A 72,089-nucleotide genomic window follows, 5' to 3' on the forward strand; every position below is an offset into this window, starting at 1 on the left:
ATTCACTACTTTGTACAATCTTTATTCTAAGTACGTCAGTCTTTTATCGCTTATTGTTAATTAGTGTAATATAATTATGTTGCAATATTGATTCCTCCTAATTTCAAAAATGCGTTTAATGCTACACGGTTGCAAATTTCAAACGCCTGCTTAACAATTATTTTAATTTCTTAATAATGAAATGTAACAAATGTGCATACATCTCCTATTTTTAATTGCTGTTTTTGGGTCATTCCACTAAGGTTATCGTCTGTAATTTCACCAAGACGTTACCTGTTTTTACTGCACGCATCGTAGCAGTAAGAGATTAACTAAGGCCGCGTGCATAACTTGTGTTTCATTTATATTTAAACTATCCGAAATGAATGCTCACCTGATTCCATACTTGTTTTTTTTTATTGGTTTAGCTCATATCGAGCAAGTTAACAAGAGTAAAACTGTCCTGTCACATTAAGTAACAGAAACAAACACTGCCTATGATGTCATTTAAATGGACATACTTAATGATTAATTCAATATTGTTTATGGCTCTTGACAAAACGTAAGATTTTTGTCTGCTTCCTGATCATGGTTTCCGTAGAACAATATATAAATTACATAGAGTACATCTATTCTTTTCAAGTTTACTTAAATGCAGTGTTGTGCGTTGAAACGAAGATGTTATTGACTAAATATATAGAGGATATTTGTTCATGTCAGTGTAAGATCGTATTACACGAGTGATTATTTTTCTATTATCACGAGTGAAATAACAATCGATCTTACACTGACATGAACAAATTTTCTGTTTCTTTTATGCTCCTTTTTCAAGAAATTAATTTACAGCTGTGTCCCTTTCGCTGAAAAAATACCCTTAATCCCGTGGCGTGCCTCAATATATTTCAATACACAAAATGACGTCATTATCCCAGCGAAATTCTGTAGTTAAACTCTATAACAATGTAAATACATGGTGAAAAAGCATAACATAAAAAGACAATTTGTTGGATTCGGTGGTATATCGATTTTAATTCACTCTTAATCATAGAATATCTTGTTATGATAATCTTTAAATAGAAAAAGTAGTTCCAAAAATGTGTTTTCACCTATGAAAATAACAATTTGTTTATTTTCACTGCTGTTATTTCACTGCAGAAATGTCATATTGTAGCATTAGTAATACAAGAATATACATTATTAAACAAAATACTTATGTTCAATGTTTGACATTCAGCTTCTTAAAAAACGGGAAGTTCTGGAGAAGTTGTTTGAATGTCGAATAATTAAATGGATGGAGTTTACCAAATAACTTATGAAACATACAATTAAGATGAATAATGTACATGAACTTAAAACTGTTTAACACTTTTTAATAGTTATTGGAAAAGATAAAATTGTAATGATAGTACAATTATAAATTATTAAATATTATGTTTACATTACTAGTTTGGCGAATAATACATATATATTAGCAAATACATCGCTATTTTGGTATAACAATACTTGAAAATGTGACATTTTTGTTACGACATTATATTATATTTTATTTTAATATCATCAATTGATGTCTTGTTTTGATAGCATTGATTATTTTGTGAATATGATATTGTCATTAAATGCAAGTAACTAATATTTATAGTGCCTCATTTACAATTTTTTGTGAAAAATATATTATCAAGAACTTTATCGTTGCACTTTATCAACGAGATAATGTGATTGTAATCATCCTTTTAACCGCTAAGGTTAGGCTGTTGCCATATTTCTTAAACTATGCGCATTGACCATTCCATCTATTTCGCCAACATTTTCCTCATTACACTTTAGCCCATAGAAAAGACTTGAAAGAAATGAAATCATTCGATCGTTTTAAGGAATGTTTGTTTCATAAAGTTGTCATACCAGCGCAGGTGTCAATGCCAATCGGAAAAATGAAAATAGGGTTTCATGCAATAATTGTTCGAAACCCCCTTACTCGTAGACACATATAGTCTTACACAATTATTTCTGGTAGACGTAACTATATCCAGAATAAACTCTAGCTATACTGTGGCGTTTTAATAATCGCTATAAACAAATTGCTTATAACGAACAGTTCATTCTAAATTCCTCTTCATTGTAAATCTAATCTGTAATGTATGTGTCATTTATACACTAGTTAACTTCAGAAAATGTTATCAGTATAGCTTTCCGTTGATGCGGATACACCTCATTCACGATTGTGTTTTTAATCAGTGCGGCAATTTCTGAAAGAGGCATAGCTAATTGGTTAGTGTTTACTTTAATATCTTTGTGTAAGTGGTATATATTTATTGAATACAAATGGTGAAACTTATGCCTTTATCTTTATTATATATTTCCGTAACTAAAGACTCTAATATCTGTATTATCACATTTAAGTATTTGATTTTGATTCAAGCGTTTTGTTTTTGCATTCATGTGTTTATTTTCGGTATTTGTTTAGGATAAATTATTGGCTAAATATGAGTTTCGGCTCGCCCTAAAACCGGTCTAGGCCCTCAATCATTTTCATTGACCGTTCAAGACGATTTTACAGTTTTGATCATTTCATGTTTACAGTTAGTGTTTTTAATGAATCAATGTATACGATCAATTATTTATTAAGTGTGCGAGCTTCAAAGTTTGCTATTATATTCAATCAAGTGTGCTATGTGATGATTTATAATTAATTATGTGCAATCGTGTCTGTTCTTTCACACAAACAGGAAATACATAACATGTGCCAGCAAATAGTCAATTTATTGATACAATTTTTAGTACCTTTACGGTATTTGGTAAAATACTTCTAGGACAATTGTGCGCATTCATTATTGTTCATTATGCATGTATACAATTTCCACATTAAACATATTGATTGTATACATATTTATTTACAAATGTGCATTAAAATCATACTTCACAGAACACAAGCACTGTCAACTAAATAACTTCCATTGTTCTTATTGGACCGAATATCTGCTGGCGTCGATATCAGTAAATTACTTTAGTGGCTTTTTTAAAGTTACTAGTCGGGATTATCGGCTGAAATGGTAATCACAGGCGTGTTTAAGGGGCCTTTTCACAGATTTTGGCATTTTTTAATTCATTCATTAAATGCTTTATATTGATAAATGTAAACATTGGATCGTAAAGGCTTCAGTAAAAAATCAAGAATAAAATTTAAAAAAAGGAAAAGAACATTGCCCGGAGCAGGTTTCGAACCAGTGACCCCTGGAGTCCTGCCAGAGTCCTGAAGTAAAAACGCTTTAGCCTACTGAGCTATTCCGCCGAGTACACATACATGACGTATTTTATACCTTATAAAAGCAATCTTCGTAGTTTCACAAAATTTAACGACAAAAACAGAACTCTCCAAATTATTCAATCGTTTCGCGTTGCAACGCTTTATAATTTTTAGGTTTTAAAATCGTCAAAAGATGCATATAATGGCTATATTAGACCATGGTAAATGTTCAGTATTTCTGTTTCCTCACAAATATCATAACTAAAACGAAAATGTGCGAATCTGAAACAACTTTTTTCAATTTTGTCAATTTAGCAAAGCGTGAAAAGATCCCTTTAAATACATTAAAATGCAAATTGGTATATACACTTCGCCAGGCAGTGCGGAAAGTTTCTACGAAATGACGTCCTCCGAGTTCAAATCGCTGAATTATCTTCGGGAATATTTACGTTCGCATTGAGTTGTGATCCTCTGCGAACATCTTTCGCACAAAGTCGTCACATGTTCAGATAATCTTGCCTATCTTAAAAATTGTTCCATAACTTAATACCTTTCCTGATACAATCGTTCTTAGTGCGACAATCTTATCTTTGTACAGTAAATATTTGATACAAGCGACGTCAGATTACGTTATTGTTACTGGGCGGTTGCTTCTTTCGTTATTTACACAGTTATGACGACATTCTCCAAAGAGCTTGAACCGCTATAAAACAACAGTCTTTATGGCGGCAGCAGCTTTATCATCTTTCTTTAAAAAAAAGAGAACGCTAATCTAGTATATTACACGGGAGTGCTGACAAAGATTATTATAGGGTAAAGCTTTTTTTACTTGATTAGCCATGTGCCAACTGCACTGACCCTTGTTGAGTAAATGTTACTATTTTAAGCCGCACAATTCATCCACATCGCATTATTCAAATCACTCTCACCAAAACAATAGTAAAACGGTATTAAAATATTCACGCAGGACTTTTGTTCGTTTGATCAAAAAAAGCTATACAATTTGATATAATGTAAAGTTTTAAAGCCATCGGGTTGTTTTATGGATTAAATGTTAAAGGAATAGGCGATTCATTCTATTTTGTAAACACTACATATTTCAAATAAATCTTTGCAAAATAATACAACATACGACAAAGGAACTGTCAAAACTGTTTAGTGTTTACATATTGTAAGGTTTTATTGTGGTTTATTTTCAGAAAGCATGACAAAGAATGGCGATTATAGGCCATTGAACTATTAAAAATCCGTTATTTGCTTGTAAAAGCCTTCACAAATATTACAGACGTCAGTTAAAATTTACCAAGACAAAAATACTACATGTATTGAAACATATCGAGTTCAATAGGTTAATGACTTATTGACTTATTTATATGACGTTCACATTTGTATCATATCGTTTTTATGTTGAATCTTAACAATTGCTGCAACATATGATGAGTTGCTTTCCAGTTAAATGACTTACCATCAAAAGCTGACTGATGTAAACTTCTTCTTACTGTACTGATATAAATGTATGTATAACCTCGAAATATTAGATGTATTCGTTTTAAAATTTCTAGGCCTGGTCACGCGGTGAATAAAAAAGCATTCGCTTAATTGTATCAAACTATAGTCAGGTGGACGTTGAATCTTGAGAAATAAAGGTTGTCGGCGAGTCAAAATCGTCATACGGCTGTGTACTTGTCTACATCGTTTTCTAATTAACCCATTTATGCCTAGTGGATTCTCCCATCCTTCCGAATTGGATCATTTTTTTTCCAAAATTAGGGATGTCTAGAATATTTATTTCTATATTTAGACTATTTCTTACAGAAATTCCTTTAAGAAAACAGCGCAGACCCAGATAAGACGCCGCATTATGCGGCGTCTCGTCAGGGTTTACGCTGTTTGCCAAGGCCTTTTTTCGAGAAGCTATGCATAAATGGGTTAATGTTATCGGGTATTGCGAATGCAAAACCGAACAAAGGTCAAATGTTTATTTTGGGTATTGGACAATCAGCATGTATCGAGCTAAAAATAACGTTGATTACTCGGCTGGTTATTTGGAATATTAACCAAAGAAAATGACCAACTAAAGTCGAAAAACTAGCTGCTGATTGGGTATACCACTCGTAGCAGTGGAGAAAACGTGGACGCGTCTTATGTTTATTAAGTATTATGATTTTTCACGAATATCAAGTACACATAAAAACATATTAGTAATATTAAATTTTAGCAAATAACAGACACAACTATACGGAGCATCAATACGAGTTTGAATGCCCAAGCTGGATATCGGTTATTCAACCTTTTGCGTATATAAAGCCTATACTGATTTCGGTATGGGTATATATACTAGGGCGAATATCGAAGAAAACCATAGGGGACATTGAATGCCTGGCTGAATGGTAATATATGATATTTGAAGTTTCTCAAATATCGAGCCAAAGTTGAGTTCCAAATGTGTATGAGGTATCTGATCTTAAATGAATGCTAACACTGTGATTAATACTCAGTTGGATATTGGGTATTCAAGCTTACGCGAATAACGAGCAAACGATGATTACTATGCTGGATATTGAGTATATGACCGTGAGCAATTATTATGAGATCGACGTTAATTAAACAGCTGGGTATTAGACGTTGGCTCGATATTCACATAAGTTTAATACCATATTACGTGAAATATTGCACTTGATGTAAATAAGTTTACAATTTTACCATTTTATGCTAAGTACTGGATACATTTAGTGTGATACTTGCGTTAAGGGACTGTTTAAAACGGATAAACAAGACGCCATAAAATATAAGAATAATGAAGTGCATTTAAGTAATACAAAAACATTTTGGTCTGAATCTACCTATCAGCGGTTTCTACAGAGACTATAATTGATTAACGAATGCAGATATATCTATGGATGTTTGCATTAAATTATTATGTATAATGTTCTTAATCATATCAAATAATCACGTTTTACCACATTATACTGTGTTTAATAACGCAATGCGGGAACCTTAAACATTGTGATCTCCTATGAATCAAACTAGACTATAATCGCAGTTTCAAATGTGGCACTTGGCAAGCCTGCGACCCAGACGGACACATCTGGCGGGTCAATTGCATCGCTTTCCGTGGATGGCGACACAACCACGTGTTCAATGACAGCATCCGGCAGATCAGTATGGGAGTCGGATCTGAACAATTCTTACCTCAAATAGGAAGTGTCGATACATGGTATGCATTTTTCTGTTATAATTTCCGAATGATATAAGTATGAATATCAAGTCGTATGATTAAAAAACCGTTACCATTGTCTGTTGTTTATGTAACTTTTGTAACTATCGATCCTTTCTGCATATATATGTACTGATAAGTTCCTGAACCTATATATCACAATGGGTGACATCTGTTGCAAATGCTGGCCCAGACTTGGAATTTAGGTAAGCTAAAACATTTTACATAACTCGATGTAGTTCGAAGCAACACATATGAATACCGGTATCGTTGCAATAAGTAGTAGCATAACGATATGTAGATGCTTTATGTTGACGTTTGTATTCTATTTATAATGTTTAAGACGTGTACTTAACGACTATTATACAGACTATTATGACGATCAAAATACAAACTGGTATAAACATTATATTTAACTTTTAAAATGGTGTTTATTCAAAATAGTTCGGGGCGGAAAACGCACATTCATGCAATATTCTAATATAACACTTTCATAATTCAAATAAAGTAATTGATCCCTAGAAAAACAAACAAAAAGATGTTCGAAATATGTTCTTTACGTCGCGTCACAAAGTTAAATCCTAACGACAAACATACACCAATAATTTACGTAATGCCGCGAAACTGTGCCATTATCAGATTTACAAGCATAACACCTTTGAATATGCGTGACTGATATTTATGCTTGTTTGAACATTATATTATTTAAATACATGCGTTTAGGATTTCTCTATTTGTTTTGTGTCTATAGTAGGAACATACAGATTTGCTAAATAACAATGCATAACTTTTCGATGATTAAAGGTAAACTTTGCCGAGGCAATCTCGGTGTCTAAGATAGATATACACGAGTATACGAGTGACCAAGTGAAAGATATAGATGCTGAGTGCTCTGGGGGCCGCTGGATAAAACTATGGGGCAGAACATCAGCAACCGCTTTGATGAGTAACGGAATATTTTCTCCAAAACTGGTAAGATCGTCACTCTTACTATTTCGGTTTTTGTGTGCGTTAAACTGTTGGGTATATTAGTACATGTGAATTGCGTACGTGGGTGGGAAGCAGTTTTTAGTGTGAGTGTGTTCTGATAAATATGTTTACGTGTGTGTATAGATGGTTCAACGGTATCCAATGCAAAAGTTGTTTTTATGTATTTCAGACGAATTCCTGCTTTACTAAAAAAATCTTTCTTGTAGCGACTCTCTGGATGAATATAGACGCAGTTCGTGTACATGGAAGCGCAGGTAATTAACTTAATTGTATTAATATATTTATAAGCACATATGGTTATGTTTTCTCTTGTTGCAGTTGTATATTTTGAGAACAGATGTGACGGGTTCAGAAATGTGTTATATAGGCGGAATTTTCATTTTTATGTTGTGTTATGTCAGTTCCATGCATCATTAGATCTATAAAACAATCATATGGTTGGTATGCCTCCGCTTCAGTTTTTGATTTAGGGATATATAAATTGGTGATAGATGCAAATAGTTATGTACGATCCAACAGACTCATATCCCCTGAATTAATTAATCAATTATTCTCATCCATGATTGAACCGTAATAACAAATCCAATATTTAAATAAATGACGATTTACATTTTAAAATATGTAAGTTAATTGCATTTTGATTGAAACTGTGGTGGTATTGATTTAAGAACGAAACACATCAAATATTTTGTTCACTTTAGCATATTACAGCTCATCGTGATCCACAGTGTAAGACATTCATACATGCGTTAACAAAATGAGTAATTAAAATAATAATTCACTATGCGTGAGAGTTTTGTGTGTTCATATGAACAATCGATGAAGTACATACCCACATATTAACAAAAATGAGTGGAAATAGGAAAAAAAAACAAAGAACATACATTTCTTTATACACTGAACATGTTTACAGAAATCAGCGATTACAGACACAAACAAAGTACATTAATTTCATATTAAACGGTACATACATGACCTGAATACACGTTGTGTTATGGAAAAATACGATTATCTTTTTTCTTAAAGCATGTTATACAGTAACTTTCTAACTTCCTATGTGTCCTTGTATTATAACTATTAAAATATTACAATAATTATGCATACTTGGTCTTATTGCGAAGTGTGTTGATATGCATTTGGATCTTTCTTCTAAATAAAATAGGCATTTATGTATACAGTGAATTTCGTCTTCTAACTCGTTAAGATTACATAACTAAACATTCTGTAATTTCCAATGTTGTTATAATGTCTGCGAGTTTCAATTTTCAGCGTATATGACGAAATACATATTTTAGAAATGATGTTTCTATCTAAAAACAAATATGTAACAAATACAGGTTTAAGTTCTTTATAAAGTAGTAATGAAGTTGATGAATCAACATTAACTTTCTATTCAGATGCAAACCGATCTCTGAGTCTAGTTTTTTTAACAAAGGGATAACGCTGTCAATTATAACCGACTCAGGAAACAACCGTACATCTGTTAATCCTATCTGTAATGACAGTTGTTAGTATAAAGTTTCATTGTTCATTTTGTTGTAGTTAAAAGAATATTTTACAATTAATTGGTATTTACTAATGTATAAAGGAAATCGACCAACTTGAGAGTAGAGTGACATTGAATGTGTTGCCAGTTTTACATTTAACAGCCTTTAGCAGATTTGTATGTGAATACGTTTATTATTAATTGCCGCATTTATGTTTTACATCATTTCTATCATTTTCTCCAGTTGAGGATATCAATTTTTAAAGTTTTGTTTAACAATATTCTGCAAGTAAAATATGTAATGATATAAGTACCAATTTAAGCTTCATGTGAAATTCCTATATTACTGTATGTTATGAATCGTACTTTAGCAGCGATAACAATACGTTCTTAATTTATTACTTTGGTACGAAGTAAACGGGGTAAACTGTCACCTCCAAGGATGCCTGTTTCCGTCCGCCTCTTTGTCCGTCAATTTGCACATATTTCCGGAGGTGGGAAACTTGCCTGAATGCACACTTTTCCACGTAGCCATAAAAAGTCCTACATCCAAACTTGCGGGCTTTGTATATGATTTGGAGCTGTGCATATGCGATGATAAACGTCTAGCATCAAACATTTGCAAAGATATGATCCTGCTTTAACGTTTAACATTCTATAAGCTGATGATTATTTATAAACAAAATGAGCTGAGGATTTCTTCTGAAAACACAATATAGTATATGTCACGTGTAAAATACACTAAGAATCCTAAGTTTAATATAGCCTTATAATATAAAGAAGTGTAATGCCAGCTGCTGGAGCAGTGCTGCATTCTTATTATATACAATGTGTTGGTCCTTTATTAAAAGCAGCTAACCAATTGCAAAAGCAGTACAAAACTGCAGAATACGAAACAACATCCATACAACGAAGAATAAAGCAAACATATTTTACTCTTTTTTTTCTCTGAAACCGCAAGGTTCCTACGGTCACTATGTGTTTCCCTCTATAACAGTTGTTGAAACTAAAACAAACAATATACAGGAGATCTCATTTATTATATACTGATATATCAAAGTTAATAAAGACCTCGAAACCCACAATGCAGTATTTGGTATACAACATTGTTAAGTGGTCATCTACACAGTAATTTAAAACCATTCTACTGCAGTCAAAATTGGCCACACCAAATAGGAAACGTGTGTATGAACTTGTTACATAAGTCCTTAATTGTATTAAACAAACTGTGTCATTTGTGTGACAAGCTGTATTTGTCTATAATTGGTTCCGAGAAATTATGAGAGAACATCTTTGTCATTTGTTTTTAGGACATACCATCTTAATCTTAATTTCAAAGCCGAGGAAAAAGGGCCAAAACAAAACATTCGATCTATCTGGATTGAGCATCAGCTCGGAATATGCGATATTATGTTTTAACGTCATTTAAAAAACCTTTATGATATATATGTTAAGACGTCTTTTTCAATTAAATTGTTGTGTTATTGACAAAAACATAAATACAGTGATAGTTTAACTGTATTACGGTTATAAGATCAGTATACCGAGTGTATCGTGCGTTAGTGCAACTCGTGTTGTATATGTTAGCCTCTAAACAACAATGGCGTCTGGTCAACTTCTTGTTCCGTAGTGTCGTCATCGCGATTGCATGGACGTGAACGCGAACATTCGATGCGACGTAGCGAAATCACGAATCGAGAGCAAGAGATAACGATGCATAAGCTCGAGATCACGAGAAATTAAAATGGCTTGTGGATTAAATGGAACCATGAAATGGAAATTTTGCTTGTGAAATTCAACGGTTGAAGGTGCGAAATCAAAATGCGATGTTGAATGATTACCATTCGACAACGAAAGACTATGATGCGATATGACTATGCGTGGTTTTGCAGATTCTGAGCAAGAACGCGAACTGATTGTCGCAATATCGCATCGTGTTCTCACATATCCAATAGTTGAGTTAAATTGAGACAACGCGAAATCACGATGCGGTGCGTTAATTCGTTTTAAGATCTCTTTCGCGAGCATGCAAAACGATTTTTACTATCGTCCTCTTGTCGTGTTTTCGTGTTTAATCAATAAATTGAAATGCAAAACAAGGAAAGCACAAAAGGGAACACAGTTCTTCTACGAAAATAAAGATGTATTTCCATTTAAATATTCCTCATCATGTCGACTATTTTAAGTTAATTCCTCGCGTTTCAATCCAGTTTTCCTAACTACGATAAACCTGATAACTGCCGCATCTGCCGCATCCGCGCCGAGAAAGAGTTCTTTAATTTGTGCAAGAGATTTGAGTTCTTCAACTATATTCATTCACAAATGAAAACATTTTGTGAATATCGTTTTAAATGGAATATTTTTGGACGGAGCTTTTATAGAAAATAATCAATACACAATGTTTGTATTATATGTGTCGCGGAAGAGAATGTTTATGAATGATTAAAATAGTCCACTATCTGCTGCGTATTAATGACGTGATATTTTTGCTCAGCATAGGTCATTCATTATCTGCGTGTGTTGTTTTTTCCTCATCTTGAAAGCAACACTGTGTTAATCGATAGTGAATTATGTCGTAATTAACGCGTAATTGTAACTGGGCCACAATTTGTGTCTATGTGTCATTTGAAAATGCAGAGAGTAGTCCGGAATTCCGTACATTGCACAGTGTTACATCCTTTACGCTGTGCACTGACAAAGTGATACAGCCAAATTTAAGGGCATTTCTCTTGAATCAGCCTAAACATATTCGAACGTATTTATTCGTGCACAAAGTGATGCAGCCAAATTTCAGGGGATTTCTCTCCAATCAGCCTAAAACATATTCCAACGTATTTATACGTGCATCTGGCGTTATGTAGATGTCATTTAAGGTGAAAAACTGGATAAAATAGCTACGCCGAAAAAGCGCATGAGTGTGCTATACCGATGTTAAGGTCAGAGTCTGTTTGACATCGTGTGAACTTCTATGGTAAAAAGTAATGGATAAACAACAAAGTACTGCTCAATAGCGCTGTCTTTATGGCTACATAATTCTTGAGTAAAAAGTACTGATTGCAGATTTATTTATTTTTTGATTGTCATTCATTATCATGTTGTTTGTTTTGAATTGTATATGGTGTCAAACAAACTTTTGAAACGGGAATTTCCATCATGATATTATATTCTTAGTGTGATAGGTATTCGATATTCCCACATTATTCATTTACTATTATAATTAACTGGTTCTTATTATATCATTTTCATAATATTTTCAATGCTTTTAGAACGTCTAAAAAGAGACATGTTGTTGTTATTTTGTTTAAGTTATCTCTATAACATTAATACGGTAAGAAACTGTGCACGTGCACACACATCTCGACGTGTGCTTTAAGACTCACTCCTTATCAATTTGAATAGGCTGTGTTCATTTACAAGCGTGTTGGTTTTGTTAAATAAAATTATTTCTTTAAATGGTAAACATATCTGTTTTGGGTGTAAACAAGGGATCTGTTTCTGAGAAATATTTTCTGAAGTATTAAATAGTTAGGATGATGTCCTATTTAAACGTTGTATATTACATATTTGTAAGAAGGTATTATATATGTATATAGCTAAAGATTAATAAAATCCTAAGATAAACTGAAATATTCATAATAATACTAATGCTAAAAACATATAATACATATTTGTGATATAGACATTATGTTTGAAACTTCAGTATTTATATCTTAATTATGGTACTAATATCATTTATTTTTAAGTTCAATATCAATGGGTCTGACACATGGGACGTACGAGACAGAGGGTGCATCTTCACCCAGCCCCGCCACGTAGAGACCCTCTAAGAAAAGCCCTTACAGATATGTAAAGATAAAAGCGACTCAACAGAAAGAAGCCCTGAAACTATGCGAGGTCCAAGTGAAAGTATCAAGGCCACCATTTAAGAATGTGGTCGCAGATAAATGTATCATAAATTAGTGTCCGTTCTTCTAGTTGATACTTGTAATGAGTTATACACAATTTTAGTACATGTATTTGTTTGATAGTCATGCATTAAGTCAATATACGGGTTTTGATTTTCGTTAGTTAGGTCATATAACACAAACATATTAGCAGGAGATTACCGAATAATTGATTAAGTCTGTTCAAACGAGCTGGGGTCTAGAATACCAAAGACCTCTATTCTGAGTTAAAACAAGTATATACTAGTAATATGCATGTCCTGCTCATAACGTATATCGCTGTGTGTGTTTTAGACTTCAGTGTTTTCACTGATATCGCCATGATCAATCCTCCAGTCAGTACAGTCTTCAAGGTAGTAAGCGACATCGTGTGCGCGACAATTTGCCTGCGACAGACGGAACCAGAGTGTATGACTGCACAGTTCGATCAAGCGACACATATCTGCACACTGTTCAACGGATACAAGCACACAAAGGACTCGAGTAATGCAAACAAAACAGCTGTGTGCAAATGGGACGCGAATTTCTTTGCAAACAATAATTGATGTGAACACCCATCCATAAATGGGTCTAATTGCATGGTAATATCACCCACTGACATTCATAGAGCGATGTAATTGTTGACGAACAATAAGATACAAACACAATTTGCTCTCAATATTCGAGAGATATTTATAACGTTTACAAATGCGTATCATTCAATAAAATTGTTTTCGTGAAATTGAATGGCAATCAAAAAAACAACTATTCAATAAATATAAGGTATATGTAAACGATTAGTTGCGGGTGTCAGTGTTACCGATTGTACGTCTATATGACAGATCATAACGTACATGTATGGTGAATGCATACAACGTTTTGTTGCTTACTTTAAATGATATCCAGAAAGTGTTCGGAAGTATCCACTAAACAGTTTGCCCATTTAATCGTGTTTTAATAGATTGATTGGGCCGATGTATAAGTTCATACTTTATTTCTGTCTAAAAGGTGTACTAAAATCATTGAATGGAAGTGTGAAAGAATCATGAGTTGATTTAAACTGGACGTGAATAGTTGTCGTGTACACATCACATATGATAGACCTGGACGTGAAATAATAAACTTAAAGTTTCGTTTCGGTTTTATTGTTGCAGGTTTATGTTTCACTTGTATTTGATGTTGTCATACGTTGGTTGGTAGATATCAGCTTAACTGATTTTATTATCACAGTTTCATTTTAACGTAGGGAAATTGAGTAAACTGCACATTTTGAGTATTGATCATATTATATTGATTCCTTCCCATTACAAAAGTTATATTTACTTATATTTGGTGAGGCTTTCTATTGTATTACATATATATTTCGCTTGAATTATTTATTGATGAAACGAACAAGTGCACACTTGAAGATGATTATTTTAAATATTTTCTCACAATTTATCGATAAGACTAAATGTCCATTTAGAAAGGTATATAGTAAAATCATGCATAACAAAATAGATACATATGTTCAATAATATAAATAAATAAAACAACTACTACAAAATATTAAGTAATTGATCAACAAATGACTGTATAATTCGAATTGCAATAACTGTTTTGAATTCGACCATTCGCAGTTATATAACGTTTTATAGCAATGACAATATAGGGTAGATATCCGCAGTTTCTGGACAATAAGTATCCGTGCGCAGTATTTTGTGAAGCTTTCCCCTTTTCATGCAACCGCTTTCGCCTTGAACATCGTTCCACGTTTAAACTCCTTAGGACGCTGTGGTATTTACCACTGTCTTAAAAAAACTTCTATGGTACACGTTGTTTAATAAAACGCATCCTCGTCGATTAAATGCCCGCACGGCCCTTTATCAATTAAACAGAGTGTACATTTTGGAGCGGCCGCCATCGGAAATGATCACACACATCTATGTGTGAATCCCGAAGACTCCTAGATACTCACCGGTGCGGGTTTCCTTCTTACAATCTATGTACGCCTTCACTGATCAGTTCTTATCAGATTGGTGAGTCGCGTTCTGGGAAAACTGGGCTTAATGCTTGTGCGTAAAATGTCGTCCCAGATTAGCCTGTGCAGTCCGCAGTGGCAAATCAGGGACGACGCTTTCCGCTTTTATGACATTTTTCGTTCAAATGAAGTCTCTTCTTAGCAAACATCCAATTTAGGCAGAAAGAGTCGTCCCTGATTAGCCTGTGTGGAATGCGCAAGCTAATCTGGGATGACACTTTATGCAAATGCATTAGGCTCAGTTTTCTCAGAACAAGGCTCATTTAATCTTACCGTAAAAGTCAACACATCTACCAAGCTTTAGTTTTTTTTTCTTTTTTTCTATTGTTTTGGTATTATCTTTCAATATTTTACACAGGCAAAATTATAAGTATAAGCAAACTTATGAATAAATAAATGTTTGACAACTTTTTGTTAATGTGACAATTACCAAATATTCAATATTTACGGAGACACTAAATATACTGTTTTTATGAGTAGTTTTCCAACTGAATTACAAATATTTCAAATATACATTGTAATTCACATTAAACATTTTATGAACATTTAAAGTTGAAGACGGGCTGATCTGATTCTTGTTTTAAAGATATGACGCAAACGACAATTAGGATGTTATTTAGCATCGTTGCATTATGCAGAGAAGTTGGTGCACTGAGGATTCCGACATGTGTTCAATATCCTAAAAGGTGAGCAACCCTGCTTTTGAAGCATACTTGCATTTTCTATGTGCACACAAGGCATGTCTTTGAATTTGCTTTTGTTTATTTCAAGAATAACTGCTGTTTTTTTAAGTTGCTTCTTAAAGTAATGCACAAATGATATTTAAATTATGATGGGAATGATCTAAGATTAAGAACTAATGGATTTCTTTAAAATAGCATCATTTGACACAGCATCCATGCATTATACATAAACGAACACTGACATTGTGCACAGCTGGTTTCAACTACCTCGTAAATGTATTAACAATATGTTCAATGATTCGATTCTTCAAATGTATCATCATCAAGTTGTGATTTAAAGTTTGGAAGTTCAATCACGACATATTGCTCTGTGAGGGGTGGGGTCCCAAACAGCTATGTTGTTCAGAGACTATTCACATTCTTAACTAATATAAATAAAATATAGAAGAGAAAACACATGCTTATTTTGCTCTTGACCTATTTTCTGTTTACATAATATTAAAATAAGTTGTGCATGCAATAACAGCATAGTCAGTGTCAAACAAACAAAGAACACGCGAATGAGCCAGCCCCTTCCTCACCAATCACCGTATGCGCTATCTTGCCGCAGTGCCTGACCAAAATCCTGGGGAAATGCATACATATATAGTTTATGTATGGCTATTGCTGAGCGACTACAATGCATTCCTAACATAATAACCACGATACTCATGTCACAAATATTATGGAAACATGGTGATAATAATAGTAAGGAACTTTAATCGAAATACCTTATTTGGCGTTTAAACATCATATTTTTACATTGATTTCATACAACTTATTTACAAAATCAACGCAAACCTGGGTTAGCATGGGTCGGAATAAAAATGCAACCGCCAAATGAGGAATACTTGCCTTCAGCTCTTCAATGTCCGATGCCAACGTGAGCCAGACGTCTTCCTGCATCGCTGGATCCTTGATATGATGGTCCTATACTAAACGCGTTTAGGGCAGTTACCTCGGTGGTTAGGAAAATATCTGCACTTTGGTGACATACATGCGTTGTTGATGCTAAATCGTTTATGGAAGATGTTGCTTCATTCTGCCATAATAACACATCGCTGGTATTATTGATATGACCTGAAGTTGAACAAGTTCTTTATGCATTAGTTATGTTATATTATTATCCTGTAGATGACGGGTCCGTTACTAGAATACGAGCATAGTTTCTGATGTACTGCTCTTCAATTTCAGGAGTTAATGCATTATATATTTTATTATTATTAGAATAAAACTCGCGTTGTCCTGTATGTATTTACTATTACACGTATTTGTTGCGTTTAAGTGATAAAACTACTTTGAGGTGTCATTAATCAATCCGTTTGCATGATGAAGTATTCTTTACAGACAATACTTCCATTTAGAGATACACTGTCGCTTGTAAAAGTATGAAATATTAATATACGCTATATTATAAAAAGGTAAAAAGTTAAAACATTTCAACAAACGTTTAATTACTGCTTGAAAATAACGCTCAGAACCTTGCGTATACAAGGTCATCCGCACATGATAGTGCCCATTTAATTTAAACATGCAAGTTATGGTAATTTTCAGTTTGAAGTGATGGAATGACTATACATTAAGCATATCACATAAAATATTGGTAAATCATCGCAACATTTAGGGTTGTAAAGTTTGCAGTGTAATGATTATGCAGGGCAGTATTGTGGCAAACTTTGAAGTATGGAGGATTCATTCGTTTTTCAGTTTTTTTACTTTAACTGATGAATGATAGGCTTCATTTTGGCAAGCAATCATAGCAACTAATCATGATTGCATGACTGATATATCATTGTACCATGCACTGTGACAGGCAATTGCCGTAAATGTATCAAGCGAATGTTCATGACTTTCAGGTTCTTGAGAGTTCCTGTTTTATTCTTATGGTCGTAGCTGTATGGGAAGGTAGCAAGCAGATAAATAGGATGGTCAGTAAAACTCCTAGGTAGGTTTAACTGGACTGGGCAGCTTTAATATCAAGCTCAGTTAGAAAACTTTTAAGTCGCGGTAGAAAGTACTCGTATCAAACAAGTACGACATTTTTAAATGTAGTGTTACATGAATATTAAGACTATTCACTTATCTTTGGGCGGATGACACGCGTGTAAGTATTGTGAATAAATCAAGTAATTTAACAAGCAACATTTACATACGGAATTATATTTTTTACATAAATTCCGATCGACAGACTGGTAACTGACAGTCATTGTAAGATATAAAATGACATAATGGCCAATCAGTTTAACAAACATACAGACAGACTCGTTTGCCATTTTAATATGGTAAATATACAGGTTGAAAGATAGTAAAGCCGATGTAATATAAAGAGTAACATTCGTGTCAGCTATTATTGTATACCGGATGACAAATTGGTCCGCCAATATTACTTGCTGATTAAACAACTGGTCGGTAATTGTAATAAAGTGTACAGATTGATCTGCCAATGTAACGTACTGGTAAAACGCAGTTAATTTCCGAGGTAAGATACTGGTCAGTCATCGCACACTACAAATAAACAGACTGGTCAGACATTTAAAACAGGTAATATACTTGTCAGTCATTTAAAAATGCACACTGGTAAGGCATTTTAGGGTTACACTTTGATCCAACTGTTTCAGTGGAAAAGACTGTCTATCAAGCTAATAGGCAGAAATGTCAGCCGCTGTAACACACATGGTACTGTAATGGTCAGTCACTGAAGCGTACAGGATAACATACAGGTAAGCTTGAGTAATATACAATGTGAGAAACTGATATATCCTAGTATCATACCGGTATAAGTTTTTTATCATGCATGATGACATACCGTACTGTCATTGTAACATGATAGGTGACATACTTGTAATATATTTTAACATTTAAGGTGATATATCAGTCATTCATTTCAACATGAAAGGAGACATCATATTCTGTCAGTTTTACATGCTTTGTTTTAGACTGGTCGGTGTGTATGACTGGTCAGCCTTTTAATCATTCAAAATGACTAGTGGATGACACATTGGCAAGTATTTGCATGCATTATGACATATTTGTCAGCAAGATTTAAAAAAAAGAGTGACATACTAATCAAACATTTCATAATACACAGTAAGATATCGGTGAGTTATTGACATATTCAGGATAACACATTTGTCAGTCATTATAACATAGAGGGTATATTTTAAATACTGGTCATTCGTTTTGACATGAACGTTTATTAAGTGGTTAGTGATTGAACAAGTCAGTATTTCATAGTTGTCAGACATTTCAACATGTTGTTTTTGTACCATAGTTTTAACAGTTGCTTAAACTGCAGACTCAAATATTGTTCAGCCAGTGTAAGATATATGATTACACCCTTTCAGCCATTGTACAATGCAAGGTGACATAGTGGTAAGTCATGTTCACATGTACGTTGGCAGGCTTATCCTAAATTGTGAGGTACAGGGTGACATACTTGTCATCGGTTTTTATATGGATGAAGATAGGTTAAACAATGTATATGGTAAAACTCAGAGAAACATATTTGCGTCTTTTAGTATCAAGGACTGGGCAGTTTTCGTAGTATACAGAGTTTACTGGTAATCGTATTTAACATAAGCAGTGTGACACACCGGTCAGTCATTGCAACATAGATGGTGACAGATTTGTTAGCAAGTGTTATATAAATGCTTTGGATTGTTCAACAATGTTTAAATACATAAGAGCATGCTTGTCATTCATGGACCATAAAGAGGGACATAGTGTTATGATATTTTAGATAGTCGGAAGCAATTGTAACATATGGTTGGATACACGCTTCAGTAACTGTTGTATTTGGATTAAATGTGTGTATTTCAATGAATCCAACAAGGTATCAATAATTACAACAGTTAATGTGGGAGATCTGCTAACAGTCTTTAAAACAGGATTGCTTAGATAATCTGGCTGGCAATATAACATAAGGCTTAAGTGTAAAAAGACTAAAATGGCCAAAGGGGAAAATTATGAACTTTCTATTTGATATTGTGGTTTCGAAAATGTCACCATATTTGAATGCGTACTTATGGAATCGTATATGACTTGTAATTTTGCCCATATATTACGTTACCTTCTCTTACCGGCTGAGCATTGTTAACTGCACTCATTTGATATTCCGCTGCATCAACAAAATAAACATTTCGCAATAGTGTTGCAGCCGGAACAATCGAAAGAAGAAAGGAAATTAAATTCGTAAAATTCATATTCGCATTAATATATCATTTTCAATGACGCATTTCGTAAATGTCAAAGACATTAAAATAACAAAAAAGAATTATATCATGTCAATGTGTTACCCCTTTAAAATGGTTGTATGAACGAATTTAAGATATCCCACCTTTTTTTCGGTCATTTTGGTTTCAGCTTTTTTGGCTTGTAAAATGTAACTGAGTCAATAGTCGATTTTTACGTAGAAATTATTTTCATTTTACGTTTGATTAATGAAATTGCTATATGAACCTAAAAATATCAAAACAATAGGAAAACCTAACGTTTACCTGAGTTAAGTTATTGCTCGCTCTTTTACAACGTTTTTAATCGGAACTTTCGACACAGAATATATTGAAAGGTCGCGCATATAGTTAACGATAAAGTAATATATCGGCTGGTCCTATGGATGACGACAGCTGATTGGATGCTATAATAAGGTATATAATAATAGTATTTGTTTACCGAAATAAGGGAAACAACTATTACTGGTAACAGTTTGAATCCCGCGTTTAGAGGTCCGAAATAAAACTTTCATTCCCGATTCAACGAAATGCTTTTGTTATGTGAATAATGTAACACAAACGAATGAATTATCAAGTTATTTTTTTTAATATTAATTAATGTGAAAAACGAATGAATAATCAAGTTATACCATTTCTTATCTTGTATTTATCAGCGGTGACTTGAAATTATATATTTGAACTCGTAAAAGGCCGGCATATTCACATTGAATAGCCTCCCTGTTGATCGTGCAGGCCCTGCGCTAAGTTGAAAATATTTTTTTATATCCGTATTGTACACTAAATGTTATATATGGTTATTTTAAACAAGTTATTGGATCTATATTAATGAAAAAATGGTAAACAAAACTTTACTTGATTTGAATCACATTACATGAATTTATAATGAGCTGTATTAGTTTTGATCAACGTGTGTAACTACCCATACTATTTAGATTTGGTAAAAGAAAACAAAAATACCGTGTCATAATGTATTCCATTATCATTCAGCGATCTGTTTATGTCCAAAGAGCAATCTTTTCCACTCATACCAAATGTACATGTTTATAAAATGAACTTAAATATTCAACAAAACAAGTGTTGTCTTTTACCTTTCACATGTACACATTTTAATTCATGTTTTTTCATTCATATACATTTAAGAACCATAGCATTTAGTTTAGAAATGAAATTTAATAACCGATTCAAACGTAAGCTTAAGTCATATGTGGTTGTCAATATTTGCTGTTTAAAATATAAAAATCTCATAGGGCAATATATATATATCGGTTTATCTGTTGAGAAGCTGGTAAGATGAGTACATTCTTACACGTCAGAAATCTATTTGTTTAGACACTCAAGCCATAAATCATGCTGAACGTCGTGAATTTTTTTTATCTTTAAGTGAAGTCCTACATCTCCTACCATCTTACCAGATAGTTAAGTTTATCGAATATAGTTTTTTTCTGAACATGTCAAATATGTACTTGCCGACAACGATATAAATAAACGATTTATTATAATGATTAGCACATTCAAATTGAACCATACTAGTAATATCGTTTCACTTGATACTGAATTTTACTGCATCAATAAACCAATATTTGTATTATAATACACCTTGCATAATATACAATAGTAATTCGAGCGATGTTTTAGCAAATAAGTTAAGATGCGTCAGGTACTTTTCAAGTATCTCTTTTACTCATAAATCCCAGTGTTGTAAGAATAATTCGACCAACATGATTTTGCAAAATATTCGTCTTGTACGGAGCGATTAGTTCGAGAAACTGTTTTTTTAAATCAGGTAAAGCCAGGCGTGTGCACTAAGTGAAACATGCAATGTGTAAGATTCGAGTATGGCTGCCCCTAACATTGTTAAACAAATTATTATCAGTCAATAACATTAAATATCATCGACAATTGAGACATTGAGAAACTTAGTAAGAATTGAGGTGTTGTACTGAAATTAAATGTATGTAGATGACAGTCTGGACCATATTGGTATTTGCACTATTGTTCAAATTAAATAAACAGTTAAAACGCTGAACACCTTATCTTTAGGCGTAGCAGGAAAAACACTAAGGCGGCAATGCCGGCGGGGACGCGAACAACATCTGCAAGATACGCGAGCCCGACGACGATTTGACCCATGCCACCGGTGGTATGATACACGTTCAGCTTGAATCGATACTAGAGTTTAGGTAAAACTTCAAATTTCAACGCGCGATATTTTTCGGCCAATGAGGACAATACCTATAATAATCTACAAATAATTAAATGGTACTGATAAAAATGGAATGAAACACATCGATGTGTTGTCTTAGTGTATTCGGCAATATACGATGGAATTTTAAATAAAACAATGGCCCTTTTCGTTATTATTTTGATACAACGTTGATTACAGGCTTTTAAGCAATATTTAGTATACGCGATTCACAAATAGATGTTCATAAGCCGATTAAAAACGAAAACATGAAAAGTATTCCTTTCTTAATTAACCTGACCTCATAGTATGAAATGAGAACTGTATTTTAGCGTTGCATGACATATTGCGGGCATGTTGTTGGACATTGCCATTTTACAGTAATACATGTAGTTCATTGCACGTATCAGTGAACAACATTTTTTAAGTTTATCATGTATATGCTTCTTTTCTCGAATCCAAGGAACCACAACGACTGCGAAACGCTCACGGTAGCAAACAACGCGAAGGTCTACATTGTATCTAACGTGGGCGGTATGGCGTTCCATTTGGGTCGAAAGTCTATGTAGCCTTTTAGGTTAACATAAATTTGTACTTCGAAGTACATTTTGTACTTCGAAGTACAAAAATTGTACTTCGAAGTACAAACATGTAATACACTCGAAGTATATATTTTTACCCCGAAGTACAATTTGTACTTCGACGTACATGTTTGTACTTCTGCGTACAAATTTTCTGAACAGACATTCAAAACACTCGTCTATTTCGGATAGGGAATTTTCGGACGAAGGGGAATTTCGTAAAATAGAGCATTATTTCAATTAAAAAACCACTATGACATTACCGATAAGTAAAGGAACCCGATATAAAGAATAATTTCTCATGTTCTCTATGACTGACATTAGTTTATTGGACTATAATCGTTTGCAAACAGTTGGTTTTTTTCCAGAACCGAATGATAGTATGGAGGCCTCCATTTTTTACAAGGCGTCTTCTGATTGGCTAACACTCAAGGGTCGGTAAAAACTGTACCTCGAAGTACAATTTTTTTACGTCGAAGTACACAAAAATGTACTTCAACGTACATATTGTACGTCGAAGTACATTTCTCTTTTTACCTAGTAGGTCTTGTTGCCATTGGGCGGGTACAAGCACCCCAAGTTCGTCCGTCTTCCTAGCAACGCCTGGGGCTTGCACCACCGCGTGCAGGTCGACAAGGTCGTGTTCTTCAACATTACGTCATGGATTGTGGGTTCCGTGAGAGGAGATATCTCGCCTAATGGACGTGAGGTGAATATGAATAGGGTTTAATATATTTATAGAAATTAAAGTCATTAAGTAGAGAGCGCATTGGTAGCATAACATTTTAGTACGGAAAAGTGGCCTAGAAAATCGTACATAATTGCAGAAAACTTAAAAGTTCTTGTTCACATATTTTCAAAATGACATGTTCTAAATATGTGTCACATATTCAAAAAAAGAACACTGTTCATCAAGGGTCGAAATGACACTTATTGTGATGACTCATATTATTAATTAAAAGACTGTTTCGTTCATTAATAATAATCATTTGTAACTGAAACAATTTAAAAGCGTTACAAACGCGAAACGACTGAATAATTCCTAATGTTTGCTATTTCTTATGAATTGCTTAACACCAGGTTGATTATTCATTTAAAGTACATATTCAAAGTGCAAACTGAATTTATATAACCTTTTTCATATATTAAGTAATGCTTCATAATAAGAATGCCCAATTAATAACGTGGTTCAAAATCACGTACACTCTGAGACAAAGTTTAATTTATGAAATACATGTAACATTCAGAATGTGTAAATATTTGGAATTATTAGATGCAATATGCGAATTGAAATCATTTTGAATAACATTACATTTCAGTACATTACGTTAAACCTCCTATCATGTTTTAGTGAAGACGTACTTACATATCTACTACTGATACATCCCCGACGGAGATTATTACGCGTATTTGACGTCAACTCCGGTACTGATACCGTATGGCATTGAACTTCAAGGCGAGGCAATGTGCTTCGATAGCCTAGGCTCCGGGTATTACACGGTCAGCGAAGGGACGCACGTGGCCCTTCATTACTATAGGAGAAGCGGGAATTCTCCGGGAATCGTGGTTTGATGAAGACATCCTCTTCTTTAGTTTAATGTTCCATTGTTTCTATGTAAGAGATTGGGCCAATTAATAAAATGCGGTTTATACAACGTGTAGAAATAAGCAGTTTTATCCATTAAACGATTCTTGCCTCGTTGGGCAAAACAATATTCGCTAAATTCCAATAATTACTCAATTTAATTATTCTGACTGTATACACCCCATATTCATAATGAATCTTACAGCAGATGTGTTATCACTTAAAGATGAATGTGTCTGTCTGGAAAAAAGCCGCCTTAAAGATTTCAAAGCTTATACTATTGCCCTTTTCTCAAGTATGTGCATATGGCATAATGTGTATGCGTCTGGCAAGATTTGTGCCAACACGCCAAAGCGAACGTACGACAAATATACCCGTCAGACCGACAGAAAGGGTGCCGAACTTCACGATTGTCCTATCGTGTGTCATTATTGTCGTATCGGCAAACTTTATGGCGTTTTTACGGGTCGTACGTCGTTTCTCTGAGTGGTCATTATTGTAGCTTAATTACCATGTTAAACTATGTTAAAATGTAAATATACGGTGAGTAAAAACATTAAAAATAAACGAAAAAATGTGTTGGTGGTGGTAGAGTATCGTTGTTATTATGCCACTAGGACACAAATGCATTTGAGACACTGAATAAATATTTTTCAGTGTTATTATAACCTTGACCGACAACAAGTATCGACACCGCCCATTTCCACAAGTTTAAGCCCCCCCTCCCCCAGCAGCCCACATTTGAGATTATCATGCCTTTCAGCAATATAAAATCATTTGTAAGCCACGCCCTCTTTGAACTATTTTTTGTTCGAATTTCGTTAAAAAGTCAACAAAAAATCTATCTTGCTCACATGTTTAAAGTGCTTATGAGTTGAGGATGATTTAAATATCGTTCAACAAGGAATTGGATTTCCGATGAATTATTTTTATTTCCCTAACATCCCTCCTTTGCCTATATAGCAAACAAACACAAACTTTGTTTTTTGGTACTAGCCGCAGGGACTCGCATACCGTCTGTCCATTTATTATTATACTTAACATAATAACCACCATCAAAACGTCAAACATACATCACATAATACAATTTTTCTAACAGTCATCATACAGTGACATTCTATGTAAATTTAGTTCAATACATATATCATTTTTTCAATTTCATATATAATTTTCATAATATGAAATATTAACACATTATTTTAAAAAATAACATGTATACCGTGCGAGTTCCCAAAGTTGAATGACGAAAACTGACCACGTTTTAACCATGCACGAAAATCTCGTGCTTCTAGAGCGCCTCTAGCGGCAAATTCATACTGAAGGGAAAGTAATTTTCGACTCATTCAATAAATATCAAACATCGAAAATTATATAAATTACATGTACAGGTACAGTTGATTTTCGAGATGACACGCTTTAAGAGTTGCCTTTAAAAATAAGATATAAAGAAGACAAATTCAACAAAAACATATACATATACTTAATTGAAATAGACCTTTATGATCCTTGTTCAACAAACATGATGTTATATCTACATATATTTTCAATTTGGTGACATTAGTGCTTAAATACATGTCACGATGTAATAATCATATCGGAGTATTTACAAAATTTGCTTATACATGTAGAGTATGTTCATATATGGTGTGTATATGTACATTACTTTATATTTATAAAGAATTTCATTCTTAAGAATTGCATCATACTCACATGAAGGTCTAATATTACATATCATAGGGTGATTAAAAACATAAGTACAATATATCAATACAATGTTGTAATAACTATGATATCTGTGTAAACTCTATAATCATAATGATGCATGCATGAAAACGATACAGTTACCGTTTATATACACATTTTGAAGCGTACAAAATCTAAATTGCAATCATAACCAATGTCATTTCTGAAATTTACTTGTACTAAAGTTGTACAAAACAATAAAAGATAGGCATGTTTATATGATATTCAAATGTATTGCATATTTTATAACTTTACAGAACAGTTTCACCACATAAACAAATAAATCCGATGCAAATTATTCTACTCGATCAAAACTGTATGCCATCTGCAAAATAATTATTAATGTCAAAATCAATTACATACACATACTATAGTTAAATAGATAACGAGAATATTACTCTACTATTATCGACACATACTTGGTTACTAGCAAAAAGCAACTTGACTCTTAAGATAGCAGTGGTATAACAAACTACTATGAAATACATATTTCACATTTCTATGGTATAATTAACGAACACATACAGCTAATGTCATGAAATAAAACTTACATTTACATAATATACATTTATTGTGGAAGAGAGGGATAAAGATCCATCTACAATACAGTATTAACATGTGTTTATATATCAGGCAAACATTAACAATAACAAAGAACACATACCGTCAATAAACAAAAAAGTGCAAGACAACGATACAAAAAATTGACATATATTAAAATGTCATACACGAGATTTCGGCGAGAAAGTAACAATGTTCGGTCCAATAGGCTCATAGTGTTCATGTTTACGAATCAGATCGTACAGCTTCTGCCCTGGGCTCTCCGTAGGCCTTGCGTCCCTGTGACCGTGCAGCTTAAAGTCGGGCGTGAGTTTACCGAGTTTCACACCAAGGACAAGCGCAGCATCAAGAGCTTTCAAGGCGTCGTCAGTGGGCTGTTTTTCCGTAAAGTTTCCCGTGAATGCAAATGAAATGGATTTATTATTCCAGCCCAATGTGTGGGCCCCGACCCGATCCCACCCTCGACCCATGTACACACTACCGTCCTGTCCGATCACAAAGTTGTAACCGATATCGGCCCATCCTAAAAAAAGAATCAAGTTGTAAGAAACGTGTTGAGTGTTTGAAACATTTCAACTTAAAGGTGTTCTTTTTTAAATGTTGTATATAAAAAGTATATCAATGACGCAACATTATATAAAATCACCTAAGCAAAAATATCAGCGTGGTACTTTGTCATCCACATGACGCCTGACTCTCATAACGTTTATGTTTTAAGCCTTAATACGTGAGACACTATAAAGCTAGATTATTGTCTTGACAACAATCCGAACATAATGACAAACTTACGTATTACGTACATACGTACGTACATACACAAAGACATCACTTTATTGTTCTGAGCACCCATAGAAGGCAGTTTGGGAATAGCATATGATCAAATGAGATCGTATGATATAACATGAACAATTACTATTTATATCCTGATGAAGATGTTGTATTTTGCGCATCTCTATGGCGCCTTCTCTTTGCGAGACGCACTCACTCATCACCGTATGGTGTATGAACACGTGGCTCACTGGCATCGTCATATATTGTGCATCTTCTTTGGAGGATAGGGCATGCCACTGAGTTCTCGTCACCAGGGTAACAGTGTTCATGTTAAGAACTAACTCCTCTGTAAGATAAATCCTTACTCGGGATACACGTTTTGGAAATTTGTTCACAATAATAGACGCAAACATACAGATAAGCTAGCTTTATGGCAAGTATAGCTCACTTTGAATGTAAATTTAGAAAACTGAATTTTGAACTTTCTTTCCAATATTTACGATGAACAAACAAAACGAACATGACGACAGAAGATGGATATTATACAGTGTACTAGTGTTAACATATACACACACTAATCAAATACCTTCTTCTGCATCGCATAGCTTTTGATCTTGTTCAATTTTGTTCCATATTGACTCTCCATCAAAGTTGAACCATTCAACCTTTGCACCACGCCCTATGTCTCAAATACAAACACACAACAACATGAATATAGGTTTAAGGACGTGACGTAATCTCGTCATAATCATGTTAAATGATGTTGTTTTTTTTAATCTTTTCTCATTTATATAAATATACTTTTACACAAAACTAACTGATTCCGAAAATAAAAAAGTATCGCGCTGCAGCATTACAATACAAGGTTTTCCGATACAATATTGATTATATTTCATATTACATTACAATTATAGTAACATATGAACTACATCAACAAACTATCTTTGCGATAATACAGCCAAAGGCATGCTCATTAGCACAATTCGTGATCTTGTTTAATATTAGCCATGGTCGGAAATTATGACTCGATTTTTCCCGATCTTATATAAAAATGGCTCATTTAAAGTTAAATGTTCATTGATAAAAGAGCGTGAAATACAGAGTATATGCACCCTATAGTACGACTTCTCAGAACCTAGTGACGTTTTCATTTCATAAATACGTACCACGTTCAAGTAATATTACTGCCATTTGAATTGCATTCTATAATTTCCATAAATTATAAGAAAAGTTATTCACACCCTTAGCAACTGTCAAAAGCAGTGTCAGTGCGACAAGCCAAATTTTAATTTTGTTCCTTTAAACCGTAACAATTTATCTTTTTATTTTGCTAAGGTACCTTGTTCCAATCCTGAGTAATATAATAATGTTACAGCGTTGATGTGTGTATATAATTAATGTTTTGTGTCTTAAAACCCATTTGGGAAAACACATAGGGACCAGGCACAGTGTTGGGATTGCATAAAAAACAAAAACCGTAAATGTAAATTAAATTATAAATGTAAAACGATAATGACTTTGTAATTTGCATTTTTGTTGAATTTGTGACATTCTGCCTATTTGGTATGTTGAACCCCTTGTCTATATATTATATATCATATAATATGATTTTTTTTCTAGAATAGTTTTTTATGCAATCCCATCACTGTGCCGGGTCCCTATGTTTCAGAGATGCATGTTGAGGCACGAACGACAACTCTGCTAGAAGAATGATTTTTACGCGTTTCCCTTCAATTTCAATTTAAATTCGGTGTATGTTGGGTGTTGCGTTTATATCTGTTATTTGCTTGTCAAGACTATGTTCCAGGTTTGAAAGAGGCACATGGCTAGATGTGTAATTGTAGAATGCCATAAAACGTCGCCGAAGTTCTAAAGAGAGCATAGTATGTATTTATACACATACATTGCTTGATATAGTTTTCTAGAAAAACTATCTGAATCTGACCTATTACGTGAAGTCATCAGATATTTTTAAATTATTCATTTTAGCCACTGGACGGTTTATCTTATTATTTTAAGATTAAGACGAACATACACAGCTGAGCGGAAATGTAATATACTTTTTATGATAATCTCTATGTGTATGTTATCGATAAGAACAGGTCTTGACTCTAAATTTGAATATGAATATTTATTATTGATAGTTAATTCTAATGGACCTATGAACCTGAGCAGTTATTATCTCGTTGATACAATTTGAACATTGACACCACAAACCATGTATATATAATTCACACTTAATTCGCGCTGAACTCGAATTGTATGTAGTACTATTGCAATTAATACTTTGCCTAGCTACATAAACTTAACATTAAAATATCGTTAATAGACGCGCTCATAGCAAAATAGTGGACAGACATATTAGCATTTACATAAATAGATTGCTGTTGAAGATGCAATTAATATTGTGAAAGATGATCAAGTTTTACAGAATGTTACAAATATGACTTTGATTCAATTATATGCCGTCTTACAGGGCAATCTGAAGCCATACATACCTTTACAAAAGTTCTCGTAGTTAATAATTTCCTCCGTTGTAAGCTTCAGAACGTTGGTTTGTAGCTAGACAGAAAACAATAATTTGTGCTCGGAAAAAATACAATGTTTCGTGTATTATATTCCATAAATATTGATACATATATACTATTATATACAACTTAATTAAGCTAACACATACGTCATGTAAATCGCGTTGTTACATCACAAGTGGCAATCAACGAATGATACCATCCGTGTAAACTAGGTCGATTTACAGTATCAAACATCTATATGCTCTGTAACAACCCGTTGTGCAATAAATCTGTTTTGCAATAAATTTATTGCAAAACGGTTTGGAGTGTCTTATTGCAATTCGATTTTTTACAACAACTCGTTTTGCAATAAACCCGTTTTGCAATACAATTACCGCACATTTATTTGCAATAATGTTATAACAAAACGGGTTGGAGTGTCTTATTACAATGTGCAAATTGTATTACAACCCGTTTTTCAATAAAATTGTGCATTTGTGGGTTTTCTTAACTAAATTGCCAAATACGTGAAAATCGCGTTATATATACATCATTTGTTGTTTTATCAAATTTTCCTTGAGGACGACATTTGATACTTCCTTTATACCGTTTAAAATCAATTTGAAACAATTAGTAATGTGATGATTTTATTGCGAAACGGATTATTACAAACAATCTTTACTTAAGATTAACATTGGTTGATATTTATTACCTATATATTGACATACTATTATTTCAATACGAGATTTCACATTTTGTTTTGTATGTTTCCAGTTCATTTGAATTAATTAAGACAAGTGTAATTATTTAATTGCAAAACGGGTTTATTGCAAAGCGGGTTGTTATGAACATTTCTAATTGCAATAAGACACTACAACCCGTTGTGCAATAAAATTATCGCATTTCTAGGTTTTCTTCAATTAAGTATTACATTGTTTGAAATCACTTTCTTTACCAACTCTGTGTTGTTGTATCACATTTACTCATGAAATTTATCACTTTAACTGCCTTGTATTTGTTGGTCGAATCGTACACCTCTGTCTTATTTTGAAAAAAACAACTTATAAACAACATTTGAGACTTTCTTTGACAAGTTTCCAATCAATTAGTACATGTGTAATGGATTAGTGCAAAACGAGTTTATTGCAAAACGGGCTGTTATTTCGTTTTTTACATGGCAATAAGGCACTGCAACCCGTTTTGCAATAGCATTATTGGATTTCTGGGTTAAATTCGCTTAATCATGAAATTTGTAAGATCATTGTTTATATACATTCCGTGTTTGTTTCTCACATTTACTCATGAAATTGGTCACTTTAAATGTCTGTTAATTTTTGGTCAAATCTTACACCTCTGTCTCATTATATACAAACTCTTTAAATACGACATTTGAATATTTTTTCAGCGTTTCAAATCAATTTGAATCAATAAGTTCATATATAATGAGTATATTGCAAAACGAGTGGCAAAGAGGGTTGTTATAAAATGCACATTGCAATAAGACACTGCAACCCGTTTTGCAATACAATTATGCACTTCTGGGTATTCTGCACTTAATTCCCAAATTGGTGAAATTCACATCATATATATACATTCAGCCTTGTTTTATCATATTTACCTTAGGGACGACATTTGAAGCTTCTTTTATGCCGTTTCAAATCAATATGAAACAATTAGTATATATGTGATGATTTTATTTCGAAACCGGTTGTTACACAAAATGTACATTGCAATAAGACAATTCAACACGTTTTTCCAAAAATTATCGCATTTTTGCATTATCTTAACTTTAGTACTAAATTGTTTGAAATCACTTTGGATACACATTCTGTGTTGTTTTATCTTATCAAATCTCGAAATTTACCACCTTCCATGTATTTTAAAATTTAAGTCTAAACGTACACCTTTGTCTATTTTTTTTAAACAAGTTTATTTAAATACAACACTTGAAACTCATTTTAAACTCTTCCAATTCATTTGAATTAATTAATACAAGAGTGATGATTTTATTGCAAAACGGGTTTATTGCAAACGGGTTGATATAAAATTTTCACATTGCAATAAGACATTCCAACCCGTTTTGCAAGAAAATTATTGCAAATAAATGTGCAATGATTTTATTGCAAAACGGCTTTATTTCCAATTGGGTTGTTGTAAAAAATCAAATTGCAATAAGACCCTTCTATCCGTTTTGCAATACATTTATTGCAAAACGGTTTTATTGCACACCGGTTTGTTACAAAGCTCGTATATGAGGGATCAATTTCAGATACAATTTATTTAAGTCTGTATTAACAATACATTTATCTGTAAGAACCAATTATAAAATAATCGCAACACACATACTAAATTAATCACTGTTTATGCAATACATAATACTACTTGCAAAGTTTATTGAACGCACAAACATAGACGGACTGTATTTGCAGTTTTCTATTCAATACCTTTGCTAATTTCCTCACAGCCTCCCGCGCATCAACGTCGTGGGCTAGACATTGTGTATCAGTCAGTAGGCTAATCAGTGTTATGAAAATGTCATGGAGATCTGTGTCTGTAACCTTGAACGTAGACGAATGGCGTACTGTTCTGCAAAATTCTCGCGCCTAAATAAAATATTCGAGGTAAAGTATTGCCTGGGGAAATATAGCTATTTTGTAAAGATAATCGCTTAAATACGGCATGCCAAAAGAAGCATGAACTAACATACTCGAATATATATATTCATTGCGGTTATTTATAAAAGATTATGCTTCAATACGTTTTTACGACAATATAATATGCTTAAATCAAAAAACATTAATACCAATACATATATTGTTTAACTTCATTTACAAACACTGCGTTTAACACACTCAAAACAAATTAAAACACATAACGCGTGTTGTATGTATCCATATGCTTTATACACACTCTGATAGAAGTGTTACAAAAATACATTTGCCCAATGAAGACGCCTGAAGTTAGAGCCGCATTGGCCTTACAATACCAAACAAAAGCATGGGTTGCTTCCTCATTGCACATATATACAAGTGTCCAGAAAATTACCGTTGTTATCAGTAAACATTAGCAACTTGACTGGACGGACCAACGCACAGACGGAAGGTTACATTTTAATATACTATTCTTGGGGGACTTAATAATAAGTTTAATTTAACATGACAACTATATATTTACCTTTGTTAAAAGGCATGGCGGATGTGGTTTTCCCGGAGCGATGGGGAACGAAAACGTGTTATTGAAGTGTTTGCAGTTCATCATGAAACTTATGATTCCGTTGAAGTCCGTATCTTGTACCGAACTAGTTTCAGTATAACCGTCAGGAGGAAAATACGCCTTGGCTATGTGCCAAGGACTTGATGACCAATGATTCGCCGATGTGTTTTTCCAAGAAGGGTTGGAAAATTTATGTTGGTTTTCAATTTCATCACGGACTCTATTACAAACGTTTGCAGAACATGGTCGTGGTTGTTTTAACGGCGAGTCATGCATAGATGTGCATTGACTTTGTGCTCCTCGTTTATTGCATATTCCTCGTGAAGGGCATTTCAGCAAGTTGGCTGTGTGACAGTCAACACACGCGACGGCGCCACTTGACAAGATAGCATTGTATATGTTTCCGTGTAGAGTTGTAGCCTCGGTCTCAACAAATTTCTCTAGGCCAGACTTTGCAATATCAATTGCCAGCCAAGCTTTCAGCCAGTTCGTCCTTTCCGACTCAGTGAACACATCGGCTATACCCGCCATAATGTTTTAGTCAGAAGGAAATTGACGGTCAGAATAAGAAACACGTGTGGCTTGAGTATCACCTGTAAAACACAAATATCAGTAACATTGGTCCAAGCATTTGGAAAAGTAATATTGTATACTTTTTAGGCTTTGGTATGTTTAATAAGACCACAGATGTTTATATATTATAATGATTCTGTTGATGATGGTGGCGATTAAGATTTTCATCGTGATAATGACGGTGACGATGATAAATATGCATGTAATATTATAATGATGGTTATAAGGATAGTGATGTTTATTATCATGAAGCTATGATGAAGCTGTGTTAGGGATGGCAGAGCTCTTATGAAACGGATACCGATGAAACGCTATGACCATCTTCGTTTTATTGGCAATATCTTTAATGGAAATTATGTTGGTTATAATAATATAAATTATTACATATTAAGAGCTTGTCATGCCAGAGGTGTGTGCAAATGATGTGTGCATCATTTAGTATACGTGTTTAATCAATATGTGTGGGTTTATAAGTCTAATGCCGTATATAAAAAACGGATCTCTCTCTCTCTCTCTCTCTCGAGAGAGAGAGAGATGCGGAGAGTAGGAGAGAGATAGAGAGAGAGAGCGAGAGAGAGCGATCGAGGAACGGGGAGGGAGAGCTAGGGCGGTAGATCGAGGTCGAGCATAGAGAGAGCGTAGGAGAGAGCAGAGAGATCGCGAGCGCGAGAGGAGAAGAGAGAGCGAGAGAGAAGAGAGCGAGGGCGAGCGCACGCGCGAGAGCGATAGAGATAGAGCGGGCTCGAGAGGGAGACGCCGCGAGAGCGCATCTCTCTCTCTCTCGCTCTCTCCTGATCGCTCTCGCGCCTCTCCTCTCTCTCCTCTCTCTCTCTCTCTCTCTCCTCTCTCTCTCTCTCCTCTCTCTCTCTGTATTCTACTCTCTACTTCTAGTACTACTACTACTACTACAACTACTACTACTACTACTACTACTATTCCTACTACTACTACTACTACTACTACTACTACTACTACTACTACTACTACTACTACTGCTACTACTACTACTGCTACTACTACTACGACTACTACTTCTACTACTACTACTGACACTACGACTATTACTTCTACTACTACTACTGCTACTACTACTACTAATTATTATAATAATACTAATACAAATACTACTAATACACCTAATATAATAAATCTAATTCGTGCACAATAGACATCCTTGGTTATTATATTTGTAATATTCGGAATATTATTTTTAATTAGACTAAATGCAAATTGAATCATTTATCAATATATTTAACTAAAACGTATGCATACAAATCTGATATATTTACTATATATACCAATTCACATGTTACATCCGATGTCCTCTCGATACCTGTGAGCTTTTATTTCACATATCCTCTGACTATACAGATATTTCTGTGTTATGTCGTTCAATCGAATTTCTTTAATTGCTTATTAATGTGAGATTACGTAAAATGAAGTCATGCTTAATGCTAAACTTCAAAAAGTAATATTTAAGATCGCTGTATTGATCGATCCTATTGTATACTCGTTTTGCGTGATTTGCGCTATTAAAACTTTAACTATGTAACATGATATTGAACTGCATTGGTGTAAGAACAGTCGTAAATAATAATTAATCCACGTTAGACAAATATCTCTATTGTCACAGAGAGTATAATAATGCCAGAGGCGTATTTAGGTGGGGGGCTAGGGGGCTAAAGCCCCCCCCAGCTGGCTGGCTAGATACGATTTAAAAAATGAGCCCCTTACAGTTTCAATCCACTTGTGTATTTCCTGTCATATGCCCCTAATTAAGCCATAAACAGCTGTCGATGTGTGTGATTAGCCCCCAGGCATGTGTACAGACGATCTAACGCTCGCCAGCTAAACTTCACGCTTCATTGACTGTTAGTGATAAACTGCGCTATTTTATTGGCTGACGGAGATACATTCAACTAATGAAATTCGTCGATACATTTAGCTATAGTTAAATGTTTACAAATGGCTGCCCCATGGGACTTTGAAAAACAATATTTCAATTTGTAGCAATTAAAGAGTTTAAACAAACGCAACGGACATTCATAATTAATTTTTCGGTAAGTTTCTTTGATGAATTTAAATAGGTAAATGTTTATAAATGGCTTCCGCATGGGACTTGTGAAAAACAATATTTCAATTTGTAGAAATTAAAGAGTAAAGACGAATGCAATTGACAATCATCATTAATTTTTCGGTTAGTTTCTTTGATGAATTTAATTGGTATTTGCTCCTGAGAGTGATGATCCTTTTGAGTAACAAGTTATTGCCATTGAAATTCAACAGCACACTTAATGAATGGCAATTAATTTGTTTTGTTTTTTACACATTGGGCTAACTGCTTTGATGTTCATCCAGTTTTTATGCCCCCGGTAGGGTGGCATATAGCAGTTGAACTGTCAGTCCATCTGTCGGTCAGTCTGTGCTTCCGTCCGAAAACATTAACATTAGCCATACCTTTTGTAATATTGAAGATTGCAACTTGATATTTGGCATGCATGTGCATCTCATGGAGCTGCACATTTTGAGTGGTGGAAGGTCAATGTCATCCTTCAAGATCATAGGTTAAAAAAACAAAATCCAAAGGAAGTAACAAACCTTAAAGGGAGATAATTTCTATTTTATATCATTTGGCAGGTACAGATCATTTACACAAGGGAAGTAATATTTTTTAAAGGGATATAAAAAAATTTATTCAAAGCGGTGCAGTAGGGGGCATTGTGTGTTTCTAACAAACACATCTCTTGTTGAAATTAAAAAGGACTCAAAAATAAAGAATTACTTGGTTAGTATGAAACTAAATCATTTTCAAAATGAAACGCCAACAGGCAACAACTGAATCCATTAGGAACAAGAAACAAAAAACTAATGAACCAACTGAAAATGAGTCTGTTGCTGCTATCAGGTACTTTCTAAAAAATTTGATTGTGTTCGAATTGTACTTTTTAATTTAATGAAAAGAAAATTTATTGAAATCTTTGAATTGAATTACTTATCTTCGATTACTTTATCTATTTTCAGCTCTCCGGCATCCTCTTTAGTGGTTTGGGAGACATTTTGTTTACCACTGTCTGTCTGTCTGTGTGTGTGTCACACTTGATGTCTGAACTCAAGTTCTTTTTTGTTTTACATTCACTTTTATCATGCAAAATGCTGATTAGATAGCAGGAAATTGCATCATTTCAAGGTGCCATTTCAACAAAAAAAATGTTGACGGCACCCTCCCCATGCAGTTGAGCCCCTCCTCTGAAAAAATTCTGGATACGCCTCTGAATGCAATGCACCTGTAATTACAATGAGGTCTAATGATTGGCAATCCACCGAAACAAATTTAGCAATCATATGCAAATACTTAATGCAAATTATATTACAAAACGTTGTAGTATTTTCGTTATTCAGTGTTTTTGTCAGTTTGTTGTTTATTTTTCATCGGTTAGAAGATCATTTGAAACGATTTGCGATTTGTATTGCATAACTGTTTTAGATATAAGGAATTCAATCACACATATTTAAATTTGTAGACACACAAGGTATCGATAAACTGCGCATATTTCCGGCGACATGTGCGTTAAGTTCATCTAAATTGATTAAGTTATTATGTTCATGTATTCTTTTAATTCAGGAAAACTATTGAGACATTAAAGTTTGCATGTTGTATTCATAAATAAAACGCATTTATTTTAAATTGAATACCTTCTATTATTGTTTTGTTCTTATAGCACAATCTCAAAATGCACCTTTATAACCATAGAATTCTCTATATGTTCTAAAAAACAATAATTTTGATTTAAGACAAACAAACTCACCACATGTATATTTTTATGAACATTTGCATATGGACACACGTTGGGCTGATTTATTTTTATTTTTAGGAATGTTAAATTCTGTGTTAACAAAGTGAAGCATCAATTGAGTTTTACTCATCATTTGATTATATAGTTATGTATATAAGTTTTACATCTTTGTTACAAGAAAGAACCTTTCCTTTGTGTTGACATAATGTGCCTATTCTCCAAATTATAATTATTATGTTGGCCGCCTCAATGTACATTGCGCTTCTGTCTGATGACCTTATTGTAATGAGTTACAACTGTTCCTAAATTAATCATTTGGTGTATTCGCATGTAATAACATACAAAACATACACAAACGTTATTCATTTTTTAATTGCGAAAGCTAACAACACATTACTGACTTGTACACATTTTAAAAATATATATTTCAAAATCATAACAAAAATACATTGCCACCATTAAACATATGTTGTATATATGCTACGAAATCAACTTCTCAAGACTGTATTAAGCATAATTAAGGTCAAATTCGCGTTTCATATGTTAAATAGCTGTCGTATTTAAATAGAAAGAGCAGATGTGTACATTTACTAATTACCCAAGTGTTGTGCATAGCTACAGCACCGGCAGTTATATCGGTTCGGTTTGCATTCGCCTCTACAAGAGATTGAGCCAGTGTATACAGGACGTGAAGTAATGGTAACATATCGAACATATTAGACGAGGCATTACATATGTGCACAAGGACATGGACATATTTGTATGTATTGCATGAACAGTAATCTTCAAAAACTGCTGTTTTTGATTCATACAATCGGAATAAGTATTCAATTATTGCGTTAACAATTAGTGCGTGTAGAGTCATTAGGCAGGTAAATAGGACAAATATACATCTGAAAACATTGGGACCATACATTCATGTCCCCAACTACTAATAATTTACCTACACGATTAAATCTAGGATGATTGCTATGCATAGTTTATGAAAAGCATTCTTGGCTGAAACTGCTTTGAAAATCAACCCAACTCGCACACTCTGTCCAGATGTATCAACAAAATATACGCGTCAATTAGTATTAACCTCATAGCTATTCAAAGCAGACAGTAACAGAACAAGGACGATTATGAATTACACTTAAATTAGTTCATAGTGTACTGTTTCCAACATAACTATAACATTTTAGACATGTAAATACATACATGTATCGGCTATACCCTCGCGTATTTTTCAAGATGTTAATAACTAGCATCTTATAGACACATTTTAAATATGATGTGTTTAATAGCTTGCCACTTACATATTACGTATGTGTAGTCTGGTTGAAAACACCCTACTGGGATGATATATACATTGAATATACTCTTAAAGGATGTGAAACTGAAGACGCGAAACAAGACATTTTGATTAATTATCTAAAAGAGCGCCTTCAAATTAAGGTCTAAGTATCATACCCACTCCCTGATACGAAGCCACGCATCTTCTCCTTTTACATTGTCTGTAAATATTTCTGTCTGCCGGTGCGTATGTCTGTCCGTAGACGCAAACTTTCCGCAAGCCTTCTCCTACATGTTTCAAAGTAAACATAATATATGCAAGCCTTGTTCCTGTTGTTATGGAATTAACATGTGCACTTTATCGTCATATGTCAAACACTACCAAAAAGGCCGCTTTTTTCAACGTAGAATAGCCGACACATTGTCATCGTTACAATACATGTATTAGCAGACAAATACAAATTTGAAAGACAAGTTTTGTCACATTTGGCATGTAGCAATGTGTTAGGGACTTTTACCTTGTGTCATAATGACCAATATGAGTGAAAAGTGGTCACGATCAGTGGGATAAATAGTTGATTAGCACTTATATAGCGAAATATTATTCAGAATCTTGTTATCTAAAAGTTCAAATACGGGCGCATTTGTTACTTCTCTGATATGTCCTAATAATGGCAACTATAACTACACGAGTTTAAAGCCAATAAAAAGCGTTGCTGTACTCAAGATAGTACAGCCACGCTGCATTTGGAAACCTAAATTATATATATATATATATATATATACATATATATAAGCTATATAGGCTAAATATGCTCGCTTAAGACACCCTACGTGAACTTGATTGGTCCCGTTAAAATCTCGAATATGGAGAGCACTGTTGACTTTGGGGAAAAAATCCGGATTTTCGAAATTCCGTGTTGACAGAGTTGTCGTTCGTGCGGGACGGAAAACCTACTTCCGGTGTCAAAATAAACAATGAGAAAATACCACTACTGCATCTTTGAATGTCACAATTTTATCAGCAGAGTCAGAAATTTTCTAAAAAAAGTTAATTACCAAAGGACAATCAACAAAAAACACTTACATTTTAATTCTACATTCTAATCTAGATAACGGAGTTTATGCTACTTAATTGTGACAATGATTTTTTGTAGACTCTTGAAATATGTCAATATAAATTATTGTTAAAATCAGTGTAATTATGGACAAACACAAAGTGAGACTCTTGCAATATACATATTGGACTCAATCGTTTTAGTCTCCAATATTTGATGGCACGAGGCGTATTTAAACGAGTAATAAGTAGGTATTAGAGGATGACCTCATTTAGTTTAATTTCATTTGCCATCTGCATCCGCTTAAAATTTGTCATTTAGTAAAGGATTACATCATTTTGAAACAAGATGAACATGGGAGTATTTGATTAATGTGTGCGAAATTTGGTTTCTATGTAGAATATTACCTACATACAAGCATAGCATATATAGCAATATGAATTAAAAATATTAGTTTTGTATAACGTTATGCCAGAGCATGTTCATGTATTAAAGATTTTAATGATCGTAATCTTATATTAACGAAGAAATTGCTAAACCAAGGTTTTTTGTATCATAACCTAGAATTAAATTCGCTTAATTTCACTCAAAGTATGGTGATTTAATTTCAAAATATAACGTTTCTTTAAAATAGCATTTTACTAATGGAATTTCCCATCCACCATTTTATGGAGATGTGTTGAAGCTTGTTCGCGAAGTAAAATATGTTAAAGAAAATGTTTATATTAAACTTTTCAATTTAAATAACTCGTTTTTAACAAAAGTATATGATGCTAACGTACTTAAAAACACGTGTTTGTTGGTTTTCGATTCACTATATCTTTCTTTTAAAATTTGGAATCTTTATAGTGATAGTATGGGCATTTTTCACTGTTGAACATAATTGTGTATTTGTGTCGTATGAACAAATCTGCATGAAAACTACATTTAGACCCACATCGCACATCGAATCATGAATTTTACGGGCGTCTGTCTATAATACAATTTTAATATGCGTAAATAAATAAATACAAAAAATAAGACAACACATAACTATAAAAACAGGACTGAATGCGAAAAAGTTTACCTCAATTTTAACAATTTCATCGATATCACAAACACCGCGGGCGCCAGTCTTAAGCGCATGGCATAAATCAGCGTGAAGTTGTTTCCTGTGGCTGCAGGTTTTTACAAGACAATGGTTCTATTGTGCATTCGCACTGCAGAATCGTTAACTCATATATGTATACACCCCTGAAGAAGTCATATGACCAACTTTCACATTTGTAATCTACATGCATAGGTCATTGGGTTTATAGCGTTCAGTATTCATTTTATTTTCTATCTGACAAGCGTTTCTTGTTTGATTAATTTATGTATTTATTTATTTTTTTGGAGTCACATAAACAACCAAGCAATGTACTATGGAACTTTTACACCCATTATTGCTGCTTCTTCCTGTATTTGCGCGATGATGATCTGAATTATTAACTTTATGGTGCTATATTCCTAAATCTTTTTCTCCAAAGAAGGAATGTAATTGACACTTGTTCGTAGTTACATTTCATCGTTCCTCAAAAAGTTGTAGCTCTGTTGCTCTGGTCTCTTTCCTACCATTGAGTAATTAAATGGTAATTAAATTGAATGCGTTTTAATTCCCTTTTATTATTGTCTAATTTGAGTCGCAATGCTATGAGGTTAAAATTTGTTTTCACTTAATGTATCATGAAAATTGCTGGGCCAGGTGTCAGGTTGAGCGCTCTAAAACCGGTTTAAACCCCCAATGCTTTGCATTGACCGTTCCAAGCCGGTGACCCCAGGTTTATTCATTTATGTGTTATGTATGTTGTTTTGTATTGTGCTGTGTTGTGCTGTGTTGTGCTGTTTTGTGCTGTTTTGGCAATTGGTCACTTGCCTTGCCTTAAATAAAGGGCCAACTTATTGTGTATAATGAGAGTTCAATACTACTCCAACAGCTGGAGTTTCACTTCTTTATATTGAATTACACGTATATATATATATATACAATTCATTTTATGTACAGCTTCTTGATTGGAACGGTACATAAATAAACTTGTCTACATACAAAATTGTACATTTCTAATTTTCAACGATTGTACAAAATTAACAGCCTTTTACATACAAACTAGATTAAGTTTGAATATAAGAATGTATAGCATTAATCAATAAAATGTTTCATATAAGAACAGTAACTATAACATGATGAATTACATATTGTTATATAAAATGAACGCAGTATTTACACAATACTTGTGAAAAAAAGAATATTTATATTATGCGTTATGATTTGTTATGACATTAAGGGAGACATGAGTAAATATAATAACAAACGAACCAGACACATACTTGTTCATCTGTTTTAATTTTATTTTGCTTTGTAGGGCTTCTAATGTTCAATAAAAGATAAACTGTTTAAACTTTAGTCACACTATGTTTATGTCATTCATTTTTGAATTTGTATCATGTTTTGACATTTAATATGAATAGGTATTACACAGATATTTAAATTAAAGCAGAATCCTGCATTTCGATGCAACCATTTTGCAATTGTGTCACTTTTGACTTCTCCGAATGATCTTCCTTGCATCATTTTGATACAAATGTTACTGGCGCAATCTAATATGTATTTCCTTAGTTAGATTAAACAAGAGTGCATCAACATTATGCAGTCAATTTTAAAGAATTCTGAGTGCCATTTTTTTGACAAACTGGGATGTCACATTTTTAAAATAAATATTTTATAAGTATATTTCTCTTCTTATGTTTTTTTTTTACTATTTTCTTAATGTAAGTTGGTAATATAGGTAATATAGGTAATTGGTTTTTTTTTGTCAAACTATTCTCTGCAAACATTTTACCAGTATTAAATACTGTTTAAAACCCTTTTAATGGTTCAACCATTGAATAAAAATATCCTTCGCCTTGCACTTATTTTTTTAGCTATGTTATTTGCATGTTTTTTTTTTCAAAAGAACATATATTTATCATATTGAACCCACCTATGTTACATTCATAACAAAATACAGTTGAAAGTAGCATATAATTTTCCCGTTAACAACACTGTTGTTAAGTCTTATTATACATTAAATTACATTATTAAGAGCTCATACCATAGGTGATGCATATGTTTCAAATGATAACTTTTTCAATTTCGAACAAAACTCCGTGTTTTGAGTGCTTATTTGAATGAGTCTTATTTAAGATTGTAATATAGGATTTATTGAACAACATACCAGTTGTTTGCTTGTAAAGACCTCTTTAACTAATTACCAAACAAAAATTGAATTGTAGGAGTTTTTTGCAGACAATTCTAAAAAAATTGTGACATAGAGATTGCTTATTTTGAGAATTGTCCCTTTTTACCACAATTATTTCTACCACATGTAATCTATTTCTTCTTTGTTTCTTTAGTTAATAGTTTAAGAACATTATCGAAGCACCTATTACTTTTGCTGTGCATTTGAACCATATTGCAATACAAATACAAGCTCAGATAGACTTAAAATCAACGCGGAAAATGCAATGAATTCTTCAATTTAAAAGAAAATACATTACAGTAACAATTATCTATTTAAAAAAACAAGTTACACTGTTTATATTCCAAACAATAATTAAGATTACACTCATTCTAAATATTAGTTAAAAAAAATAATGCAAGCAATTTCATTTCACACGATTCAATCATAAACAGTTAGATGCCTTAATATTATAATATTAAATAACTGAAAATGAAATCAGAATCTCAAACAAGCAGACGAATAAGGCACTTGCTAAATAGATAAACTCTATATTTTGGGCAAAAAATCTTTGATCTCGAAGGAGTGCTGTATCCGAGGAACAACTCTGTTAATTAGTTTTGTCAGTGGACATTGGAAAAATAAACAACACAACATTGATATGACCAATCACAGCATTCCCATACAGTACTTTAAAGAAAATATATTAAAACTAGAAACAGTTCAAATCAGCATTTTTTTTTATATAGAAAAATTAAGAAATTTACACGAAACTGATATTAAATGGCTGTAAAAACAAATGTTACCTGAAACTGAAAGTTAAGTGTGACAGTGACAGAAGAATATCAATCAATTTATCAAACATACAAACATAAATACTGATTATGAATAAATGACAAACTTTACATCAACGGAATAAATGTTGGGTATCAATTGAATAAAGCAACAGGCACAGTTTTATAAGCAGACAGCTATTATCGGCATTTATAATTTTTTACTGATGAAAAGTTAAGAGTCGCGAAATTATATGGCAAGACAAAATTAAGATACGGATGTCAAAAAAACTAGAATGATAAGTATATCAATCAATGAATATATAAGTGTATACGTACATTTGAATTGACACGAACAGTACATTTTGCGATTTCGGCGATCTGAGGTGCAGAACGTGTTTTCGGTTTGTCTCCTTACCTGTTCACCCCACAGGTGTTTGGCGCGTGACCAAGGCACTTTCACACTATCAATATGTCATAAACAAAAAAAGATATATATATATATATATAAATAAATAAATAAATATATATATATATATATATATATATATATATATATATATATATATATATATATATATATATAGTGTATGTATCTCCAACACAGATTTGTCTTTTTCTTCACACTATACACTAATATAATCGTTATGTTTGAATGTTTATTTCAATCGTGTACGATGATCCGTCATTCACCTTACGCTATTGAATCCGACTATTGGTTCCGCGCCTAAAAGTTACCGAATACCTGAAACCGAGAACTGTATTCACCTTGAGAATCTGATCGACATAGAGCAGGACTCGAAATTGCCGATAAACAACTCCCGATTAACAACGATTTCGACGTTATAACGCAAACAAAAGGGCAAATCTGTGTTGTAAGTTGATAAACTCGTATTTGTTTATCTTACTTATGTGGATAATGTTCGGTGGCTGGGATGTTAACGACGGCTGTTTGGTTGGAGTCCCTGTGTGAACCTGTAGCTTTCGGTGCGAACGCTCAGACTGAGGTTCGCAACCGGGATCCTTTTCTTATTGGGCATGTGGGGAGACACAGGCTTACACCCGAAATCCATAGCTTCCAGGGCTAGTACTCAGACTTGGGCTCGAACCCGGGACCTGTCACTATTTGTGCAAATTCTCACATTGGAATTCAAGCCGTCGCTTATAGGGTAAGTCTTCAAACCGAGGCTCTATATAGAGACCCACAGCTTTCTTGGCTATTGCTCGTACCGTGATTCGAACCCCGGGACCGTCGAAAACTTATAAGCTTTAATGACTATTGCTCATACCGTGATTCGAATCCAGTGACCGTCCAAAATCTAGCACTCTCCAGGTAAGCGATGGTTCCCGGGATCGAGCCCCGGTCAGATACATTGCCCTGTACACGAAGGGTCCCGGGTTCGAATACAAACACCATGTACCACTCTCTTATGAAGCAAGTGCTTCCGGACTCGAAACCGGGATCCGACGCTTACGTTACTAGTGCTCAGACCGGGGATGGTACCCTGAACCCAGTCGTTCACAAAGCAAGTTCTATGACATGGGACTCAATCACGGGATCCATAGCTTACAGAAATAGTGCTCAAACCGGCGCGCGAATCTGAAAACACAATATTACGAGTATAAGGGTACTAACTGTGATAAAACGGTAAAGATGAAACGGCCTATATGATTGTTTAAACTATGTTGCTGTCCAATTTTAGTTAATTATTCCCACAACTTATTTAGTTGTGGTGTCAACTTAGTAACTGGCGGCCAGAAGTTATTAAGTTGAAGACACAACTTACTATGTTTAGACCTCAACTTAAAAAGTTGTATGAACAAGCTTTTAGATGTGGCCACAAGTTGCTTAGTTAAGGCCTCAACATTTTATATTATTTTGATCTTTTTTGCGTTCATCAATGTTATGAAAATGTACATCATTGAATTATTCTATACGCAAAAGTTTACGTTTCGTCAATTAAACTTTAAGAAATACATTGCTATATTGATACTTTAATATATTAATTAGCGCGTAAAATGCCGAAGGTACTCTTCTCAGCTTCGTCATTTTGCCTTCAATCAATTGCGGTTCGTCATTACATCACATGACTTTTTTATCTGTTGCGATTGGTTAACTAGTTCGATATTGTGGAGGTATTTGCGAATTGATTTCCCGCTTTGCACAGTATCAAAACCGCGAAATGCCAACATATGTAGGTTCGGCATTTTGAATCGGGACCATCGTTATAATTTTCTTTAGTAGAAATGATGTAGGTTAATTATATAATAAATGCTTTTATGATAATATTCGTTACATACTGCATGTTTGCGTTGATTTAGCGTTAAAAATTGATTTGCTGATATCAACTGGCATTCTTTGTTTTTCTTGCTGTTCTGAAAAACAACAAGTACACGATAATAAAGTAGAGCTGCGTGCGTGCATAGTAAAATGATGTCAACATTAAATGTCGCTGGGCACGACCAAAATGCCTTATGTTGTCCAAATTCCTTTACAAATCTGCACGATAAAGAAAGTGGTCATATTTAATCATTTTACTTGATTCGACATGAAATTTAATCAACCTTAATAGTAGACTGACGCAAGTTCATGTTTTTTAATCATGTTCATTTGGAATACTTGATCCCAAAATGGTTTCATGCATTATCACGTTTTGATATGGAATCTTCCTACAGTAAATCCACACAGGTATTTTTCACTGATTTTTACGGGGAAAGTTATATTAATATGACGATACTTTAAAACGATTAGTTATACTATGCATGTTTTCATGCATGATTTAAGTTAAAAGCCAAAAGTACCATATAACGTTTAACTGTTGAATCTGGCGGCGTAGAGGATGCTCGAATGCATACACACTCGCACACATGAACGCAAGTAAACAAAAATGTATATATGCAAACGTAAATTAAATCTATCAAACACGATAGCTGTAACTGTTAATGCCGTTTGCCAGAACAGTGTGATTTTAACATGCATATAACGTTTCAAGTTATACTTTGAACAGGAAATAAAAACGTGTGCACAATAACAACACATATTACAGAGGCAATGCCCCACACAATACTTAGGAAATAGAAGGAGTATAATGATACAACGAGGTATTTTAATATTTCCCTTTTATTGCTTATGAAAAGATAATGTTCGCATGCACAAAACAAAGGCTAATAACTCTGGAAGTATATATAGTCTTTGTCTGTGTATGCCTCGCGGATCCGATACTCTTTCAAACATTATTACACTATTAGCACTCACAACTTGATCATCAAGTGCAATAAAAAGCCGTTACAACAATTCACAAACGAATATCGAAAATCCAAGTTAATATTACTTTTGTCCCTCATGTATGTACTTGTGTAAGACGACCAATAAACTTGGGTATGACGTTAAACCTGTTTCAACTACATGTTTATTATCACACAATGACGTCAAAATGGCCAGAGAATGATGCGAAGAGATTGGAAATTCTTTATAAATAGATAAATCGAGAATGTATGTTACATACATTATATAAGTGAAATAGTAATATGAGCTATGTTGATATCGTCGTTGATTTTGATCAGTTCTACCACAACAGTTTGGCTTTATTGTATCTGAATAAATAATCTTCAGAAGCATCGACAATCTTTTCAAATGTACATATGATTTACGAATGCTTTGGCGTCATTGTGCTATATCCAATATATGTCACTTTCATTAAAACAATTGAATTAACATTTGAACGAAAGTGTTGAACAGCAAGATGAAAATATTTACAATATTTTATAACGACACACGACAAATTTGACAGGCAAACTCTCTACTTGTCCACAGAGTCTCCATTATATAAATAATGTTCATAGAGATATAGAATAATATACATGTACTACAAACTGATAGTACGTCGATGAAAAACAAACATAAAAGTTTTTGTTCAAGAAACAATATTCCAATGTAATGTTACTGTTTAATTATTTTTAACATTGTTAAGGCTTGACAGCTTTTTCTTTTCTCTATCTAGAGTGGACTCTTTTATTCGTATACGTCTACTGAGGTCAAAGGGTTTGTTTACATGTGTTTGTATTTGAGAAAAAAATAGAAATTATATGTGTATTTGTAAACTAAACCATATGGTTTGGATAGTTTGATTTCATGTGTGGGGCAATTTAAACGTACATAAACCCATATCCTTTATGAGCAAAAGTTATATCGCTACCGCTGCACATCTCATACATTATAAATGAAAAGCGTATCTTTAACTGTTATGATCGTTATATACTTTTTTCCGTGTAATCGATGATATGTTTTCCAGATTTTTCTATATATTTTCATACGTCACAGTAATTTGTTATCGTAAAGAAAGATTCACAAATATTCACCGAAAGTTTCAAATAACTCTTTTATCTGCTGTATAAAAAAAACGTACGAACGTTTCAGGGAACAGCTATGATATATGTGCTATATACAACAGCTTCAAGCGGGTCTGACAAGGAAGCCGAGTACACGTTTGTATAGGCATATTGGAAAACAAATAAAACGACGTTACACATTCACGAGAACATAAAATTGCTATATGTCTAAGTTAGCTTCGTTATTCTCTGCCATTTTGACTAGTAATTCATTATCTTGTAAGAAGCACTCACTTATTCGAAACAAACCAGCTACGAAGTGCGACATAATTTATAAGTATAGCAATGACGACATGTTCAGAAACCTTTTAACTTTAATCCTCTTAAAGATACTTCTCTTATTCAACTAAATAAAAAGCAGCAAAATAAAACCTGATCACAATTATGAAAAATGACCAGCACAATGACCAACGAACTGAACGACACGAACACACATAAAAAGTTACCAACATTACATCATGATTATAAGATCGACAAAAACACAAACAAAAACAACACAAAAAAGCAATACAATAAAAACAACAACTAATGCTACCTCTAGTTCTAATATTGATTATATTAATAATAATACTGACAGTAATAATACTTCTGAATATTTTGCATAAATTATCATTTAAAATACATATAACAAGCATACACAGTTTCGGTTATGTTATACAAAGTGCAATCGTGCACATTTGGACACAGAGGGTGATCGCTTTTTTAATTCAGAGTTTTATGCTAAATGCGTGTTATTCATAAAAAGAGTAATGGGATATCGTTGTGTAATATATCTGCTAAGATTAGCATGAAACCTTGGCGAATATTGACATAGCATAGACTGAAATACATGAAATAACCTTGGCGAATATTGTCATAGCATTCACTGAAATGCATGTAATCGTGTTTGAAACCTCATACCGCATTGTCGATAAATGTATGTAAATGTATTCTTAAATATAAAGACTTGCTCCATTCTCAAGCGTAATAATATATAATATCTACGCTTTCCTATTTCGCATGATACTCATGTTTCAAAAATTTAATTTTTCAATAAACAATCGTCTGAAAAAAATTCCATAACTTTATTCGCTGTTTTTCATGGTTGTTTAAATTACTATATTTTATTGAAAAAATCATTAATTACATGTCAATTTCTATTATGCATTTTATAATAGACTTGGGTTTCTATTAACAGTGTTATAAACCGATTTGTTTTGATTTAACAATGGCATACTGTTCGTGGTCTTGAGTAAATAGCCTGTATACTGATGAACCTATTATAGAAAAAAATTTAAACGTGAACGCATTGTTTAGACGTCATTTACTATTCTATAGAGATTGTCATCCTAGAAATGCTAATTTCTGAACAAAAATGTATCGAAAATTAGTCATGGAAAAGATGTAAGCTAGTTTCTAAATTTATTACGCATTATATTTTTGCAATAATAGAGAGCGGACGATTGAAAAGCTCAACAGAAACCATGGACAAATGCAGGATCCAGGTTCGCCGGACGATAATTGGACTCATACTGGTCTCGTTTGGAAGACTTGAATACGCCATTTGTGCAGCATTTTGGGCATTAATTATCGTCTTACAAATTTACTATTTTTTTTAAATGTTATGAAAGGTCCAGGTTTATGTTTATTTATTAATAAATAACCAGTTTCACTTTATAATATTTTTAAGTAACACGGGTTAGTAAGCGTAAACTCTCTTTACGTTCATCTTCATCTGCCAATTCTTCGTCAACGAAGCGCCATGGAACGTCGTCTTCGTAACCGCATTTTCATAGCAAACACACAAGTCGACAATAATTTGTGAACAATAAACGATACTTTGTAAGGATATAGCAGATACCCAAGTTTTCCTTGTTATGAAGTTATAAACATGTTGCTAGTAACGAACAGTTTATTAAAAATGCCTCATCATTTAGAAACTAATCTGTAATGTATGTGTCGTTTATACTATAGCTAACTTCAGAACGTGTGAGCAGTATAGCTTTTTGTTTATGCGGATGAAACTTATTTACGATCGTTCTTAGTCTCTTTTTTTTGGTTTTGGCAAATTCAGTAAGAAACATACCTTATTGGTTAGTGTGTTGCTTAAATATCGTTGTGTAGGTGGTATTGTATGTTTATTGAATGCTAATTTTGAAATCCAACCCTTTATCTTTATTATATATTTCCGTAAGTAAAGGCGCTAAAATCTTTATAATCATATTGTAGAATTTGTTCACGCATTACGTTTCTGCATTCGTGTGTTTATTTTCGATCTTTGTCTATGATAAATTATTGGCTAAATATGAATTACGGCTAGCCCTAAAACCGATTTAAGCCCTCTATGATTTTAATTGACCGTTCGAAGACGAATATACAGTTTTGATCATTTCATGTTTACAGGTTGTGTTTTAATGAAGCTATTGGTACGAACAATTATTTAATAAGTGTGCGAGTTTCAAAGTTTGCTATTATATTCAATCAAACATGATATGAGATTATTCATAATTTCTTATGTGCACTCGTGTCTGTTTTGTATACAAACAGGAAATAAACAAAATGTGTCGGCAACTAGTCAATTAATCGAAACAATTTATAGTGCCTTTACGGCATGAGGTAAAATACTTCGAGGACAATTGTGCTTATTTATTATTTTTCATCATACATGTATACATTCTCCACATTAAACATATTGCTTCTATACATGTTTTTTTACAAATGTGCTTTAAAATCATACATCACATAACACAAGCACTGTCAATTAAATAACTTCCATTGTTCCTATAGGACCGAATATCTGTTGACGTCGATATCATAAATTACTTTAGGGCCTTTTTTTAAAGTTACAAGTCGGGAATTATCGGCTGCACTGGTGATCACACGCGTGTTGAATACAGCAAATTGCAACTTAGTATAGAAACTTAGCCAGGTAGTGCGGACAGTTTCCACGAAATGACGTTCTCCGATTTCAAATCGCTGAATTATCTGCGGGAATATTTCCGTACGCATTGAGATGTGATAGTATGCCAACATCTTTCGCACAATGTTGTCACATGTTCAGATAATCTTGCTATGTTAAAAATTGTTCCATAACTTAATACCTTTCCTGATACAATCGTTCCTAGTCCGACAATCTTGTCTTTGTACAGTAAATATTTGATAAAAGCGACGTCAGATTACGTTATTGCTACCGGGTGGTTGCTCTGGTCGTTATTAACACAGTTATTACGACATTCTTCATAGAGCTTGAACCGCTGAAAAAATGTTTTCCTTACAGCAGCAGTTGTATCATCTTTCTTTAAAACAAAGAACGCTAAATAGAGAATATATGGTTGGTGACTTTTGATATCATGTGATATAAGACGAGTCTGATATGGCGTAGGAAAAGGCGAGGCTTGCCGAGCCTTTTCACACGCCATATCGGACGAGTCTTATATCACATGATATCAAAAGTCACCAACCATATATTCTATTTATTATGCCACATTTTAAAGTAAATAAGAAAATATTCACGAAACAAACAAAAACAAACAACCGCTAAATTCATTGATAAATATGCAAATTAGTAGCAACCTGATTACATCTGCTAGCGTCTATGCATATATATTTACACATAAAAAAATAGTTCGAAAGTAAGCAACAATCAATCAAATTTAAACGCACATAATACAAAAACTAAAGCGAGAAATCGAAACTTAAAAGAACAATTTCTGCACTTAAAACACAATACCATATATATTTTACAATAACACATTCGACATGTACTTCCAAGAGTACACACCAACCGCTATTTTCAAAGCGAATGTGTAGAGTGAAAATTTCAAACAATGAATACAATAATCAAATGGAACGGGATTTAAACGTAGTGTGCAATTTGGAAGTGATAAGAGTGATTTATTTTTCAACTTGTCCATCTCCGTAATATACGTTTAGTTGTGAGATGTTCACAGTTTTCCCCAAAAAACAGGCAGGTCTTCACGTGCGAAATCAAAGTGGGTGGGGAACGTGTATTTCGAGTCGCTGGAACTTCATAATGAAGCTGCTTTTGTGCAATATTCAGCGACGTTACCAGCTGTGTGTTAGACGAAACGAAAATGCTTTGGTTTTGCATCGTGTTTTGAGACTGTCAGGGTGACATGATGGATTAATTGCTGTTTGACTGACAATAAATGAACATGTTTGTGTTTGGAGATTGCTGAGGTTAATATCTTCACAATTGGGAAATCACAACATAAGTTGACTGCCAGTTTGACCACGGATCTGCATAATATCAGTGGGAGAGCATGCTGAATCCCGCAGCTTCTGCACCATATGTTTCCTGGCCGAGTGGTTGGTAAGTTCTATTGTTATGTATGCATGCTTAAACACACATGTTTCATTATTTGTGCCATTTTTTTACACCCATTCTCATGCTGATGAACCAATGATCAGTGCCAGTTGTTCTACTGTCGCGAACTGTTTATTCAAAATTGTGGAAAAATGAGTTGCGCACTGTTCGAAATTGTGAAAAAATGAGACACGCACTGTACCAATATTTGAAAAAATGAGTCGCGCACTGTTCAAAATTGTGGGAAACATTAGTTGCCCACTGTTCATTATGATTTCAAAATTGTGGAAAAATGAGTCGCACACTTTTCATAAATTAAATTTTGAAAAAATGAGTCACACGCTGTACAAAATTTGTAAAATGAGTTGCTCACTGTTCAAATTTTTGCAAAAAAAATAAGTCATGCACTGTTCATTCAAAATTGTGGAAAAATGAGTTGCGCACTGTTCAAAATTGTGAAAACATCATGTCACGTGCTGTACAAAATTTGGAATAATCATTTGCGCACTGTTCAAAAATGGGGGACAATTTTGTGGGGCACTGTTCATTCAAAATTACAAAAAAATAAGTCACAAACTCTTAAATTGTGAAAACACATGAGTTGCGCATTGTTCAAAATTTGTAAAAATGAGTCGCGCACTGTTCAAAATTTGGAAAAAAAAGGAGTCGCGCACTGTTTATTCAACATGGTGGAAAAATGAGTCGCGCACTGTTCACAATTTTAAAAAATGAGTTGCACACTGTTCAAAATTGTGAACAAATTGAGTCACGCACTGTTCATAAAAAAAATCACTGTTGAAAACTGTGAACAAATGAGTTGCGCGCTGTGCAACTTTTTTGAAAACATGTGTCGAAAACTGTTCAAAATTGTGTCGCCCACAGATCAACATTGTGAAAAATGAGTTGCAAACTTTTTTTAAATTGTGTAAATTTGAGTCCCGAACTTTTTTAAATTGTGAAAATTTGAGTCGCAAATTTCTCAAATTAGGAAAACAAACACATATTCCCTTAATAAGCAAAAAAAGCCCCGAGTCCATAATAAAAATATTTTAAGTTGAAAGAAATTCTTAATTATTTTTACATAAAGTGGAGTTTATACATTTTCATTTTGTATTAATAATATTGTGTCTATTAAAGTTGCAATTTGTTCAAGTTGTGCCATAAAAATGTTATTAAAACACTCTATTTTGAAATGTTATCTCCTGTTGGATTTGTTTTATTTTATTATAATATGAAATGTTTTTCTTTTAATGGCAGAAAGTTGCGACCACACATTCCATGGGTGATGATATCTACCAAAATTCTTGGCGGCACAGTTCTACCCTTGTCAGTTGCACTTGTCCGAGTTTTTCTCTGCCTCTCAACCAACTCGAGATATCCCCCCCCCCAACTGCATCCCGGCACAGCTTCACATCAACCCATCTAATTAATTTGTCGGAAAGGTAATACTTTTTTGTCGACAAATTTATTTTTGAGAGTATTTATGTAATTGTTTTATCTGAACATGTCATAAATCTATATGTCACTATATTTATAAAGTTTCAATTTTAATGCAAATTATATATCTGGATTTTTATTTTTAACCCTTTGCATGCTGGGAAATTTGTCGTCTGCTAAAATGTCGTCTGCTGAATTTGTAAAATAAGCATTTTCTTCATTTTTTTTCAAAGATTACTATCAGAATAGCAAACAGTTTGGATCCAGATGAGACGCCACGTTTTGTGGCGTCTCATCTGGATCCAAACTGTTTGCAAAGGCCTTCAAAATTCGGTTCAAGCACTGAAAGGGTTAAAGCAGTTATGCAATGAATGTTTGATGATGTTTTTTCTTCTAAAGGAATCTTTATTTTATTTTCAGGTTGACCACACAAATTTCCTGTTTGGTTGTGGAGATAGAATCATTTTTTGTGTGAAAGTTTGATTTCAGACACTTAAAAATAGTGAAATTGTCATGTATTATTAGGCATGGCAGGCATTAGCAAAGCATCTCAATCAAGTATTAATTATTTTACTGTGTCAATGTTAATTCTGTGTGTATGCTATTCACCTGTTTGCCTTGCTTTTTATAAGAATGACACAAAAAAGGAAAGCATTTGTAAAGTATTAGTTAATTTTTTTTATATAATCTTAGACGAGATGTTTAGTGAATATTTGTCATAAATTCTTCTTTAACTTTATCAAATCTGTCATATTTTATTTAAAACGTGTTAAGTATATTTGTGTTACGTTTTAAATGTTTATCATTACTGTTTTAAATTGTGTTCATCTGCAGCCAATGAATGGTAGGCTAGCGGTGCACATTTGTATTTGTTTAATTTTTTTCGATTGATTAATGCTCATTTAATTTATATTTCCCTATAGATATATACTTAATAAAGTGTTAGTTTTGTTTAAACAAAAACAACTTATTGTTTATTAATGTTATAACTTCTGAATAAAATATGAATCGCTGTTTGTTTCCATTTAAATCAAAGGAGCGACATACCACGCCTACAAAAAAGTAGTTCTCAGAATGGGCGGGGCTAAAACATGGAACGCTAAAAAAAATCATTGAGTAAACCAAATATGGGCGGAGTTTTAAAACGGATATTGATGGGCGGAGCTTAAAAATGTTATCGGATGGGTATCCGATAACACTTTAAAATATCATGTCAGCGTCTCCAACGTAAATGCGCTGTCGTGGCATAATAATATAGTATATTAAACTGGAGTGCTGACAAAGATTTGTATTTGGTTAAGCTTATTTTACTTGATTAGCCATGTGCCAACTGCACTGACCCATGTTGAGTAAGTGTAACTATTTTAAGCCGCGCGATGTATCCACATCGCATTATACAAATAGCTCTATCTAAACAACAGTAAAAACGGTGATAAAATATTCATGAAGGACTTTTGTTCTTTTGATCAAAAACAGCTATACAATTTGAGATAATGTAAAGTTTTAAAGCCATCGGGTTGTTGTATAGATTAAATGTAAAAGTAATAGGCAATCCATTCGAATTCATAAACAATACAGATTTCAAATAAAGCTTTGCTGAATAATACAAAATACGACAAAGGAACTGCCAAAACTGTTTAGTGTTTACAAATTGTCAGGTTTTATTGTGGTTTATTTTTAGAAAGCATTACAAAGAGTGGCGATTATAGACCATTAAACTATTAAAAATCCGTTATTAGCATGTAAAAGCCTTCACAAAGATTACAGACGCCAATTAAAATTTACCAAGACGAAAATACTACATGTATTTGAAACATATCAAGTTCAATAGGTTAAGGATTTATTGACTTATTTATATGACGTTCACATTCGTATCATATCGTTTTTATGTTGAATCTTAACAATTGCTGCAAAACATGATGAGTTGCTTTCGAGTTAAATGACTTGCCATAAAATGTTGACTGATGTAAACTCCTACTTACTGTACTGATATAAATGATAGATTTATTCCTTTTAAAATTACTAAGCCTGGTCACGCGTTGAATAAAAAAGCATTTCCTTAAATGTATCAAACTACAGTCATGTGAACGTTGAATCTTGAGAAATAAAGGTTGTCGGCGAGTCAAAATCGATATACGGCTGTGTGCTTGTCTACATCGTTTTCTGGTTAATTTGGTTCGGGTATTGCGAATGCAATACCGAACAAACGTAAAATGTTTATTTGGGGTATTAGACCATCAGCATATATCGAGCTAAATATTACGTCGATTGCTCGGCTGTGTATTTTTAATATTAACCAAAGAAAATGACGAACTACAGTCGAAAAACTAGCTGATGATTGGGTATAACACTCGCAGCAAATGTGGAGAAAACGTGGACGCGTCTTATGTTTATTAAGTAGTATGTTTTTTTTAACGATTATCAAGTAAAGATAAAGACACATTTATAATATTAAGTTTTAGCAAATAACAGACACAACCATACGGAGCATCAATACGAGTTTGAATGCTCAAGCTGGATACCGGTTATTCAAGCCTATACGGAATTCGGTATGGGTATATACACTAGGGCGAATATCGAAGAAAACCATAGGGTACATTGAATGCCTGGCTGATAGTAATATATGATATTCGAAGTTTCGCAAATATCGAGCCAAAGTTGAGTTCCAACTGTGTATGAGGTATCTGATCTTAAATGAATGCCAACACTGTGATTCATACTCAGTTGGGTATTGGGTATTCAAGCTTACGCGAATATCGAGCAAACGATGATTACTATGCTGGATATGAAGTATATGACCGTGAGCAGTTATTATGAGACCAACGTCAATTAAACAGCTGGGTAGTAGCCGTTGGTTCGATAATCACATAAGTTTAATACCCTATACCGTTAAATATTGCACTTGATGTAAATAAGTTTACATTTTTACCATTGTATGCTAAGTACTGGAGACATTTAGTGTGATACTTGCGTTAAAGGACTGTTTTATACGGGTAAACAAGATGCCATAAAATATACGATTTATGAAGTGTATTTTAGTAATACATACACATTTTGGTTTGAATCTACCTATCAGCGGTTTCTACGGAGACCATTATTGATTAACGAATGCAGATATATCTATGGATGTTTGCATTAAATTATTATGTATAATGTTCTTAATCATATCAAATAATCACGTTTTACCACAATATACTGTGTTTAATAACGCAATGCGGGAACCTTAAACATTGTGATCTCCTATGAATCAAACTAGACTCTAATCGCAGTTTCGAATGTGGCACTTGGCAAGCCTGCGACCCAGACGGACACATCTGGCGGGTCAATTGCATCGCTTTCCGTGGATGGCGACACAACCACGTGTTCAATGACAGCATCCGGCAGATCAGTATGGGAGTCGGATCTGAACGATTCTTACCTCATAGAGGAAGTGTCGATACATGGTTTGCATTTTTCTGTTATAATTTCCGAATGATATAAGTATGAATATCAAGTCGTATGATAAAAAAAACCGTTACCATTGTCTGTTGTTTATGTAACTTTTGTAACTATCGATCCTATCTGCATATATCTGTACTTATAAGTTTCAGAAACTATATCACAATGGGTGACATCTGTTGCAAATGCTGGCCCAGACTTGGAATTTAGGTAAGCTAAAACATTTTACATAACTCGGTGTAGTTCGAAGCAACACATATGAATACCGGTATCGTTGCAATAAGTAGTAACATAACGATATGTAGATGCTTTATGTTGACGCTTGTATTCTATTTATAATGTTTAAGACGTGTACTTACCGACTATTATACAGACTATTATGACGATCAAAATACAAACTGGTATAAACATTATATTTAACTTTTAAAATGGTGCTTATTCAAAATAGTTCGGGGCGGAAAACGCACATTCATGCAATATTCTAATATAACACTTTCATAATTCAAATAAAGTAATTGATCCCAAGAAAAACAAACAAAAAGATGTTCTAAAAATGTTCTTTACGTCGAGTCACAAAGTTAAATCCTAACGACAAACATACACTAATAATTTACGTAATGCCACGAAACTATGCCATTATCAGATTTACAAGCATAATGCCTTTGAATATGCGTGACTGATATTTGTGCTTGTTTGAACATTATATTATTTAAATACATGCGTTTAGGATTTCTCTATTTGTTTTGTGTCTATAGTAGGAACATACAGATTTGCTAAATAACAATGCATAACTTTTCGATGATTTAAGGTAAACTTTGCCGAGGCAGTCTCGGTGTCTAAGATAGATATACACGAGTATACGAGTGACCAAGTGAAAGATATAGATGCTGAGTGCTCTGGAGGCTGGTGGATAAAAATATGGGGCAGAACATCAGCAACCGCTTTGATAACTAACGGAATATTTTCTCCACAACTGGTAAGATCGTCACTCTTACTGTTTCGGTTTTTGTGTGCGTTAAACTGTTGGGTATATTAGTACATGAGAATTTTGTACGTGGTTGGGAAGCAGTTTTTAGAGTGAGTGTGTTCTGATAAATATGTTTACGTGTGTGTATAGATGGTTCAACGGTATCCAATGCAAAAGTTGTTTTTTTATGTATTTCAGACGAATTCCTGCTTTACTAAAAAATCCTTCTTGTAGCGACTCTCTGGATGAATATAGACGCAGTTCGTGTACATGGAAGCGCAGGTAATTAACTTAATTGTATTAATATATTCATAAGCACATATGGTTATGTTTTGTCTTGTTGCAGTTGTATATTTTGAGAACAGATGTGACGGATTCAGAAATGTGTTATATAGGCGGAATTTTCATTTTTATGTTGTGTTATGTCAGTTCCATGCATCATTAGATCTATAAAACAATCATATGGTTGGTATGCCTCCGCTTCAGTTTTTTATTTAGGGCTATGTAAATTGGTGATAGATGCAAATAGTTATGTACGATCCAACCGACTCATATCCCCTGAATTAATAAATCAATTATTCTCATCCATGATTGAACCATAATAACAAATCCAATATTTAAATAAATGACGATTTACATTTTAAAATATGTATGTTAATTGCATTTTGATTGAAACTGTGGTGGTATTGATTTAAGAACGGAACACATCAAATATTTTGTTCACTTTAGCATATTACAGCTCATCGTGATCCACAGTGTAAGACATTCATACATGCGTTAACAAAATGAGTAATTAAAATAATAATTCACTATGCGTGAGAGTTTTGTGTGTTCATATGAACAATCGATGAAGTATATACCCACATATTAACAAAAATGAGTGCAAATAGGAAAAAGAAACAAAGAACATACATTTCATTGTACACTGAACAAGTACATTAATTTCATATTAAACGGTACATACATGACCTGAATAAACGTTGTGTTATGGAAAAATACAATTAAAATCTTTTTTCTTAAAGCATGTTATACAGTAACTTTTTAACTTCCTATATGTCCTTGTTTTATAACTATTAAAATATTACAATAATGATGCATACTTGGTCTTATTGCGAAGTGTGTTGATATGCATTTGGATCTTTCTTCTAAATAAAATAGGCATTTATGTATACAGTGAATTTCGTCTTCTTACTCGTTAAGATTACATAACTAAACATTCTGTAATTTCCAATTTTGTTATAATGTCTGCGAGTTTCAATTTTCAGCGTATATGACGAAATACATATTTTAGAAATGATGTTTCTATCTAGATACAAATATGTAACAAATACAGGTTTAAGTTCTTTATAAAGTAGTAATGAAGTTGATGAATCAACATTAACTTTTTATTCAGATGCCAACCGATCTCTGAGTCTAGTTTTTGTTAACAAAGTGATAACGCTGTCGCTTATTACTGACTCAGGAAACAACCGTACATCTGTTAATCCTATCTGTAATGACAGTTGTTAGTATACAGTTTCATTGTTTATTTTGTTGTAGTTAAAAGAATATTTTACAATTCATAGGTATTTACTAATGTATAAAGGAAAACGACCAACTTGAGAGTAGAGTGACATTGAATGTGTTGCCAGTTTTACATTTAATAGCCTATAACAGATTTGTATGTGAATACGTTTAATATTAATTGCCGCATTTAAGTTTTACATCATTTCTATCATTTTCTCCAGTTGAGGATATCAATTTTTAAAGTTTTGTTTAACAACAGTCTGCAAGTAAAATATGTAATGAAATAAGTACCGATTTAAGCTTCATGTGAAATTCCTATATTACTGTATTTTATGAATCGTACTTTGCACATATTTCCGGAAGGGGGAAACTTGCCTGAATGCACACTTTTCCACGTAGCCATAAAAAGTCCTACATCCAAACTTGCGGGCTTTGTATATGATTTGGAGCTGTGCATATGCGATGATAAACGTCTAGCATCAAACATTTGTAAAGATATGATCCTGCTTTAACGTTTAACATTCTATACGCTGATGATTATTTATAAACAAAATGAGCTGAGGATTTCTTCTGAAAACACAAAATAGTATATGTCACGTGAAAAATACACTAAGAATCTTAAGTTTAATATAGCCTTATAATATAAAGAAGTGTAACGCCAGCTGCTGGAGCAGAGCTGCATTCTTATTATATACAATGTGTTGGTCCTTTATTAAAGGCAGCTAACCAATTGCAAAAGCAGTACAAAACAGCAGAATTCGAAACAACATCCACACAACGAAGAATAAAGCAAACATATTTTACATTTTTTTTCTCTGAAACCGCAAGGTTCCTACGGTCACTATGTGTTTCCCTCTATAACAGTTGTTGAAACTAAAACAGACAATATACAAGAGATCTCATTTATTATATACTGATATACCAAAGTTAATTAAGACCTCTAAACCCACAATGCAGTATTTGGTATACAACATTGTTAAGTGGTCATCTACACAGTAATTTAAAACCATTCTACTACAGTCAAAACTGGCCACACCAAATAGGAAACGTTTGTATGAACTTGCTACATAAGTCCTTAATTGTATTAAACAAACTGTGTCATTTGTGTGACAAGCTGTATTTGTCTATAATTGGTTCCGAGAAATTATGAGAGAACATCTTGGTCATTTGTTTTTAGGACATACCATCTTAATCTTAATTTCAAAGCCGAGCAAAAAAGCGCCAAAACAAAACATTCGATCTATCTGTATTGAGCATAAGCTCGGAATATGCGATATTATGTTTTAACGTCATTTTAAAAACCTTTATAATATATATGTTAAGACGTATTTTTCAATTAAATTGTTGTGTTATTGACAAAGACATAAATACAGTGATAGTTTAACTGTATTACGGTTATAAGATCAGCATACCGAGTGTATCGTGCGTTAGTGCAACTCGTGTTGTATATGTTAGCCTCTAAACAACAATGGCGTCTGGTCAACTTCTTGTTCCGTAGTGTCGTCACCGCGATTGCATGGACGTGAACGCGAGCATTCGAGGCGACGTGGCGAAATCACGAATCGAGAACAAGAGATAACGATGCATAAGCGCGAGATCACGAGAAATTAAAATGGCTTGTGGATTAAATGGAACCATGAAATGGAAATTTTGCTTGTGAAATTCAACGGTTGAATGTGCGAAATCAATATGCGATGTTAAATGATTACCATTCGACAACGAAAGACTATGATGCGATATTAATTTGGGAGGTTTTGCAGATTCTGGGCGAGAACGCGAACAGATTGTCGCAATATCGCATCGTGTTCTCACATATTCAATAGTTGAGTTAAATTGAGACAACGCGAAATCACGATGCGGTGCGTTAAGACGTTTTAAGATCTCTTTCGCGAGCATGCAAAACGATTTTTACTATCGTCCTCTTGTCGTGTTTTCGTGTTTAATCAATAAATTGAACTGCAAAACAGCGAAAGCACAAAAGGGAACACAGAGTTGTTTAATTTGTGCAAGAGATTTGAGTTCTTCAACTATATTCATTCACAAATGAAAACATTTTTTGAATATCGTTTTAAATGGAATATTTTTGGACGGAGCTTATATAGAAAATAATCAATACACAATGTTTGCATTATATGTGTCGCGGAAGAGAATGTTTATGAATGATTAAAATAGTCCACTATCTGCTGCGTATTAATGACGTGGTATTTTTGCTCAGCATAGGTCATTCATTATCTGCGTGTGTTGTTTTTTCCTCATCTTGAAAGCAACACTTTGTTAATCGATAGTCAAGTATGTCTTTCCCTGACGATTTAGTGGCCGAGTACAGAACCTGAAATTCTGCGAGATGAATTTTAACGCGTAATTGTAACTGGGCCACAATTTGTGTCTATGTGTCATTTGAAAATGCAGAGAGAAGATCGGAATTCCGTACATTGCACAGTGTTACATCCTTTACGCTGTGCACTGACAAAGTGATACAGCCAAATTTAAGGGCATTTTTCTCGAATCAGCCTAAACATATTCGAACGTATTTATTCGTGCACAAAGTGATGCAGCCAAATTTCAGGGGATTTCTCCCGAATCAGCCTAAAACATATTCCAACGTATTTATACGTGCCTCTGGCGTTATGTAGATGTCATTTAAGGTGCAAACTGGATTAAATAGCTATGCCGAAAAAGCGCATGAGTGTTCTATACCGATGTTAAGGTCAGAGTCTGTTTGAGATCGTGTGAACTTCTATGGTAAAAAGTAATGCATAAACAACAAAGTACTGCTCAATAGCGCTGTCTTTATGACTACATAATTCTTGAGTAAAAAGTACTGCTTGCAGATTTATTTATTTTTTTTATTGTCATCCATTATCTTGTTGTTTGTTTTGAATTGTATACGGTGTCAAACAAACTTTTGAAACGGGAATTTCCATCATGATATTATATTCTTAGTGTGATAGGTATTCGATATTCCCACATTGTTCATTTACTATTATAATTAACTGGTTCTTATTATACCATCTTCATAATATTTTCAATGCTTTTAGAACGTCTAAAAAGAGACATGTTGTTGTTATTTTGTTTAAGTTATCTCTATAACATAAATACGGCGAGAAACTGTGCACGTGCACACACATCTCGACCTGTGCTTTAAGACACACTCTTAATCAATTTGAATGGGTTGTGTTCATTTACAAGCGTGTTGGTTTTGTTAAATGAAATTATTTCTTTAAATGTTAAACACATCTGTTTCGGGTGCAAACAAGGGATCTGTTTCTGAGAAATACTTTCTGAAGTATTGAATAGTTAGGATGATGTCCTATTTAAACGTTGTATATTACATATTTGTAAGAAGGTATTATATATGTATATAGCTAAAGATTAATAAAATCCGAAGAAAAACTGAAATATTCATAAAATTACTAATGCTAAAAACGTATAATACATATCTATGATATAGACATTATGTTTGAAACTTCAGTATTTATATCTTAATTATGGTACTAATCTCATTTATTTTTAAGTTCAATCCTATTAAATATCAATGGGTCTTACACATGGGACGTACGAGACAGAGGGTGCATCTTCACCCAGCCCCGCCACGTGGAGACCCTCTAAGAAAAGCCCTTACAGATATGTAAAGATAAAAGCGACTCAACAGAAAGAAGCCCTGAAACTATGCGAGGTCCAAGTTAAAGTACCAAGGCCACCATGTAAGAATGTGGTCACAGATAAATGTATCATAAATTAGTGTCCGTTCTTCTAGTTGATATTTGTAATGAGTTATACACAATTTTAGTACATGTATTTGTTTGATAGTCATGCATTAAGTCAATATACGGGTTTGGATTTTCGTTAGTTAGGTCATATAACACAAACATATTAGCAGGAGATTACCGAATAATTGATCAAGTCTGTTCAAACGAGCTGGGGTCTAGAATACCAAAGACTTCTATTCTGAGTTAAAACAAGTATATACTAGTAATATGCATGTCCTGCTCATAACGTATATCGCTGTGTGTGTTTTAGACTTCAGTGTTTTCACTGATATCGCCATGATCAATCCTCCAGTCAGTACAGTCTTCAAGGTAGTAAGCGACATCGTGTGCGCGACAATTTGCCTGCGACAGACGGAACCAGAGTGTATGACTGCACAGTTCGATCAAGCGACACATATCTGCACACTGTTCAACGGATACAAGCACACAAAGGACTCGAGTAATGCAAACAAAACAGCTGTGTGCAAATGGGACGCGCATTTCTTTGCAAACAATAATTGATGTGAACACCCATCCATAAATGGGTCTAATTGCATGGTAATATCACCCACTGACATTCATAGATCGATGTAATTGTTGACGAACAATAAGATACAAACTAAATTTGCTTTCAATATTCGAGAGATATTTATAACGTTTACAAATGCAATAAAATTGTTTCCATGAAATTGAATGGCAATCAAAAAAACAACTTTTCAATAAATATAAGGTATATGTAAACGATTAGTTGCGGGTGTCAGTGTTACCGATTGTACGTCTATATGACAGATCATCACGTATGGGGAATGCATACAACGTTTTGTTGCTTACTTTAAATGATATCCAGACAGTGTTCGGAAGTATCCACCAAACAGTTTGTCCATTTAATCGTGTTTTAATAGATTGATTGGGCCGATGTATAAGTTCATATTGTATTTCTGTCTAAAAGGTGTACAAAAATCATTGAATGGAAGTGTGAAAGAATCATGAGTTGATTTAAACTGGACGTGAATAGTTGTCGTGTACACATCACATATGATAGACCTGGACGTGAAATAATAAACTTAAAGTTTCGTTTCGGTTTTATTGTTGCAGGTTTATGTTCCAGTTGTATTTGATGTTGTCATACGTTGGTTGGGAGATATTTTTAATCAGCTTAACTGATTTTATTTGCACAGTTTAATTTAAACGTATGGAAATTGAGTAAACTGCACATTTTGAGTATTGATCATATTATATTGATTCCTTCCCATTACAAAAAAAGTTATATTTACTTATACTTGGTGATGCTTTCTATTGTATTCCATATATATTTCGCTTGAATTATTTATTGATGAAACGAACACATTGTTTGATGACAATTTCTGCAACAGAAGTATATGTGTTTGCCTTTATGCCAATACCATAAATTATGTATATTCGTGAGTTTTATTTATATTTAAATCTGAATGTGTATGCATATTTTCAGTTGTGCTTTTTGCTTCTTATTGAAATAAACGTGTTCATTATTTTGTTGTTTAAATGTTTGAATGTTTAATCAAACTTTTTTCTAAAGACGTTTTAAGAAAGAGCAATTCTAGAAATGGGTAGAATTACAATTTGATGTATGTAGAAGTCATTGATTCTGCTGTGCACACAACGACAATGTATCAAAGTCGTTTCCAATATGTTGTCAACCTTCAGGTGAATTTGTTTGAAAAAAGATACTTAAGAAAAAGTAATTATAATCACCAATACATCGTTTATAAATTGTACATTAAAACGTGTTCATATAAATGTCGTTTTGAAAATTGAATTGAAAACCTCAAAGCATTTAAATTGTACATAACTCCTTGTAAACGTTATGTCTTGCTTCCGGGTTTCATACGAATTTCGGACCAATATGTAATCATCATTGCCATATTCGTGGTATAAAATGCTACATATGCCATATTAAACCCTCTTACAGCGTTTATATTCACAAATGCCTATATATTCCTGGCGTTTCACATTTCACAATTTTATATTTTAATTGCACAATACCTATATGTATGTTTAAATATCAGAGTGTATTTTCAGGTCCTACTTGCCTCTTCACGAGGTCTTTGTAGCCCGACCTGCAATACCTTTATGTTTATCCGGAAATCTATATTAACTATATATCGTAAATCTAATGTAAGTTTGCGCTATTCGGGTGTGTATGCGTGCGTTATCCTAAGTGATGTAATATGTACAACGCAACGATAATTCAAACGGATTAAGGTTAAGGTATTGTTTTTACGATCCTGTGCAGCGAAAAGGTTATTTGTGTTCATACAGTCTGAACGATCATGGACAGTAATGTCGTAACAGAAAGATGCAGCTTAGACATTATTTTAACTTTTGGAACAGGAACGTATAGAACAATTAAATCTTCTATTGCAGTTCAGTTCCTGTCATAAATCCAGATGAATATGTTATGGAACAGTCATCACATTTGCGAGCGTATAGAACATTAACTAATTGTATTGCAGTCGAGTCCCCTGTCATTTACTCCATTACATTAGCTGTTCATACTAGCTGGTATTTTAAATATTGATATGCACTATATTAAGCGGCCTAAAGGGATCAGTAAGAATTAGCAAATATAGAGAAAACAATGAATTTAATTTATGAATAAAATTGCAGGCCGGTAAAGAATTAACCTGGAAACTCATTAGACATTAGTCCTTGAACGTCGATAAGAATGAAATCTGGAGCGCTGGAAAGGAAGCAAACTAGATATGCTGTAGCGTAATTACACATTGTTCGTAGGGAACACACAGTCACAAACAAAGTTCATTTCCGTTTTCATCGTGATTTATTTCTGTTGAATATATTCTAACACAACGCTTACTATTGTTCGTGAAATACAATTTTACAGCGCGGCGGCCAACATGGCCACCACGTCAAGAAGACGTGACAACTCTCAAAGTTCTTTTCCAAATCTAACAGCAGAATCCCCTTCTTACAACAACACCACAGCATTTTATTCTGAGGAAAATAAACATAAAGTTTAGATATTTCTTATCCCATTCTTGATTGGTTGACTGTTACTCTATCCCTGATTTACTAAACCCACCCCTTCGAATAACCGTTCTTGATTGGATGGATCGCTCATGCATCTACCATATGTCACAGTTTGTGATGACCATGTGCAGATAATTTCATTAAGCATACTTGATCATGTAACCAGATGTTCTCTATGGACAAACCACATTGGTAATATGAAACCTAACACTTATATAATCAATTATGTAAACCCCGATACACATTCAATCCGAACTTGTTTCTGTTATGTACCTTGGGAAATTGGAATTACCCTTATATAATTATCATATCTGAATTATGTATTGGTTTGAAGTAATGTTGACCTACGAGCCAAATTGTTAATCATACTAAGACCATGTCAACAGATGTTCCCGATAATTGAACTACATTGGAGAAATGAAACCATACTTCCATAATCAATTTTTCAAACTTCATTACATACCCCATCCGAAGACATCTGTTATGTTAATTCCTTAATACCCGCAACATACAGCTACTTTACAAGATGAACTCTCAAATAGTTTGATAACTTTAAACTTTTAACTTCTGTTTACGTATAAGATAGAATATTGATGTAAATAACCTTTCAACATTTTCTTACATATCAGTAATTATAACAGTTACTAATTAATTACTCAAACATATTATTAAAATATTTCCCTATTATTAAATCTATCTGTACTTAAATTTCTATCATAAGAATAAACAATATGAATATACCGTTATGTCACAATGCTGTACATGAAGCAAACTGGAACGCCAGTCAGGAAGTTAACACTGAATATCGTTTCGGGAGGCAAACTTTTAGGATCGATCAATAATTAAGCGTTGAATGCCTGTCCCAAAGAAATATGAAGAAAACGTGGAACGCCGGCCAGGGAAAAAACCATTAAAACTCGGCTTAAAAGTTTATCTGGAATTTGCGTTAAATGGAAAACCATGGAAAGCTGGTACACAATGTAAACCCAATCGAGATCATGTTCCGTCATGGATTGCTGTGTTTGATGGTACATTGTAGCAGTGTTTTCCCTTCATTGAACATTGACCTTATTTCATAATTAAAGATATGGTCTCTGAAATACAGAACACATACTTTGAAGTAATATGTTCAACTGATGTTTTCTTCATTCTTTGATAGAAGTAAATTAACAGAAATTGTTGTTTACAAATATAAATCAAAAGTGAATTACGCTATTTGAGTATCTACGGTAATTCGTATAAGTTATGTTCATAATAAATGCATTTAAATGTTAAGATAGCAGATGTTCAACATGTAACTGACATCGTTCGAGTAAATTAAATGTGAGAACGAAAACTAATATATTTTTTTAAGATTGGAAAATAATTTGGAAATATATACCCTCCACTAAGGTTATTCGATTCATATTTACAATTTTGAAGAAGTAAGCTCCTATTTATATGTAAGCATAGACTTAAGTGATCACAATGTGCCACCTTAAAAGGATTAACGCATTTATACCAATGAATTCAGATAATTACTTAGGAAAGTAAATTCATTAATATGCAACGTTACATCCCTTGGAAATTTGAATACTATTTGAAGGCACACCATGAGTGTAAGACATGCCATTGTATAGCTGCCACATAAAACGAATTATTAGCAGAATATTTAATCCTCTCGGTATAGATGCATTCTGATTGGAAAATCTTCAATCGGCGTCTACGCAAATAAAACCTCATATACGCGCACTAATCTCCGCCGCGGATGTACACACGGTGCCTTTAGCACGTGACTTTTTAAGATCTGTGTTAGGAGAATAAAGCGCGACCAAGACACCATTTTTAAGGATGTATTTTTAAATATTTCACCATTTTAAATGGGACAAAGTGGAGAGCCCGCTCATTCGTGAGAGTTTTCTATAGGTATCATGATTGTTTTTAAACAAATAAGTATTTTTTCAGTAAAGTGCAACCGCGCGTTTGAACGGTTAGAAAAATGTCGGATCAGTGTGGGGGACCTCATATTACAAACGCGCGGTTGCATTTTACTGAAACAAAACACTTATGTGTTTAAAAAAATCATGATACATCAAACAGAAATTACAGAGCCACATCAGTGCACAAACTATGTTTGATAATTCATTCGTTTGTTTGATATTTTTTGCTGTTTTAAACACATATTAGGTCATATCGCGGACATTTAGTTAACCTTACCATGTGTTCATGGGCGAACTCACGTATCAAGTGCTCTTACGACTATGTGCTCATACCTACTTTCGGGAATCATCATGAAATTATTGCCGTACTTAACGAACAAACATGCCTAAGCTAATTGAATTAGAGGGAAAAAAACAATACTAAAAAGAGAAAAAATTTATGTTCATGCACATGGGCATGTGAAATCAGGTCCGTACACATAGCATCATTAACAACGAAATATAAAGTTTGGTATGATATACATGTGAAATTAAAGAGCATGGTGTAATTAAAGAGCATGTCAATTTTTGAATTTACATGCTGAAACGTAATGTTATAACCCACAAACGCTTTACTGTAACAGAACGATTTTTTAAGATAAGTGGTACAGAAAATACACATCGAATATCTTTTTAAAGATATTTCTTGTTATATTTGATCGAGAATGTAACCCGCCTCCCAGTTTTGCTGAATGGATCAAGCTCCGCACGGGTACTACTTCCCCGTACCCCCAATTTTTTGTTCGTTCCCTACATTTTTCGTACCCAATTGTTTTTCGTACCGAATTTTTTGCTCGTACCCAAATTTTTGATCGTACCCAATTTGTTTTTCCAACCCAAATTTTTTTTCGTAACGAAATGTGTTTTCGTACCAAATTCTTTTTTGGAATTATTTTTGTACTCGAAATGTTCGTACCCATTTTTTTCTACCGAACATGTTGGTACCCACATACACAATTGTGGTGATGTAGATAAACTTAAATAGATGCTTTTATATCAATCCTCTTCAAAAGCATCGTCACACCAGTACTGTCAGTACTTTGATTACTGATTGTACGTCGTTTCTCTGAGTTGTCATTATTGTAGCTTAATTACCATGCTAAACTCTTTTAAAATGTAAATGTACGGTGAGTAAAAACATTAAAATTAAAAGAACATGTGTTGGTGGTGGTAGATTACCGTTGTTATTATGCCACTAGGGTTCAATTACATTGGAGACGCTGAATCAATATTTTTCAGTGTTATTATACCCTTGACCAAAAACACGTATCACCACCGCCCATTTCCACAATTGTAAGCCCCCCCCCCCCAGCCGCCCTTATTTGATATTATCATGCTTTTCTGCACTATCAAATCATTTGTAAGCCACGCCCTCTTGGAATTATTTTTTGTTCGAATTTCGTTAGAAAGTCAACAAAAAATCGATCGTGTTCACAGGTGTGAAGTGTTTATGAGTTGAGCATGATTTTAAAATCGTTCAAGAAGGAATTGGATTTCCGATAAATTATTTTCATAAATGACGTGTACAGGTACAGTTGATTTTCATGATGACGCGCTTTAATATTTGCCTGTATAAATAAGATATAAACATAACCAAGGTAATTTTTGAAATTTACTTGTTCTATAGTTGTACAAAACAATAACAGATAGACATGTTCATATGATATTCAAATTAATTGCATATTTTATAATTTTAACAGAACAGTTTCACCACATAAGCAAATAAATCCGATACAAATTATTTTATTCGATCCAAACTGTATGCTATCTTCAAAATAATTATTATTGTCAAAATCAATTACATACACATGCTATAGTTAACAAAGATAACGAGAATATTGCTCTACTATTATCGATGCATACTTGATTACTAGCAAAAGCCACTTGCACTCTTAACAACAAACTAATTTAAGATGCATTTTTCACATGTCTATGGTAAAAATTAACGAACACATAAAGCTTATATCATTTAATAAAATTTACATTCACTAAAATATAGATATTGTGGAAGAGAGGGATAACGATACATCTACAATACAGTCTTTACATGTGTTTATATATCAGGCAAACAAAAATAATAGTAATAATAAAAAAGAAATAATGTCAATAAACAAAAAAAAAGCAAGACAACGATACAAAAAGTTGACATATATTAAAATGTCATACAGGAGATTTCGGCGAGACAGTAACAATGTTCGGTCCGATGGGCTCATAGTGTTTATGTTTACGAATCCGATCGTACAGCTTCTGCCCTGGGCTATCCATAGACGGCCTTGCGTCCCTGTGACCGTGCAGCTTAAAGTCGGGCGTGAGTTTACCGAGTTTCACACCAAGAACAAGCGCTTCCTCAAGAGCTTTCAAGGCGTCGTCAGTGGGCAGTTTATCCGTAAAGTTTCCCATGAATGCAAATGAAATGGATACATTATTCCAGCCCAATGTGTGGGCCCCGACCCGATCCCACCCTCGGCCAATATATACCCCACCGTCCTGTCCGATCACAAAGTTGTAAGCGATATCGGCCCATCCTGATAAAGAATAACGTTTTAAGAAAACGTGTTAAGTGTATGCAGCATTTCAACTTGATAGTTTTCTATTTTAAATTGAGTATATAAAAAAGTATATCAATGACGCAACATGATATAAAATCACTCAAGCAAAATGTCAGCGTGGTACTTTGCCATTTACATGACGCCTGACTCTCATAACGTTTATGTTTAAAGCCTAAATACGTGAAACACTATCAAGCTAAATTATTGTCTTGACAACAATCCGAACATACTGACAAACTTACGAATTAAGTACACACGTACGTACATACACAGGGACATCACTATATTGTTCTGAGAACCCAATTCAGGCAGTTTGGGAATAGCATATGAGCTAATAAGATCATATGATATAGCAGGAACAATTACCATTTATATCCTGATGAAGATGTTGTATTTTGCGCATTTCTATGGCACATTCTGTTTGCGAGACGCACTCATTCATGTCCGTATGGTGTATGAACACGTGGCTCACTGGCATCGTCATATATTTTGCATCTTCTTTGGAGGATTTTGCATACCACTGAGTTCTCGTCACCACGGTAACAGTGCTCATGTTAAGCACTAACTCCTCTGTAAGATTAATTCTAATTCGGAATACATGTTTTGGCAATTTTTTCATAATAATAGACGCAACCATACAAACAAGGTAGCTTTATGGCAATTATGTCTCACTTGAAATGTAAATTCAGAAAACTGAATTTTGAAGTTTATTTCCAATATTTACGATGAACAAACAAAACGAACATGACGAGAGAAGATGGATAATATACAATGTACTGGTGTTAACATATACACACACTAATCCAATACCTTCTTCTGCATCGCATAGCCTTTGATCTTGTGTAATTTTGTTAAATATCAACTCTCCATCAAAGTTGAACCATTCAACTTCGGCACCGTGCCCTATTTTTCCAATGCAAACACAAAACAACATGAATATATGTTTAAAGACGTGATGTTATCTCGTCATAATCATGTTGATCGATGTATTTTAATCTTTACTCATTTATATAAATATAATTTATATATAAAAAAAAAAAAACTTATTCCGAAAATAAAAAAGTATCGCGCTGCAGCATTACAATACAAGGTTTTCCG

At 33.5% G+C, this 72,089-nt stretch overlaps 2 protein-coding genes and 1 long non-coding RNA gene across 5 annotated transcripts in view; 1 reads left to right on the plus strand and 2 right to left on the minus strand.

The window, feature by feature from the left end:
* Positions 1 to 26,541: 26,541 nt before the first annotated feature.
* Positions 26,542 to 38,887, minus strand: LOC127862599 (uncharacterized protein CXorf38 homolog). 3 transcript variants are annotated; one of them, XM_052401791.1, is made up of 7 exons: positions 38,776 to 38,887; positions 32,918 to 33,549; positions 32,188 to 32,346; positions 29,732 to 29,774; positions 27,820 to 27,912; positions 27,376 to 27,579; positions 26,542 to 26,985 (listed from the first exon to the last, which is right to left on the minus strand). In XM_052401791.1, the coding sequence occupies exons 2-7, from the start codon at positions 33,485 to 33,487 to the stop codon at positions 26,624 to 26,626; spliced, it is 1,431 nt and encodes a 476-aa protein (XP_052257751.1). In that variant the 5' UTR covers positions 33,488 to 33,549; positions 38,776 to 38,887; the 3' UTR covers positions 26,542 to 26,623. The 3 variants fall into 3 exon arrangements, with proteins under 3 accessions (XP_052257751.1, XP_052257750.1, XP_052257749.1); XM_052401790.1 differs by having other exon boundaries at positions 27,820 to 27,918; XM_052401789.1 differs by having other exon boundaries at positions 27,820 to 27,918; positions 29,732 to 29,795.
* A 12,997-nt stretch (positions 38,888 to 51,884) lies between these two features.
* Positions 51,885 to 54,286, plus strand: LOC127862606 (uncharacterized). The gene is made up of 3 exons (XR_008040702.1): positions 51,885 to 52,366; positions 53,618 to 53,802; positions 54,218 to 54,286. It is a non-coding gene; the product is annotated as an uncharacterized LOC127862606 (long non-coding RNA).
* A 15,755-nt stretch (positions 54,287 to 70,041) lies between these two features.
* LOC127862603 (peptidoglycan recognition protein 1-like) overlaps positions 70,042 to 72,089 on the minus strand; it is a 21,679-nt gene continuing 19,631 nt past the window's right edge. Inside the window, exons 3-5 of the mRNA XM_052401796.1 lie at positions 71,802 to 71,894; positions 71,358 to 71,561; positions 70,042 to 70,967 (exon numbers count right to left, since the gene is read on the minus strand). Coding sequence (XP_052257756.1) covers positions 70,603 to 70,967; positions 71,358 to 71,544 — 552 coding nt within the window. The 5' untranslated portion in view covers positions 71,545 to 71,561; positions 71,802 to 71,894 and the 3' untranslated portion in view covers positions 70,042 to 70,602. The remainder of the gene's footprint in view (positions 70,968 to 71,357; positions 71,562 to 71,801; positions 71,895 to 72,089) is intronic.

The sequence above is a fragment of the Dreissena polymorpha genome, chromosome 16 (genome assembly GCF_020536995.1).
Source record: "Dreissena polymorpha isolate Duluth1 chromosome 16, UMN_Dpol_1.0, whole genome shotgun sequence".
In the NCBI taxonomy this organism is placed as follows: Eukaryota; Metazoa; Mollusca; class Bivalvia; order Myida; family Dreissenidae; genus Dreissena; species Dreissena polymorpha.

Bases quoted from the DNA above. Each gene is read 5' to 3' on its own strand.
- LOC127862599 (XM_052401789.1), bottom strand. From the start codon at position 33,487: ATGGCGGGTATAGCCGATGTGTTCACTGAGTCGGAAAGGACGAACTGG. The intron at 29,796-32,187 runs GTATTGAATAGA...TTTTCTGTCTAG, and splicing joins CTGTGAGGAAATTAGCAAAG to CTACAAACCAACGTTCTGAA. The intron at 26,986-27,375 runs GTAATTGTTCAT...TTCTTTTTTTAG, and splicing joins TCTTCATCAGGATATAAATA to GATGGGCCGATATCGGTTAC.